The sequence below is a fragment of the Coregonus clupeaformis genome, chromosome 1 (genome assembly GCF_020615455.1).
Source record: "Coregonus clupeaformis isolate EN_2021a chromosome 1, ASM2061545v1, whole genome shotgun sequence".
NCBI lineage: Eukaryota > Metazoa > Chordata > Actinopteri > Salmoniformes > Salmonidae > Coregonus > Coregonus clupeaformis.
The window spans coordinates 80271547-80342996 of record NC_059192.1 but is presented as its reverse complement, the minus strand read 5'-3'; the positions used below and the strand labels follow the sequence as shown (position 1 = coordinate 80342996).

At 45.6% G+C, this 71450-nt stretch overlaps 3 protein-coding genes and 1 long non-coding RNA gene across 10 annotated transcripts; 1 reads left to right on the top strand and 3 right to left on the bottom strand.

The window, feature by feature from the left end:
- Positions 1-20418: 20418 nt before the first annotated feature.
- Positions 20419-31601, bottom strand: LOC121574873 (SMC5-SMC6 complex localization factor protein 2). 7 transcript variants are annotated; one of them, XM_041887559.2, is made up of 16 exons: positions 31462-31601; positions 30154-30182; positions 28838-29364; positions 28474-28531; positions 27744-27915; positions 25834-27397; positions 25361-25440; positions 24965-25087; positions 24630-24797; positions 24392-24494; positions 23960-24189; positions 23616-23880; positions 21971-22300; positions 21502-21666; positions 21323-21391; positions 20419-21105 (listed from the first exon to the last, which is right to left on the bottom strand). In XM_041887559.2, exons 3-16 carry the CDS (start codon positions 29294-29296, stop codon positions 20572-20574), a joined length of 4320 nt encoding a protein of 1439 aa, XP_041743493.1. In that variant the 5' UTR covers positions 29297-29364; positions 30154-30182; positions 31462-31601; the 3' UTR covers positions 20419-20571. The 7 variants fall into 7 exon arrangements, with proteins under 7 accessions (XP_041743493.1, XP_041743469.1, XP_041743478.1 ...); XM_041887535.2 differs by lacking the exon at positions 31462-31601 and adding an exon at positions 30543-30950; XM_041887544.1 differs by lacking the exon at positions 31462-31601 and adding an exon at positions 30797-30920.
- Positions 31602-37329: 5728 nt separating this feature from the next.
- On the bottom strand, positions 37330-49903 carry LOC121574861 (phosphoglycerate mutase 1-like). Its single transcript, XM_041887504.2, has 4 exons — positions 49645-49903; positions 45257-45531; positions 38398-38578; positions 37330-37979 (listed from the first exon to the last, which is right to left on the bottom strand). The coding sequence occupies exons 1-4, from the start codon at positions 49781-49783 to the stop codon at positions 37810-37812; spliced, it is 765 nt and encodes a 254-aa protein (XP_041743438.1). The 5' UTR covers positions 49784-49903; the 3' UTR covers positions 37330-37809.
- Positions 46046-48347, bottom strand: LOC123491610. Its single transcript, XR_006661472.1, has 2 exons — positions 47636-48347; positions 46046-47443 (listed from the first exon to the last, which is right to left on the bottom strand). It is a non-coding gene; the product is annotated as an uncharacterized LOC123491610 (long non-coding RNA).
- Positions 49904-57861: 7958 nt separating the features above from the next.
- Positions 57862-67424, top strand: LOC121574852 (phosphatidylinositol 4-kinase type 2-alpha). Its single transcript, XM_041887491.2, has 9 exons — positions 57862-58321; positions 62917-63117; positions 63582-63713; positions 64220-64373; positions 64521-64582; positions 64739-64838; positions 64918-65051; positions 65258-65317; positions 65565-67424. Exons 1-9 carry the CDS (start codon positions 57998-58000, stop codon positions 65724-65726), a joined length of 1329 nt encoding a protein of 442 aa, XP_041743425.1. The 5' UTR covers positions 57862-57997; the 3' UTR covers positions 65727-67424.
- The last annotated feature ends 4026 nt before the right edge of the window (positions 67425-71450 follow it).

The window sequence follows — 71450 nt, the reverse complement described above, 5'->3', positions numbered from 1 at the left end:
GATGGTTGGGATGAGTCGGACCGCAGAGTGAAGGAAAAGCAGCCAACAAGTGCTCAGCATATGTGGGAACTCCTTCAAGACGGTTGGAAAAGCATTCCAGGAGAAACTGGTTGAGAGAATTCCAAGAATGTGCAAAGCTGTCATCAAGGCAAAGGGTGGCTATTTGAAGAATCTCTAATATAAAATGTATTTTGATTTGTTTAACACGTTTTTGGTTACTACATGATTCCATATGGGTTATTTCATAGTTTTGATGTCTTCAGTATTATTCTACAATGTAGAAAATTTTAAAAATAAAGAAAAACCCTTGAATGAGTACGTGTTCTAAAACCTTTGACCGGTAGTGTATATATACTCCCTCTGCCATTTGTCTTTGTTGGTCATTGTAAATGTTACTTGTTTTCCTGAGAGGTATCTCTCCTACTATTTCCTGAGTACTTTATATTTTGCACTTTGGGTTTCATCCCGCTTTGATCTATGGTGCTTAAATAAATTCAGTAGTTCTAAACCTGCGACTGCCTCCTGCCTACTCCTCTCTACACCTGTGACAGAATGACCGACCAAACAAAACAGGAAGCAGCTGGATATCCCGACCTCTCCGCTGTAGGTGCGAAGCTCCGCCACCACGACTTGTGCCTGGAGCACCTCAGGACTGCCATGAACGAGGTGCTCCGGGCCATACGCCAACTGAAGGCTACACCACCACCTTCCCAGCTCCCCGCGGTCGTTCCAGCCACCCCACCACCATCTACATCACCTGGTTCGATCAGCAATGTCCACCTGCCCCTCCCGGAGCGGTTTGACGGCACTCCAGCTCACTGTAGGGGGTTTCTCCTGCAGTGTGACCTCCACCCTGCCCGTCATACCGGGACAGCCTCCGAGAGGGACAAGGTGGCCTTGGTGATCTTGGTGCTGACAGGCCGGGCTCTGGAGTGGATGCACGCCGTCTGGGAGAGGGACGGTCCAGAAGTGCAGTCCTATGAGTGCTTCACCCAACTCTTTCGCGCCATCTTCGACCACCCAATAGCGGGCCGAGAGGGAGGTGAACGTCTCCTCCATCTACGCCAGGGGTCCAGGACAGCGTCGGAGTACGCTCTGGATTTCCGGACGGTGGCTACGTCCACTGGCTGGAACGACCAGGCCCTGTTGACAGTTTTCCACAGCGGGCTACAGGCGGACGTCCAGACCGAGCTGGCCTGTCGCGATGAGGACTTCACGCTGGACCAGCTCATCGCCATGGACATCCGCCTGGATAATCTCCTGCGTGCCCGTCGTCGCCCATCCCGGGGGTTCGGGTCTCCCAGGAACATCTAGCGAGACTGAGCCCATGGAGGTGGGCATGATGCACCTTCCCTCTGTGGAACATCAACGCCGACGTCAACAGGGTCTCTGCTCCTACTGCGGAGAGTCGGACCACCCCTGGAACACCTGTCCCAGAAGGAGAACCAGGCGAGGAAGCGACAGGCCTGAGGACCGCTCCGGCACCTTCCCAGGTAGGCGTGGACGTGCCTTGTTCCTCTCTGTCCACCCAGCCCGTCGTCCTCCCTGTCACCTTCCCTGACTATCCTGGTCCCCCACTGAGTCCTGCCCTAGTGGACTCAGGTGCTGCAGGCAATTTCCTAGACCGGTCAGTGGCCTTATCATTACACATTCCTCTAGTCCCTTTACAACCCCCTATCCCAGTCCATGCCTTAGACAACCGTCCCCTAGGAACAGGACTGGTGCGCCAGACCACGATTCCCATTTCCCTCACAGTTAATCACAACCACCATGAATGCATCACTTTCCTCATCTTAGACTCTCCTGCACACCCCGTAGTTTTAGGTTTCCCCTGGCTACAGTTGCATAACCCCAGTATAACGTGGACAGAGGAGGTTGTTGGGTTTGTCGCAGGAGTGTCAGGGGAGGTGTCTCTCTGTGTCAATCTGTGCCACCTCCGTGGAAAGTCCGGACCAGGCCACCCACGTCCCTATCCCGGAGGAATACCGGGATCTACAGGTGGCCTTTTCGAAGACTAGTGCCACGTGCCTGCCCCCTCATCGCCCATGGGACTGCACTATTGACCTACTGTCTGGTTCTACCCTCTCCTACCGGCCGGGATCAAAGAACATTAAGGCAGATGCGTTGTCCCGGGTGCATGACACAGAGGATCGGAGGGAGAAAGTGACACCCATTATTCCCCTGTCCCACATTGTGGCTCCTGTCGTGTGGAATGTGGACGCGGACATCCGTCGAGCCCTGCGATAGGAGCCCTCACCTGCCCACTGTCCCGAGGGACGTATCTACGTGCCCACTAATGTGCGGGACCCTCACCTGGGCACACACAGCACCTGTGTCGGGGCACCTGGGTATAGCCCATACTATCGACTGTCTCTCCGACAAGTACTGGTGGCCCACCAGCACACAGAGCAAGACACCTAGACACCTCCCCTATGGCAAACTCCACCCGCTGCCGACCCTGGTCCCATCTCTCCATGGACTTTGTCACAGACCTTCCCCCCTCGGAGGGGCACACCATCGTCCTGGTCGTTGTGGACCGGTTTTCCAAAGCCTGTCGTTTGATTCCTCTGCCTTCTAGCTGCTGCCGAACCTACTGCTGGCAAACGCCCTTCACTCATCAACCCCGGACTTGTCTCGTCATCATTACACACACCTGGTTCCAATCCCCACTCTATCACTGTATATACAGTGAGCTCCATAATTCATTGGACAGTGACCATTGTTTTGTTATTTTGGTTCTGTACTCTAGCACTTTGAGTTTGAAAGGATACAATGACAATGAGCGTGAAGTGCAGACTGTCAGCTTTAATTTGAGGGTATTTTCATACATATCGGATGAACCGTTTAGAAATGACAGCACCTTTTGTACATGGTCCCCCCATTTTAAGGTACTACAAGTATTTGTTAAATTGGCTTCACAGATGTGTCGTTAGGCAGGTGTATTCATTTGTGTCGTTAGTGAATGCAGGAGAGCTGTTGATGAATAGTAATGATTCTAGACGTTGCTATTGCCTTTGGAGGTTGTTATTGGGGTGTGACAACATGAGGAAGACAGCAGTGTCGATGTAACGATCCCGGCAGTCTGAGTCGGGTCCTGTCTGTGGTCTAGTTGTTCTGCTCGTGATCTCCAGTTTCCCGAGGGTGCTGGAACGCTCCGGGGAGCTCTCTTGATTTCCGCACCTGCATCCCATCAGCAATCTGCACACCTGGTCCTGATCATCACCCTTCTTAGGCTCTGGTCTAACATCCATTCCCTGCCGGATCGTTAGCCATTAACAGTATGTTTTGTCAGCGTATCAGCCTCTTAGTACTAGCGTTAGTTTTGTTGTTTTGCACCTTGTTGACCTGCCTTGTACTTACCTCAGTTTTTTTCTGTCTACAGTCATTCTCCCGGAACCTTCACCCAACCCCTGCCGTGCCATCGTTTAATCTGCCACTTCACCTCCACCTACTCATCTCCGCCACCCGCTCCGTCTCCTGGATTATTCTGCACCTTTTGAATCTGTAATAAACCCTCACCTTCGTTCAACTCTCCTTGTCCTGGTCTGCTTCTGGGTTCTGTCTTAGGGAACCGTGACAGAACGATCCGGCCATTAATGAACCCAGCGGATCTGGACTCTGTTCGCCATGCCATTTCCCATCAGGAGAAGATGTTGGGACAACATAGCACGGCACTACAGGAGATCGCGTTGTCAGTTCGGAACCTTTCTACCGGTCTGACGGAGGTCCAGAACCAACGCGAGTTTCCGGTGGAGGATCCACTACCGGTTTCACCCATCTCGCCTGCCGCTTCTGGAGCTGTGTCCTTCCGTGAGCCCAAGGTTCCGACGCCGGATAAATATGAGGGGGAGCTGGGAAGATGCCGTTCCTTCCTTATGCAGTGTGGATTAGTGTTCGATCTACAGCCCTACTCTTATGCCACAGACAAGGCTAGGATAGCCTTTGTGATTGAGTTGCTGCGTGGTCGAGCGCTGGAGTGGGCTTCAGCCGTTTGGGAACGACAGGATCCCTGCATGGCTTCATACCAGGGGTTCACGGCCGAGATGAGGAAGCTCTTCGACCATTCCGTCCGAGGGAGGGACGCAGCTAGGCGCCTGTTTTCGCTTCGCCAAGGAACTCGCAGCGTGGCCGACTTCGTGATCGAGTTCAAGACGTTGGCTGTGGAGAGTGGGTGGAATGAGGAGTCTCTGCAAGCGGCCTTTTACCAGGGTCTGTCGGAGCAGCTCAAGGATGAGTTGATCTCCTATCCGGAGCCTAGTGACCTGGACAGCTTGGTAGCCTTGTCTATTCGGGTGGATAATCGAGTCCGAGAGCGAAGGAGGGAGAAGCAATGGGGTCCGTCCAATCGATCAGCTTCTCAGTTCCCAGTCGGGTCGGGTGGTGGACCAGAACACGTCGATCATTCTCCACCACAAAGGATTAGTGGAGAGGTTCTCTCTCCCGATTCTGAACCCATGCAAGTGGGGCGGCACGGGTTAACCAAGGAGGAGCGTCAACATAGACGTAAGACCAACTGTTGCCTCTACTGTGGTAGCTCGGGACATTACATCTCCACTTGTTCCCGGCGGTCGTCAAACTGCCCGGCTCGCTAAAGTTGGGAGGACTTTTAGCGAGCCAGTTTCAACCTCTCAGTACCTCTGTCAGACCCCGTTTCCCGGCTACCCTTGTGAACAGGAATCAGAGCTTAGCGATTAACGCTTTTGTCGATTCAGGTGCCGATGGAAGCTTTCTTGATGCCGAGTTGGTGGAACAGCTGGGGCTTTCCAAGGAGCAATTGCCGGAAGCCATTGAAGCGACCACTCTGAACGGCAGTAGTCTGGCACGTATCACGATGAGGACTGAACCGGTTAAGATGCTGTTGTCGGGGAATCATTCGGAGATGATTTCATTCTTCATTCTGCCGTCTTCCCATGTTCCTCTGGTCCTTGGATACCCCTGGCTGAAGGAACACAATCCCACGTTCGATTGGGTGACGGGCAAGGTAACGAGTTGGAGCCTTGATTGTCATGCTAACTGTCTCAAGACTGCCTGTCCCCATTCGGTTCCCAGTCAGGTGGTTGAGGCTAAACCCCCAGATTTGTCCCTGGTTCCCGAGACATATCACGATTTGGGGGAAGTGTTCAGTAAGCAGAAGGCTCTGTCACTCCCTCCCCACCGACCATATGATTGTGCCATCAACCTGTTCCCTGGAGCTGTCTACCCCAAGGGAAGGTTATACAGTATCTCCCGACCTGAACGTGAGGCTTTGGAGACCTACATCAAGGAGTCCCTAGCGGCTGGTCTCGTTCGTCCCTCGTCATCACCCCTGGGGGCAGGATTCTTCTTTGTGGGTAAGAAGGATGGCTCTCTTCGACCGTGTATTGATTATCGGGGGTTGAATGACATCACGGTCAAGAACAAGTATCCCCTGCCCTTGATGAGTTCTGCCTTCGACTCCTTACAGGGTGCTACGGTGTTCACCAAGCTAGACCTACGCAATGCGTATCACATGGTCCGGATCAGAGAGGGAGACGAGTGGTTGACGGGTTTCAATACACCGATGGGTCACTTCGAGTATCAGGTGATGCCGTTTGGACTGACCAATGCTCCAGCGGTATTCCAGAGTATGGTGAACGACGTCCTGAGAGATATGATCGGTCTCTTTGTGTTTGTTTATCTGGATGACATTCTGATCTTCTCGAAGGAACCTTCCGACCACGTCCAGCATGTCCGGCAGGTTCTGCAGCGATTGTTGGAGAATCGCCTGTTCGTGAAGGCCGAGAAGTGCGAGTTTCACGCCCACACAACATCCTTTCTCGGGTACATCATCTCCAGGGGAGAGATTAGGATGGACCAGGAGAAGGTTAGAGCGGTTCTGGAATGGGCCCAGCCCGGTACGAGATTGCAGCTCCAGAGATTTTTGGGGTTTGCGAATTTCTACCGCAGATTCATCCGGGATTACAGCCGTGTGGCCGCTCCGTTAACTGCCTTGACTTCCAGTATCAGGAGCTTCAAGTGGAATCTGGAGGCGGATCGAGCGTTTCTGGATTTGAAGAGGCGATTCACCAACGCACCGATTCTCTCTCAACCGGACACGGCCCGTCAGTTCGTCGTTGAAGTGGACGCGTCTGATGTGGGAGTTGGCGCCATCCTGTCGCAGCGATGCTCCACGGACAGTAAACTCCATCCCTGCGCCTACTACTCTCGTCGCCTTTCGCCTGCGGAGAGGAATTACGATGTGGGTAACCGGGAGCTTCGCGGTGAAACTTGCCTTGGAGGAGTGGCGCCACTGGTTGGAGGGCGGAGCAACCGTTTATTGTCTGGACTGACCACAAGAATCTTGCTTACGTGCAATCGGCTAGACGTCTCAACTCCCGGCCAGGCCAGGTGGTCGTTGTTTTTCAGACGATTCAATTTTTCCCTGACGTTCCGACCTGGATCTAAGAACGGCAAGGCGGACGCCTTGTCTCGGATGTTCTCCAAGACGGAGGAGAGTGGGTCCAAGACCGAGACAATTCTCCCCCCGGAACTGCGTCGTGGGAGCTGTTAGGTGGAAGATTGAGGAGGAGGTGATGGCGGCCCTTCGGACGCAGCCCGGTCCCGGTAACGGTCCACCCGGTCGGTTGTTTGTGCCTGAGTCGGTTCGTCCTGCGGTCCTCAAATGGTCCCACGCCAGCAAGATGGCTTGTCACCCTGGCGTGGCTCGTACGATGGCGTTTCTTCGCAGACGTTTTTGGTGGCCTGCCATGGCCGAGGATACTCGGGGTTATGTTGCTGCCTGTCCAGTGTGTGCGCAGAATAAGAGTACCAATCGGCCCAGCTCTGGACTACTTCACCCCCTTCCTATTCCCCGGCGACCATGGTCGCATCTGGCCCTGGACTTTGTCACTGGGTTGCCCGCTTCTGAGGGGAGCACGGTCGTTCTGACTATCGTGGACAGATTCAGCAAGTTCGCCCACTTTGTGCCAATTGCCAAGCTTCCCTCTGCCTCGGAGACGTCCGAGATCCTGGTTAGGGAGGTTTTCAGGGTCCACGGTTTGCCCAGTGATATCGTTTCCGACCGTGGCCCTCAGTTTACCTCTGCTGTCTGGAAGTCCTTCTGTTTGGCCATTGGAGCTACAGTCAGTCTCACATCTGGGTTTCACCCCCAATCTAATGGTCAGGCGGAGAGAGCCAACCAGAAGATGGAATCCACGCTACGCTGCCTGGCCTCTTCCAACCCCACCTCCTGGGTCTCTCAGTTGCCTTGGGTTGAGTATGCCCACAATACTCTCCCTACATCTGCCACTGGGATGTCTCCCTTCCAGTGCCTGTATGGCTACCAACCTCCCTTGTTCCCTTCTCAGGAGAGGGAGCTCTCAGTGCCTTCTGTTCAGGCCCATATTCGTCGTTGCCACCGGACCTGGCATCGGGCCAGAAAGGCACTCCTTAGAGTTTCGGACCGGTATCAGCTCCAGGCGAATCGTCGCCGGATCCCCCGCTCCCACCTACACCATCGGAGATAGGGTCTGGTTGGCCACACGGGATCTTCCTTTACGGACTGAGTCTAGGAAGTTGTTACCGAAGTTCATTGGTCCGTTTGTGGTGGAGAAGGTGATCAATCCGGTGGCAGTTCGACTCAAACTCCCGAGGACGCTCAGAGTCCATCCCACCTTTCATGTCTCCTGCCTCAAGCCTGTTTTCCTCAGTCCTCTGTTGCCTCCTCCGCCTCCTCCTCCTCCTCCTCGGATGATCGGAGGTGGTCCTGCCTACACGGTGCGACGCATCATGGATTCCAGACGGCGGGGCCGGGGTTTCCAGTATCTCGTGGACTGGGAGGGGTATGGTCCTGAAGAGAGGAGTTGGATTCCGCGGCGACAGATCCTAGATGCTGACCTCATCAGTGACTTCTACCGCCTCCATCCTGGCGCTCCGGGAGTCCGCCCGGTGGCGTTGGCCGGAGGGGGGTACTGTAACGATCCCGGCAGTCTGAGTCGGGTCCTGTCTGTGGTCTAGTTGTTCTGCTCGTGATCTCCAGTTTCCCGAGGGTGCTGGAACGCTCCGGGGAGCTCTCTTGATTTCCGCACCTGCATCCCATCAGCAATCTGCACACCTGGTCCTGATCATCACCCTTCTTAGGCTCTGGTCTAACATCCATTCCCTGCCGGATCGTTAGCCATTAACAGTATGTTTTGTCAGCGTATCAGCCTCTTAGTACTAGCGTTAGTTTTGTTGTTTTGCACCTTGTTGACCTGCCTTGTACTTACCTCAGTTTTTTTCTGTCTACAGTCATTCTCCCGGAACCTTCACCCAACCCCTGCCGTGCCATCGTTTAATCTGCCACTTCACCTCCACCTACTCATCTCCGCCACCCGCTCCGTCTCCTGGATTATTCTGCACCTTTTGAATCTGTAATAAACCCTCACCTTCGTTCAACTCTCCTTGTCCTGGTCTGCTTCTGGGTTCTGTCTTAGGGAACCGTGACAGTCGATGCAAATGAAGTTGGCCGTCATAAGGCTCAGAAATGAAAATCAATCATTCAGGAACATTGCAAAAACCCTGGCCATGCCCAAGTCAACAGTTTTGTTAATCATTAACAAGAAAAAAACAACCGGTGAACTCAATTATGTCAAAAGACCCGGTAGACAGAGGAAGACCACTGTAGTGGATGACCGGAGAATACTCTCTATGGTGAAGAAAAAACCCCTGATAACAGCCCAACAGATCAAAAACACTCTCCTGGATGCAGGTGTAGATGTGTCAAAGTCTACCATACGCAGAAGACTACACCAGCAGGACTACAGAGGGTACACTAAAAGATGCAAACCACTGATAAGCCTGAAGAACAGAAAGGCAAGATTACAGTTTGCTAAAAAGCACCTAAAAGAACCCCAAGAGTTCTGGAAAAAAATATTGTGGACAGATGAGACAAAGATTAACATGTACCAGAGTGATGGAAAGACAAAAGTGTGGAGAAAAAAAGAAATGCCCATGATCCAAAGCATACCACCTCATCCATGAAACATGGTGGAGGGGGGTGTTATGGCTTGGGCCTGTATGGCTGCCAGTGGAACAGGCTCACTTGTCTTCATCGATGATGTGACTGCAGACAGAAGTAGAACAATGAATTCTGAAGTCTACAGAAATATTTTATCTGCTCAGATAAAACCAAATGCCTCCAAACTCATTGGACGGCACTTAATCACGCAACAAGACAATGACCCTAAACATACTGCTAGAGCAACAAAGGGGGTTTTTGATGGCCAAAAAGTGGAAAAACCTTGACTGGCCGAGTCAATCACCAGATCTGAATCCAATTGAACATGCATTTTACATGCTGAAGAGGAGACTTAAGGCAATAAGTCCCCGAAACAAGCAGGAACTGAAGATGGCTGCAGTACAGGCCTGGCAGAGCATCACCAGGGAAGATACCCAGCGTCTGGTGATGGCGATGCATCGCAGACTTCAAGCAGTCATTGCATGCAAAGGATATGCGACCAAATATTAACAATGATTACTTTATTCTACATTATGTTAAACTGTCCAATGATTTTTGATGCCCGAAAATGGGGGGGACCATGTACAAAAGCTTCTATAATTCGTAAACGGTTCATCCGATATGTATGAAAATACCCTCAAATTAAAGCTGACAGTCTGCACTTCACCCTCATTGTCATTGTATCCTTTCAAACTCAAAGTGCTAGAGTACAGAACCAAAATAACAAAAGAATGGTCACTGTCCAGTGAATTATGGAGCTCACTGTATACTCCCTCTGCCATTTGTCTTTGTTGGTCATTGTAAATGTTACTTTTCTTCCTGAGAGGTATCTCTCCTACTATTTCCTGAATACTTAATATTTTGCACTTTGGGTTTCGTCCCGCTTTGATCTATGGTGCTTAAATAAATTAGTAGTTCTAAACCTGCGACTGCCTCCTGCCTACTCCTCTCTACACCTGTGACATACATGTATTTTCAGATTCCACAATGATTCTTTAGTTGTGGACACTACATCACAGCACTCCCTCTCTTGGTCCTCATCTTTGTAAGTCACCTTGGTTTTGCACCTGTGTGTTTTGTCAGTTTCTTTATGGAAATATTTAGCGACCTCCATGACAGTAGCTAAAACAAGGGGCTATAGCAGCACACAAGTAGACTACAAATGTATGCTGGGCCGGGTATGCCCTGAGCTTGTGAAGTGAGCGCTACTGGACCAGTACTGGAGTGGGCGAGAAGGCCGACGCTCCAGCTTTTGGGAAACTCACTCTGCACTCAAATTGGGCACGCTCCACTCCTCACTCCGCTCCGCACACATACAGTACTCTCTCAGAGATCCCTCAGATCAATAGCTACATCTCCTCCACCAGACTTCTCTCTGCCAACAGGGAAACTAGCTGATTTGTCCAGAAAACAAGCTAATTGTGTTTCAGTTCGGAGCTGTTTTAACACTATCTCCTCTACTCCCTGGGAGGACCTTCAAGGCATTGTCGTGTTGAATTTCTGCCGACCAAGGGGAATGAAGTGTTAATTTCTGCTTACAAGAGCGAAGGCCTTGGTCCTGATCAGGTTAGGGTTGATTGTGTGTTGTCCAGAGGCGCTCCTTAAAGGAAAGCCAGAGGAGGAGAAGGGTCATCCTTCTTGTTTGACCCTAATGTCTCTCTAACACACTCTAACATGTCCTGGGAGAGATGTGTTGCAGGAGGCTAGCGGGAAACCTTAGATCACTAATAACACAGTACCATCGGAACACACACATACACACACACACACAGAGAGAAACCTTAGATCACTAATAACACACTACTTAATTCCCTCTCCTGTGGGATGACAGGAGTTATTTTACACAGCATAAGCAAAACAAGACAGAAAATTCACATTATACCTCCTGAAAATGAGACGATAACCTGTTTATGTCCTGCTGTGTTTGGTTGTTTTTGCACAATCAGTGAACACTCTTCCTTGGGTTACAGAACAGATCCCTTCCGTGTGGGCTCTCTGTATTCCCCTGGCTGCTGCATCGCTAACTGATCTATTGCCTCTTATTGTATTAAACACAGGCGTTGGACACTTAAGATGCTGACGGAGCCCAATCTGACACTGCCAATAGCAGCACTAGGAAACCATCTTCTGTTAAGGAGACTCTCAAGGTGGGCCCTTCACTTAAGATTTCCTTAGTGCTGTTATTGAAACTATTTGTCTGGGCTCTGTCATGATATGTGGTTCTACATTGCTCAATTGGTAGAGCATGGTCCTTGTAATGTCAGGATTGTGTGTTCCATTCCTGGGACCACCCATACGTAAAATGTACGCATGCCTGACTGGAAGATGCTGTGGATAATGGGGCCATGGATTTGTCCAATGTTGTTGAATGTGCTTTAAATGTGTGCTAACTACTATTCAAATAAGTAATATAAATGGTTGGAAGGGAGTCAGGGCTTCAGTTACCACAAAAGTGTCACCTCAACATGCCTTTCACCAGAGCCATCCACAGTATTTACTTTCAACATTGGGAAATCATTGGTTTCTTTAACCGGTATTAAAAGTTGATATTGCTCAGTATAACTGTTTGTCTAGTCACTGGCTGATTCCAAATTTCATTCAAAATTATTTATAGGAATTTGTGTCAGGCTAAAACTAAAACCAAAACCACACCAATGTAAAGTTCAGTGAATAATGTGAATTCGGCCTTCATTCATTCCAACTCAATACCAATTATTGAAAAAAAGATCCGAATTGGGCTGCCTGTCTAAACGCAGCCCTCGAGATGTCGTCTGTATTGGGGCCCGTCTGTATTGGGGCCCGTCTGTATTTCGGTTGAGGACACATTGTTGGTTTTATGTAACAACTGCACCACCATGTGGAAAAGTATGAAATGGCAAGCAAGAATATATGTATACTCAGCAAAAACTGCGTTTATTTTCAGCAAATTTAACATGTGTAAATATTTGTATGAACATAAGATTCAACAACTGAGACATAAACTGAACAAGTTCTACAGACGTGTGACTAACAGAAATTGAATAATGTGTCCCTGTCAGTAACAGTCAGTATCTGGTGTGGCCACCAGCTGCATTAAGTACTGCAGTGCATCTCCTCCTCATGGACTGCACCAGATTTGCCCGTTCTTGCTGTGAGATGTTACCCCACTCTTCCACCAAGGCACCTGCAAGTTCCCGGACATTTCTGGGGGGGAATGGCCCTAGCCCTCACTTTCCAATCCAACAGGTCCCAGACGTGCTCAATGGGATTGAGATCCGGGCTCTTAGCTGGCCATGGCAGAACACTGACATTCCTGTCTTGCAGGAAATTACACACAGAACGAGCAGTATGGCTGGTAGCATTGACATGCTGGAGGGTCATGTCAGGATGAGCCTGCAGGAAGGGTACCACATGAGGGAGGAGGATGTCTTCCCTGTAACGCACAGCGTTGAGATTGCCTGCAATGACAACAAACTCAGTCCGATGATGCTGTGACACACCGCCCCAGAACATGACGGGCCAACCACATCCAAATCGATCCCCGCTTCAGAGTACAGGCCTCGGTGTAACGCTCATTCCTTCGACGATAAACGCGAATCTGACCATCACCCCTGGTGAGACAAAACCGCGACTCGTCAGTGAAGAGCACTTTTTGCCAGTCCTGTCTGGTCCAGCGACTGTGGGTTTGTGTCTCCCTGTAGCGCTGTTTTATGCGTCTCATCGCAATTTATTGCCCTGGCCACATCTGCAGTCCTCATGCCTCCTTGCAGCATGCCTAAGGCACGTTCACGCAGATGAGCAGGGACCCTGGGCATCTTTCTTTTGGTGTTTTTCAGAGTCAGTAGAAAGGCCTCTTTAGTGTCCTAAGTTTTCATAACTGTGACCTTAATTGCCTACCGTCTGTAAGCTGTTAGTGTCTTAACGACCGTTCCACAGGTGCATGTTCATGAATTGTTTATGGTTCATTGAACAAGCATGGGAATCAGTGTTTAAACCCTTTACAATGAAGATCTGTGAAGTTATTTGGATTTTTACGAACTATCTTTGAAAGCCAAGGTCCTGAAAAAGGGACGTTTCTTTTTTTGCTGAGTTTATGTATATTTTTTTACCTAACACACGCACGGCACACACACCAGAAAGGGAAAAGGAAAGGGGATACCTAGTCAGTTGTACAACTGAATTCATTCAACTGAAATGTGTCTTCCGCATTTAACCCAACCCCTGTAGCTTCATAACAGGACGATAGGACTCTTGAATATGTTGCATCACAGAGTACAGGCGAGATAGTCAAGGACCGATAGCAGATAGACTAAGAAAGTGCTAATATCACCCAAAAATACCCTCCTGAAAGATTATCGGTCAATCTCTAGTTGGCAGCACTTTTTACTGTATTCTTCACACATCTCTAGATGGCATGGTCAAGTTCCTTATTCTTTACATATAAGTGTGAAGATTTAAAACTATTTCCACTACATAGCAACCGTGCAAACAACCAATGAGGGTGGGGAGGAAGAGAGAAGAGCATAGATATGCACAGCTAGAAAGAATGATATTTTATTTTTCACACATGCAAGAGTACATGTACACAGTCCGAAATTAACCCAATACCTTTATCCTTCCTCCTGAGAACAGCAACTGTACTTCTTACTGGATTCTTACACTCATCGTCTCTAGTTGGCATGGTCAAGATCCTACAGTAGAAGGTATGAAGAGCTGAAAACTATTTCCACTCCCTAGCAACGGAATGGTGGGGCCGGTGTACTGTAATGATGCAGTGCCGAAATTCTACTCAAACACACTGGGGATTTGTATGACAAACTACATTTATTGTTCCACTTCTGCAAATGCAATAAAAATAGTATTTTAAAAATATAAATTATTCAACAGCAGAAAATATTCTTCACATCCCAGTTCTCCCATTAATAAAAAGTCAACGAAATGTACAAATTATTATACACATTTGTTAATAGACTGGCAGACAATATTATTAAAAGATAAATCAACATGTACTAAACTCCTCCCACTTCCCTTCTACCCTAGAGGGGAGCCTGCCACCTATTGGTCGCCACACACCTCATTAAATGTAATCAACCAGATCAAGTCCACCTGAAAGAGGTGGGCTACCCCTTTATTGAATAGTTTATCATCTTGCAAATCTAATTAGAGTGACCTACTATTGGAGGCATTCATGTTATTATGGAGAATTGAGAGACTGGGTGTAGTAGTGAGATTCTGCTGGGTCCCAGCCCATTCAGGTGTGGAAGGGAATTAAATTGTAGAACAGATAGCCAAAAGAGCTTTAAAACGAGATATAATTGATATTAATGTTCCACTGGGTAGAGGTGAGGCCACATGTAAGATCAGAGCCTTTTTGATAGATGTGTGGCAGAAGAGATGGGACTCTGAGCCCAAGGGGCAGCATTTATATGCCCTACAAAGAAAGGTCGGTGAGCCAAGATTCAAAGGTCAGATTAGGAAGGAAGAGGTGGTGTTTGCTTGATTGCGTCTAGGACATTGTACATTGAACTCGTCAATACATCTGGTTGGCAAGCATGTGAATGGTTTGTGTCTGGAGTGTATGGCCAATGAAACGGTGGAGCATCTGTTGTTATATTGTTGTATGTTGAAGAGAGGGAACGATTGTAGGGTCATTGAGGTTGGAAGGGATTTGGGGAATGGGGGAGGGTCTATTAGACATTAGTAGGGCTCTTTTTTATTTTCTCAGAAGTACTGAGTTAGGTAGGAGGATTTAGAAATGTGGAGCTAATGTTGTATACCGTGATTGCCCACACACTCCAGCAAAGTAGGTGGCGGCATGCACCTTTGACATTTGTTTGCTGACCACCATTATCATATGGTTGTGGGTTTGATTCCCACGGGGGGCCAGTCTGAAAAATACAAAAAATAATGTATGCACTCACTAACTGTAAGTCGCTCTGGATAAGAGCGTCTGCTAAATGACTAAAATTTATAAAATGTATAAAATGAAATAAATTCATTAGGCCCTTTCACATGACTGGGTAGGGGTGCAGCCATGGGTGGGCTTGGGAGGGCATAGGCCCACCCACTTGGGAGCCAGGCCCAGCCAATCAGAATTATTTATTTTCCCACAAAAGGGCGTTATTACAGACAGAAATACTCCTCAGTTTCATCAGCTGTCTGGTGGCTGGTCTCAAACGATGCCGCAGTTGAAGAAGCCGGATGTGAAGGTCCTGGGCTGGCTTAGTTACATGTGGTCTGCGGTTGTGATGCCAGATGTACGTACTGCCAAATTCTCTAAAACAACATTGGAGGTGGCTTATGGTAGAGAAATTAACATTAAATTCTCTGGCAATAGCTTTGGTGGACATTCCTGCAGTCAACATGCCAATTGCACACGCCCTTAACTTGAGACATCTGACATTGTGTTGTGACAAAACTGCACATTTTAGAGTGGACTTTTGTCCCCAGCATGAGGTGCACCTGTGTAATGATCATGCTGTTTAATCAGCTTCTTGATATGCCACACCTGTCACGTGGATGGATTATCTTGGCAAATGAGAAATGCTCACTAACAGGGATGTACAATTTGTGCACAATTTGAGAGAGAAGCTTTTTGTGTGTATGGAACATTTCTGGGATGTTTTATTTCAGCTCATGAAACATGGGACCAACACTTGTTGCGTTTATATTTTTGTTCAGTATAGAAGATGAACCCTAGAGATGTTACTGACAGTGAGTATTGTCTGCATGTGTGTGGCAGTATAATTGTATCCTTTTAGTATGTATATATTGTTTGTATTTACCCTGTATATTAACTATTAGTACGGTGTGAGATTTAGCGTGCTAATTGAATGCTTTATTCAAAGCCCATTTTTGTTGCCATATACAATTTTATGTATATATGCGCGTATATATACACTTACCTTATTGAGCCTGTGCAACTGCTTTATACTAACATTGGGCGCGTTCCACATTGCCGCTAACTTTAAAGGCGAGATTGACTAATCTACAAATGACCTTGCATCAAATAACTACTCTATTTGTAGATTGGTCAAATCGGTCGCAATTTACCAATGATACATCACGGTTTTGACGCTCTCGAACACGGCCATTGTCTTGTTTCTGTTTGTACCTTAGTTTAACCATCTGGAATCTGTTACCCGAACACCATCAATGAAGCCGTAAAGACCAAAGAAAAACCTGTTTTAATAAAGACCGAGGCTACGGAGTTCTCCCCCACCCCGTCCCTCAGGGAACTTATTTGTGAAAACAAAAGGATACAAATCATTATTTTACACGCATTCAAGTTTCTCTTTACTCACCCTCTTCTGAACCCTCAACCAAATTTGAGCGACATGATGTAGTTTCATGTTTCTGAACAGTTGAGATTAAAACTGTCGATTTTGAACGAACCAGAGCGATTTAACAGTTAGTGAGTGTGTCGTAGTAAATATAAAATGTTATAGATTGATCTGAGCAAGAGGTTGTGCAAGACAAATTGTGTTAGGAGCTTGTTTGCAATAAATGTTCTGTGTCATGTGTCTGATACTAACAGTGTGTTAGTTGTCTGTGCATAACATTTTAGTAGCGAACAAAGAACAGAACACCAGATGGCCTAATCTGGCCTAGGAATGCGATAATAGGACAACACCCCCTCTCCGGCCATAAACCACCAGATACTCCCCACCACTTTCCCTTGACACACATCAATATTTCACTTTCACACACACTCATTCTCATGCCTCACGAGTTCTTTGACACACACAGACATTTCACTGTGGACGCACACTCATTCTCCACTCCCCTGTCTACTGGTCGGGTGCCAAGGGCAGAGGACTCTGCCGTGCACCAATGGGGCTTCTGCTCTGGACAGAGCAGACCCGCCTCCTACGCCTCGGGAACCAATCAAGGGACTAGAAGAAGGACCCCTTCCTTTATGTTACATTGTATAAAGTAATGCTGTAAACTCTGTTTATTATCCTTTCTCAACTGTCTCCTTAAGAGGCAATTGGTTGGGTCCATGCATGTAGCTTGAGCAGTACCAGCTATCTCTGTTTTAATAAACTGCCTTTTGCTTAAGCAAATTCCTCTCTGTCTAGCGTCGTTGGTTTTGTACTTCCTCTCCAATTATGTGTTCACCAACAAGTGCATACATTTTCATACTGGTCCCCCGTGGAAATCGAACCCACAACCCTGGCGTTACACGCGCCATACTCTACCAACTGAGCTACACGGGACTGCGTGTATATATAGCAGCATGTAGGCTAATTCCCCTCCTGACATAATATGAAATCGCTTGACTGTCTGCGTATGTTTACTTTGATTACTGTCAACAGACAGTTTGTTTGATCAAGCGGCAGCAGTGTTAAAGTGAGTGAGCACTGAGCAGGAGCTGAAAGGGCTCGGAGGGGGAAGCGTGCAGCGTATCCTGCCCATCACAAATCTCTTTAATCCAAAAACTTCCGGGTTCCAGACAATTCAGAACCGCAGCCACTGCATTTAATAAATTGGTCAAAGGCTACCCGCTCTCTCACCTTGTGGTGTTACAGATGCACCCGTTGTGTTACCTCCCACCTCTTACCAGTTGCTTTGAGCAATTTTTTTATGGTGCCGAAACCCAGGAGTTATTGACACAATGGAGGGGGGAAGCAGACCTAACAGAAAAAGGAACCCGCCTGCCTATCTTCAACACTGTCACAGCCCAGGCCCTCCAAGCGTCATTCCAGGCCATCCCAGCCTCCCCAGATGATCACATAACCCCCCTCCCCCCAGAGACCAGTTCGCACCCCGAGTGGGGGTAGATCAAACCAATCCTACGGATGAGATCCCACAATCCCCCAGTCCCATTGATCCCAGCGGCCTACAGGATTCACCCATCATCCGCTACCTCGCCACCTTATGACCTGATCCGACCCAGGAGCTGCAGTACAGGACACAAAGTCAAGTCTACATATACTGGACAGACCCACAACCTCAATGGTATTTTAGAACCCCAGTAGCCAGTGTGCCCCCCAGAATCCCTCCATTGGCAATCCTGGCTCCCAGAACCAAAGTAAATGTTCTGGTCCTCCAAGCCGCCACTCAAGTGGCTATCCAGAAAGCCCAAGCGGCCTCCCAAGCCCACTTGTATCCCTTTATGTATATATTGTTTGTATTTACCCTGTATAATTACTATTAGTACTGTGTGATTTAGTGCTACACGTGGTCTGCGGTTGTGAGGCTGGTTGGACGTACTGCCAAATTCTCTAAAATGATGTTGGAGGCAGCTTAAGGTAGAGATATTAACATTACATTCTCTGGCAGCAGCTCTGGTGGACATTCCTGCAGTCAGCCCTCAAAACTTGAGACATCTGTGGCATTGTGTTGTGACAACTGCATGTTTTAGTGGCATTTTATTGTCCCCAGCACAAGGTGCACTTGTGTAATGGTCATGCTGTTTAATCAGCTTCTTGATATGCCACACCTGTCAGGTGGATGGATTATCTTGGCAAAGGAGAAATGCTCACTAGCAGGGATGTAAACACATTTGTGCATAACATTTGAGAGAAATAAGCTTTTTGTACGTATGGAACATTTCTGGGATCTTTTATTTCAGCTCATGAAACATGGGACCAACACTTTACACATTGCATTTATATTTTTGTTCAGTCAGCCTGCCCTTCAAGTACAACTAAAAAGGCTTTGGTTGAATAATTATTTAAGCCATATTAAAAAAATATAATGAATTCATTATTTGTAGTCATTCTATGGTATTAACGTTGGCTGACAAAAATAACCAGAGGGGTTCTAAAAACAGAAATAACCTCGATTGAGTGCAAACTAAAATAGAAAACAAGTGCAAATAGTAAAAGTAATTAACAGAACTGCCTCAGTTTCTATGGATAGGATTTGTCTTTTGCATTGTGCAACAAAGTGCATGAAAAATGTGACGTTTCTTCACTTGAAGAGATGTACCTGAGAAAGTCGAACACGTAAACAGTTTGGTTGCGTTCCAAATGGCACCCTATTACCTGGTCAAAAGGAGTGAATAGGGAATACAGTCGTGGTCAAAAGTTGAGAATGACACATTCATTTTCAAAGTCTGCTGCCTCAGTTTTTATGATGGCAATTTCCATATACTCCAGAATGTTATGAAGAGTGATCAGATGAATTGCAATTAATTACAAAGTCCCTCTTTGCCATGAAAATGAACTTAATCCCCAAAACACATTTCCACTGCATTTCAGCCCTGCCACAAAAGGACCAGCTGCCATCATGTCAGTGATTCTCTCGTTAACACAGGTGAGAGTGTTGACGAGGACAAGGCTGGAGATCACTCTGTCATGCTGATTGAGTTAGAATAACAGACTGGAAGCTTTAAAAGGAGGGTGGTGCTTGAAATCGTTGTTCTTCCTCTGTTAACCATGGTTACCTGCAAGGAAACGCGTGCCGGCATCATTGCTTTGCACAAAAAGGGCTTCACAGGCAAGGATATTGCTGCTAGTAAGATTGCACCTAAATCAACCATTTTATTGGATCATCAAGAACTTCAAGGAGAGGTTCAATTGTTTTGAAAAAGGCTTCAGGGCGCCCAAGAAAGTTCAGCAAGCGCCAGGACCGTCTCCTAAAGTTGATTCAGCTGCGGGATCGGGGCACCTCCAGTGCAGAGCTTGCTCAGGAATGGCAGCAGGCAGGTGTGAGTGCATCTGCATGCACAGTGAGGCGGATACTTTTGTAGGATGGCCTGGTGTCAAGGACAGTGAGGAAGCCACTTCTCTCCAGGAAAAACATCAGGGACAGACTGATATTCTGCAAAAGGTACAGGGATTGGACTGCTGAGGACTCAGGTAAAGTCATTTTCTCTGATGAATCCCCTTTGATTGTTTGGGACATCTGGAAAAAAGCTTGTCTGGAGAAGACAAGGTGAGCGCTACCAGCAGTCCTGTGTCATGCCAACAGTAAAGCATCCTGAGACCATTCATGTGTGGGGTTGCTTCTCAGCCAAGGGAGTGGACTCACTCACAATTTTGCCTAAGAACACAGCCATGAATAAAGAATGGTACCAACACATCCTCCGAGAGCAACTTCCCCCAACCATCCAAGAACAGTTTGGTGACGAACAATGCCTTTTCCAGCATGATGGAGCACCTTGCCATAAGGCAAAAGTGATAACTAAGTGGCTCGGGGAACAAAACATCAACATTTTGGGTCCATGGCCAGGAAACTCCCCAGACCTTAATCCCATTGAGAACTTGGTCAATCCTCAAAAGGCGGGTGGACAAACAAAAACCCACAAATTCTGACAAACTCCAAGCATTGATTATGCAAGAATGGGCTGCCATCTGTCAGGGTGTGGCCCAGAGGTTAATTGACAGCATGCCAGAGCGGATTGCAGAGGTCTTGAAAAAGAAGGGTCAACACCGCAAATATTGACTCTTTGCATAAACTTAATGTAATTGTCAATAAAAGCCTTTGACACTTATGGAATGCTTGTAATTATACTTCAGTATACCATAGTAACATCTGACAAAAATATCTAAAAACACTGAAGCAGCAAACTTTGTGAAGACCAATACTTGTGTCATTCTCAAAACTTCTGACCACGAGTGTAGGTTGCCATTTTGGATTCAGTCAGTCTACAGTCTAGATGACAGTTGGTCTAGACAGGTATAATTCTATATGGATGCAGCCGGGTTGTCTTCCATTGCAGTCTTCTTCTCTCGGCTTCTCTCAGTCTCCCTTCGTTCTACACGTTTCTCCTTCATCTCTGAATCCTCTAAATTGCCTCTCTCCCCAGTCTTTCCTTCAGTCTGTCCTTTCCTTCCCTCCTCCACCGCTGCTTCCCTCTTTTCTGTGACTCTCTCCTCCGCTTTTACTTCTCTCCGTTCTTCCTCCATGTCCTCCATCTTTGGTTCCTCTAACGTTAGTTCCATCCTCTCCTCCTCCATCTTTAGGAATTTCTCCTCCTCTTCTGGAATCTCCTTGGCAAAGTATTTTTCTGGTGTCCTCTCCTCATTCTCTTCGTCTTCCTCCATGGCCAAAGCCTTTTCTGCAATCCTCTCCTCCTCTCCTTCCACCACTTTCCCCTCTTCTTCCTCCAACTCCATGACCGTCTCCTCATCTTCTCTCTCCCTGTGGGAGTGTTTGCTCTCCTGGCTGCTGCTCACTGCGTCCTCAGGCAGAGGCTGCCAGTAGTCATACAGTTTACCCTGGAGGCAACAGACATATTACATGACTATAAAACACATCACATTGCTATCAAACATTAACTACTACAGCCTACCCCGGAGGGAAAAAAACATACATTATTACAACAGTTTTACTCTGCAATACCATAGTTTACCCTGGCAGTACTTCCCAGCACTATATAGAACACCTCTAGCTATGTCTTTATGTACTGTAGCTATACATCTCTCTATGGTCTACCTGGAGAGGCCTGGTTCTCTGGACCAGCACCTGCCACTTGGTGTAGATCCTGGCTACAAAGTCCTTCACCTGGAGAGGGGGGAGGGTTAAGAGCAGTTTAACCAGAGAGATCATATCGTTAATGGATTTGTGGGTTACAGTTCCATAGAAATGTCTATATGGAAGGAATGACCACATACCTTGCTCCTGTACAGCATCTTCTCACTCTCCCTGATGTCACACTTGATGTGTTTCTCCAGCTCAGCACACAGCAACAACAACTGGTTCTTCTGGTCCGGAGGGAAGAACTCAAAGTTGGTGGCTTCGTTAGCCAGGGCCAGGAGGCTGTAGCAGAGGTAGTAAGCCTGAAAACAACATGTTCATTAGGCGCCAAACAGAAGTAAACTGACTGAATCAGGGAGGGACTACTTGGACTTTTGGTCCAATAAACAAATATTTCAGTTGAAACTACTGTTCATTGTGTGACCTAATGAACACAACCCTAGTACTCCTTTACATGGACAACAACAGGGGTGTACTCATTAGGAACCAGACGGAAGCAAACAAACCTAAGCGGGGCGGGACTAGCTGCTGCACTTGTCCAATAAGAAACACTTGTTTTGTTGCAAAATGACCCTTATATACCCTGGTGAATAACTATTTGCTGACCTGCTGGTCCAGGGAGGCACAGTCCTCTTCTTCCTCCTCCTCTTCCCCCTCTCTGTGTGGGTTGTGACTCCTCCTGAAGGAGGTGGCCAGGCCCCGGAGGAGTGAGGAGGGGCGCATGCGGGGGAGGTACTGACGCAGGTCTGACAGCTGGAACTCTGTGTTGGAGGGCCTGTAAGTGCATCGGTTGTTCAACAGCTTGGAGATGGCCGACACACTGAGGTGTCTCCTGAGTTGCTTGCCGCGCATGTTGTCTGGCAGTAGCTGGACCAGCCACCGCAGGTTGTGGTGGTCATCACTCAGGTTAATCAGCGACATGCAGATCCTGGGCAGCTACAGGACAAAACAGGAGATAGACCAACATCAGACAGGAGAAAAACACAAAAGTGACACAAGTTTACCTAGCAAAGGAGAGAAATAAATAATACATAAAAATGGTGACATTTTCTTGCTTTAGGAGGGGAACTCCACCACTTTAACCTCACTCATTATCGCCAGTGTCTACATGTGAAAATGGTGCATGTCTACATTCAGCAGTTAAAAAAAGGTCCTAAGAAAAGTTCACCAAAAAAAATGGCAGTGTCAGAAATCTGTCTTGCCTACTACTTACTAAAACTACATGCTGTGTACTTATCATACAACAGCCTACTACTTACTAAAACTACATGCTGTGTACTTATCATACAACATAGGCTACTACTTACTAAAACTACATGCTGTGTACTTATCATACAACATAGGCTACTACTTACAACGTATTGTTTAGTGAAATCGAAAGCAGTAAGCAACTAATATCAACATACAAGGCTCATCCATTCTGAGAATGCGTCAAAATGTGCAATTGCATTGATTCCCACCATTCGTTCATTTTGGTACACCTTGTGATTATCAGCTGTTGTCAATCACAAGTGGGTCTGGAAAGAATTATCTTCCTCCATAGTGTGCAGCAAATTCTACTAGATGAAAAGCCGAAAAGAGTATGACATCCTGGAATTTAAAGCACTCAAAATTGTACATACTATAAAAACGTTCTATTTTTGCATTCCCAAAATGCCTACTATTTAGAATGCAATTCCGGGTATTCTATTTAGAACGCAATGCTTTCTAGCCAGAGGGAGGGCATATCCCTGCTCCCCGTGTCACCACGAGTTTTTAATATGTTTTTACTTTTGACGACATCATATGAAACTTTTTTACTTTGGGCTCAATTCAATCTGTAGCGCTGAAGAGCTGCGCTACAGCGCGATATAAATGTAAAAAGTAACGTTCCCACGTTAGCGGAGGCTGCATTCACGGTAAACAATACATATGTCAGCTCAATCGGAAATTACCTTTACATTTCGATCGCGCTGTTTCGCTGAACTTCAGCGATACCGATTGAATCGAGCTCTATCTTTTTTTACTAGAAAAACAGATGTGCCGTTTTCACATGTATGGCGCTGGAAATAATGAATACCAAGTTGAAAAGTGGTGGAATTGCCCTTTAAGTGTTCATCTTAATTAGACAGTGGACACAGGCAAGTTAGAGATTCAGTTAGAAAGGCTGAGGCAGGACTGAACCCACAACCATCAGGGGTTGTACATAACTGCTTTCTACTGGGCTACGCAGGCGCCACATAAGAAATAAATGAATGGTTGACAAACTGACCATGATGTCCCAGTCCCTGATGCTGTTGATCAGGTTGCGCAGTAGGGAGCGGAGGTGCTCAGTGGGCTGGAGGGCGAGCTGCGTGTCCAGGCCCACTCTGCTCACCACCGACAGGAGTAACAACAGGTCTCTGTCACTGTAGGCCCGCGGGCACAACGATGTACACTGAGACAGGTACTTGATGACGCTATCAAAGTTGTGTTCAGGGAAAGTGCTGAGCTCCTTCTTACTGGGCAGGCTCTCTGTGCGGATCTGGATGCCCTCTCTATACAGACAAACACACACAGGTAGTTATCAGTCTATCATCACATTTTTATGAACAAAGTTTTTATTGACACACTTACAGCAGGTCTCCCTCTGTGAAGGAGGGTTGTAGGGTCTCCAGGGGGAACAGGGTGACGAAGGGAACACCCATGTTCATGAAGACCAGGGTCACGTCTCCAACACTGGGCACCCACACCTCGAAGCGCTCACTCTTATTCAGCACTATGTGTTCAGCAGCGGAGCAGGCAATATCTTTGAGGGCCTTTAGTACCTGATGACAGATCAGCTTGTCTGAGTGGACTGACACCATCTACAGGAGGGAGAGAAAGATAGACTTTTGACTGTCTTTCTTTAATAAGCCATCCTCATTTGATTAAACGAGAGAGAGAGCTAGCGAGACAAAAGGAGAAAGACTGATCCATCCATTGATCAATACATTTAATTCAAGCAATTATTCAAACAAATCAATTTGTCTAGCTTAGGGGTAGGTAAAAGGGGATGTGGAATAGTACCTGGAAGAGCCAACGGGCCACCTGGGGAGGGCAGGGGGAGGAGCGGTAGGCTCTCTGGATCAGCTCGGAACTGACATGGGACCTGAACTGGTCTGGAGTGGACCTGCGAGACACCGAGGGGGAGGGAGAGAGAAAAAAATTAGGGTGATGGGAACAAAAGAGGTTAGAACTAAACATTGAACGGCCTCTCTTTCAGCCTGTTCACACACTCTCTCTCTCACACACAAAAATGTCTTACCAGAGTAGTGTTTTCTGTGCGGTGTCCCGAGGGGTGACGTTACAGTGTCTCAACTGCAGTGTGTGTTGGCTGAAGAGACGGCCAAAGTTGTCCAGGCTGAACATCGCTTCGCCGGGGTGCAGGTCCCGGATGGCGCTGGACACCACAGAGAAACGCTGCAGGAACTCCCTGGGCGGAGAACAATGTGGGAATGTGGTAATTTCACCCCTCCCCTGTGGTCTCCCAACTATCATCCTCCTGTGTTGTTACTTTTGTTTGTGTGAGATGGCCTCTTCTATGTTCTCGGTGCTCTCCTACTCTGCATTTAGGTGTGTGTTAAGCGTTTGTGCAGTTACCTCTGCTGATGGGAGATGGCCGCCTCCATGTTCTCTGTGCTCTCATCCTCCTCCTCCTCCTCCGCCAGTCTCAGCAGGTTCTCCTCACAGGACAGACGCAGCTTGGTCTCCAGCTCCTTAGACCTTGGGGGAATAACCATGACATAGCACACATTATTATGACATAATACTCATACGATATGACATAGAAGTCTTGTTTAAGCAATGCAGAGACCTCTCCATCTCCTTAGACAAGGGGGGTGGGGACAACAAGGACAGAACCATGTCAGGTCTCATAGCAATGCGTCTTGTCACAATGGCACATTGTAATGTTAAAGCAATGCAATGATTTCGCCATCTCCTCGACCCACATGGAGAAAATAGCACTTATGATAGTCACGTATGATAAAGCAATACCTTTGAATGCTCTCCTTTTCCTTCAGCATCTCATCCAGGTTGTTCCTGTAACTCGTGGGTTTTGTTTTAGACGACACAGGCTGCCAGAGAGAACACATGAACGTCATCAACTACTTTAGACTGAGTTCATACTAGAGTAACACACTGTAGCATTGTTAGTGACGACTTGGGATTTATAGTCCAATATTTTACGGCACCTCAAATTAGTAATTTGAACTTTTCTAACCTTCTACTGTAAGTTACAACTAAATACAACCAAACAAATTACATGCTAGAAAGTAGCTGCTGACAGACGGGTTTTAGTTGCTACACTGCACATTTAGGAAATTTACAATAAGTAAATACACATTTAAACAATAAAAAAATAATCTTGAGTCCCAAATGGCACCCTATTCCCCATGTAGAGCATTACTTTTGACCAGGGTCCATATGGACACCATTTGTAACACTGCCCTAAGAAAGTAGCCTATTACCAGCTGGCTGTGGTGTTGGGGCACCACGGGGGTGCTGGGTGCAGTGAAGGTTCCTTTCTCTGGGGTGTCTGGGGGCCGGGTGGTACGGTCCAGGATCTGCTGCAGGGATGGCAGCTCGTCCTCACTGCTGCTGCTGCTGCTGGCCTGGGATGGCTCCAACTCTAGGCCCAGGTCGAGGCCCAGCTCCACATCCAGAGGGTCCTCCTCCAGAAATGTCAGACTCTTCTGGGAATTGTCTATCTTGCTTCTTTTTTCTCCTGCCGCAAGTAACGGTAAACTCTTCTGGTCTCCTTCCTTCCTCTTTTCACCCTCCTTTCCTTTTCGGTCCAGGGGTGAGGTGGGAGAAGGGAGGAGGGGAGAGCTGAGTCTGGCTTTGAAGTCTGTAGTCTCTGTGTTAAACAACTCGTCCTTACACAAGGATGAGGACTTTGCAGAGGCTGAGAGGGGGATAGCTTTCAGGCCAGAGGACTCATTCTTGAGGTTGGCATGCTCATCCATAGGTGACTCCAACCCTGCTAAAGGAATACCAGGAGATCTGGGTCCTGCCTCTGTCTTAACGGACTCATCCGCAAACAGTCTAACAGCGGGAAAAGCAGGACTCGTTTTCAGTTCTGACGCCACATCCTCCATCGTAACAGACTCCTCCTTAGGGGATGAGGGCTTCCCTGAGGAAATGCTGGTCTTGTACGAGCCAGTCTCTAATTTAGTCAAGTCAGTCCCGCACGACTCCAGCCTTAAAAAAGAGGGAGAGTAGATGTTAGGGCCCAGGACTAGTTTACAGGGGTCCATTGCAGCTACCTTACAGGGAAAGATATTGGGGCCAGAGATTCCCTCCGAGGGGGAGATTTGGGGGATTTCTCTAGGACTTGTTACAGAGGTGGGCCACAGTCTTTTACTAGCACCACAGACTGTAGCCGACACACCAGACACAGGAACCTTGTTGTGTACAGAGGGCGACCCGTCTCCTCTCTGGGGACTGGGGGAAAAGGTCATCACTGCTCTAGACAGGCTAGAGGTTATGGGGTCAGGGGTGAAAAGGTCATTCAGGTCATCCAACAAGGCCGACGTTCCCCGGGGGCGAGTGACTTTTCGGTTCTGTGCCAATCTGAGACGGCGCAGAGAACTAGAGCAGCTCGAGTATGAGCTTTGAGACCTCGAGACGGGTTTGGGGGTTCTTCGGTCGGTGCGACCTGTCGGTTCTTCTCCTCTACTCTCTCGCGCTCTTGCTCTGCCCTCTTTCTCTCTGCTGCATTCTGCTCTACTAGCACTTTTGACATGCAGGTTCGCTGGGTGGCCGGATTGGAGATTACTACCACTATAAACAGATTGGTGATTCATTCCACTGTATCTACACTGAGGGTTGCTATTCTCCCTCACACTGTTCCTGCATGGCGTTTGTCCTTGGTTGTTAAAGAGCTGCCTCGCAGGCTTGGGTGTTGGGAGTGGAGAGGTAGGGACAGTCTCCATCCCTCCCGTCTTCTTAGGGGTGAGGCGCTCCTTCAAACTCAGAATAGGACCTGAGTTCAGACTGTTTTTCATGAAGACTTTCTTCAGGTAGGATGGGCTGGGGGGGTATTTACAACAGAGCGTTTAGCCATCACAAACCAGACTTTACAGACTAAATAGACAATAAAATATCACAAATAGTAAGACTTCCAGCTTTTCAATCGTTATTTCAATTGATGATATATTCATTGATTCTTGTCAAATATAACTTAGAAATGCCTTATGAGCTTAGTTAGTACAATTATCTAACTTATCATAACCCAAAATATAAGGCTGGCTTACTCCATTGACGGTCTTTCTGTAATAATTTTCAGCAAGAACACTTCATGCAAAGTTAACCCTAATAGTAATTGCCCGAAGGGGACAAATCAAGTTGTGTTGAATTGAATGTCTACCCCTCTCACCTGGCTGTTCCATAGGGTTGGTGACTGGTACAGATAGGGGCTGGGCCTGTGCCTGGGCTATTATCCTCTGGACGCAGTCTCTTATTAGCCATTTCCTCTCCTCTTCCACCACCGTTTCTCTCCTCCGAGTCTGGTTGTCTGCGTCTCTTCAGAGACAGGGATGTGGTGCCTCCTGGTGCGAGAAAACAGCATCAACAACTACATTCACAATGAATAGAATAGTTCAAAAAGTAAAATACTATAGAATGAGAGTAAGTGGGTTTTTCAAGGCCCTTCAATAGATGTGAAAACGTCAAAATGACATTTTCATAAAACGAGGGGAAACTATATTTTTTGGCACTATGAATAAATTAACAGAGGGTGAATTGTGATAACTACTTTCTCAAGTCCTTTAACACACATTACAATAAACAGAGGCCCACTACATTACAAATCTATTTTTCCATTAGCTAACTGGTGCATTTCACGCTAAGTTAGCCGGAATTTGCATGGTTTACTACTCTCAACAAGTCATTAGTCAAATGACAGAGGCGGCATCGGAAACTACTATACATGTCTGCATCAGCATTGTTACTGTATAAAAACAATATGGAAACATAATATGGAGATGGTTACCCTATTGATTTGTTTATAGACTACATTTACACAGGTTCAGTAATCTATTCAGCAATCTAAACTAAGAGGTCTAGGATGTGCTCGTTATTTTACATTAGTTAAGTATAATTTGTACCTGAAGTGAACGGTTTGCTAGTGGGAGTGGTTCCTCTGTGGTCCAGGGAACCACCACTCTGTGGAAAGACAAACAGAACCAAACATTTTAGTCATTTAGCAGACACTCTTATCCAGAGCGACTTACAGTAGTGAGTACATACGTTTGCGTACTTGTCCCCTGTGGGAATCGAACCCACAACCCTGGCGTTGCAAGCACCATGCTCTACCAACTGAGCCAATATCAACATCAGTAGCTGGGTTTCCATTCAATTGGCGACAGATTTTCATGCAAATATTCTAAGATTATAGTCTATGTGTTCGAATCTGCTGCTGACACCAAGTGTCGGGATCAATAAAGTATCAATCGATCTTTATCCATCTACCTGCTGTGGAGTGACAGGGCTGTGCATGGTGTATGACAGTGGACCACCATTCCTCATTGTGTCCTTCCTGTCGTCTCCTGCTGTGTACTGGGGGTTAGATTGGAGGGGCTGGGCAGCAAACAGAGGTCTAGAGCTTCCAACATCACTGTTGCCCGTTCCCGTACCACCCCGTGGGTCAAAGGTCATACTCCTAGAGGGGTTAGGGGTTACAGGGCTGTGGGAAGGCTGTATCTTCCTGGTGAGGGGGTTTGTTAAGTTGGCCTGGCCATCCTTGGCTTCACCCCCACCCCCAGAGGCTCGGTGGTGCACCCCTGGCAGTTGGGGAGGGTGAGGATGGGGTCTAGGAGAGGGCTTGGCCCTCATTGGGTCCAGTTTGGGGCTGGTCAAGGGTAGCACCCACTTTGGCAGGGGGTGTGTGTTGGGGTTGGACAGGCATCCGGGGGGCTGAGAGGGTTTCATGGGGGTCACCTGAAGGGAGGCGGCGGCCGGGGAGGGTTTGGGACTAGGCAACCCCAGAGGGATGACGTCTTTGATTGCAAACACAGGAAGAAGAAAGATACAGGTGTGAGCAAATAAACCTGCAGAGATATAACCCAGCACCATATGGATGAACCATCCCCTCCCATTGCACCGCAAGTTTGCTGAAAGGAAAAATGCACACTGTATTAATGCAGGTTAACAGCCCGAAAGCATTTCTTGGCCCACCACTCTACGAAGGGCAAAAAGATACTATATATTGTTTAATAATAACTCAAATCAAGTATTTTCAGAATACAGGGCAAGTAAGCGAGTAATAGTTTTGAGTTTGAGCCCAGAAGAATCATGTAAGCTATGTAGTTCATTATGGTTATTGTGCCGAGCGGTCAAACAAAATCCACACAGACAGAGAGACACAGACAGAGAGACAAAGAAACAGACACACCCACACTACGCAGTATCAGCCAGGGTTGACGCAGTTCAAGGGTTAGGGTAAGCATAACACCAAACGACACAACAATTAAGCATTATGCTATAGCCTGTTAGTGCTCCAAGCCACAACCCAATACAAACACATAAAATCTATTTTTCTCACCCGCATTGGTGAGGTACTGCCTAAGGCTACTCATCATTCTATATAAAGTATGATCTCACTCCGTTACATTAGCACGGGACAACGCCTGAGGCAGTCACATGAAGCAAAAGGCACCACAGTCATCTGTATGTAGTGAAATCATGTGGGTTTCACAACAATATTTCAGTGTGTGTTTGTATATAGATAGTCTCCCCGAGTCATAAGTTCAGTGTCGTTTCATCAGTTGTCAAAATCTGAAACTCACCAGTACTGTAATTGCAGTCTGTAATTGATCTGTAACAAAATACAAAAGTCAGTCGAGAAGTTATTCCCCAAAAAACTCAGGTTCAACATTATGCTGTGTTTTAGTCAATTAAAACAAAGAAAATCGCATACAACAAATCATTCATACAATGGAAATAACAACTTTGCCTTGGCAAAGTAGATGGGTTACACCTGTCAATCATACACTGGTTAAGTGTACTCGAAACCGGTCAAACCTGTCTCGCTCACATACTTGTATAGTAATTAGGCCACTGATAGTAAATTGGCTAGTTAGCCTAATTGACAATAACACACGAGTCAACCTGTCCGTTTGCTGAAAGTCGATATGTATTAAGTCTACAAAGCAATTTGTCTCACTCGTTAACTTACCTTGATTCTTTCTGAAGCATTTTTTAAAATCGTCTACAACGCAACACATTTATGGGTTGTTAACTTGCTACTCTAGCAACCAAATATTCTGTCGACTTGTATTATAGAGCTATCTAGTGTAGCTAGCTAGCGTTCCACTAGCTAGGTAACGTTACATAGCTACCAATGTTAATTAAACTTCTGCCAGGAACATCTAGCTAGCTGTTCAACCTAGCTAGCAGTTCACACATCTGTATGTGATATGACTAACTTACCTAGCTAGTAGTACCTAGTTATCAATAACAAGCCAAGAAGATTTGACAAGCTTACAATGGTTAGCTTGGTGGCTAGTTTGTTGCACAGTACCGTCACAGATAGAACCATGAGGCAGATGTTTCACCGGATGTATACATCTGAAGCATCCGGTTGGCGTTTCAACTCACCACCATATATGCTGATGAGAGGAAACACAGTGGCCAACAGTGGGAGAAGATGTAGCGAGATTGATTTTGGCCGACCTTGTACAACATTTCTCATCGATGAAACATTTGATCTCAATACAGTTTTTATTTTCCCAAAACTACCTGTTTCGAACACAGTGGGCTAAGTTTAGTAGACTTTACCCTTTGCCAAAGTTTATAAAAATTGCGTTGTTTAGAAGGAGTGCAAGTTCCAAATGAGTTATTGCACACGTGCACTTAAGAGTAGGCGGTCCCTAACGGAAATATGCAAATACAAGCTAGAACGCGCCAATAGGATCACGCTAGCTCGTGTTTGGCTCTGCCCACCTCCTTGCTTGTTCTGCCCACTATGATTAATGTGCTCCCATTGGAAAGGACAGGTAGTGGTCTATCTTTTGTTAGTTATAAACAATCCTTGGTACCGTTAAGTGTTAGGTAGATAGCTAGCTATATCTTCTGGAATGCAGTTAGTTTCTTACCTCCAGATTGTATTTTTCTCATTATGACAGAACAAGTTAACATTTAAACTTACTTCGCTATGTATTTGTTTCCCTATCAGACTATCAATAAGGATATTTTCCTTGCTTTCACTCTCCCGCCAGCATTAAAGTCACAGTAGTTATCACGATACCCACCATTTTTGATGATTTACACAACGGGTGGGTCTAATCCTGAAAGCTGATTGGTTAAAACCGCATTTCAGCCAGTGTCTATTCCACAAGTTACCACCGGTGAAATCTATTACATTAAAATGCCTATTTACTCTGTTCCATCTGCAGCAAGGCAATTTATAAACTTGATCTCGACTATAAAAAGCATCTAGACATTCTCACATTTCTTTTCGACTAATATTTCATTTTCAACAGCGGAGATTTGTATAAACCTTGCTGTCTGTTTCTCAGACATTTGCAACATTGTTTCAATATTCTAATTTGATCTACAGCTGTTGCATAGTAAAGCATGTGTCAGGGGTCGGATGACACAGACAGGCAGGCAGCTTTTCTCAGCCAGTCGAAATCATGAATCAGCATCATATTTATGGATATATACAATGACATATCAATAGAAAACAGGTAAACCGAAACGAAGTGCAGCTAGTTTGCAGTCTTTCCAGCTTTAGTTTGACGTGATTGCGTTAGCTGTGTTGTTGGCTAGCTCCTCTGACCAACAGTGTCCTGACGAGAGAGCACATTTTATATGCCAGGTGAAATCGCGCATTGTTATGGATGTTTCCAAATAAATGTCACTAGTGTTGATGATCACAAGTTTACTGGAGAACTGAGACCAAGTAGAGACTTTGGACAGGGTGGATATGGTACAATAAAAGCAGTTTATTCAGAGGTAAAGATATCTGGAATCGCGTGCACGGACTCGTTCGTCAAACTCTTAGGGAGCTATCTGAAGAGAGCCCCGAAACATTGTGTGCAGACATTTTATGCAATGAATGAAGTAGGTTGAATCTAGTAGTTCTGATCTTCTGATTGGTCCTGATGAGTTGGGCGAGGTCCCCTCCAGGCTAGTGTCACTGTTGCATTGGCTCTGAGTCGGGTTCTCTGTCTTCAAATGTTCAGCCTAAAGGAGGGGATTTTGTGTGTGTGTGTGTGTGTGTGTGTGTTTAACAGTGATGATGATGTGTGTGTGTGTGTGTTATCAGTGATGATGTGTGTGTGTGTGTGTGTGTGTGTCCTCAGAGCAAGAACTCGTGAGTTGGAAGAACTGAGAGGCCTATGGCGTGGGTGTTGTCCTTGGCCACCTGCTGACAAGGCTGACAAGATAGGACCCTTTTGTCCATTGTTATTGGGTAGGAACAGAACTTATAACCAGCTCCTGACCTAAATAGATCTTAGCACAACATTTTACTCAACATATCATATTCCATATTGACTATAACAAATATATTTACTACGACACTAGGAAACAGCTTAAACAAATACAGCTACTTGTTATTCTGGCTGCCACTGTGGTCAAAAGTTTTGAGAATATCACAAGTATTGGTCTTCACAAAGTTCGCTGCTTCAGTGTTAGGAGATATTTTTGTCAGATGTTACTATGGTATACTGAAGTATAATTACAAGCATTCCATAAGTGTCAAAGGCTTTTATTGACAATTACATTAAGTTTATGCAAAGCGTCAATATTTGCAGTGTTGACCCTTCTTTTTCAAGACCTCTGCAATCAGCCCTGGCATGCTGTCAATTAACTTCTGGGCCACATCCTGAATGATGGCAGCCCATTTTTGCATAATCAATGCTTGGAGTTTGTGTTTTTTTTTTGTCCACCTGCCTCTTGAGGATTGACCAAGTTCTCAATGGGATTAAGGTCTGGGGAGTTTCCTGGCCATGGACCCAAAATGTTGATGTTTTGTTCCCCGAGCCACTTAGTTATCACTTTTGCCTTATGGCAAGGTGCTCCATCAACTGGAAAAGGCATAGGTCGTCATCAAACTGTTCTTGGATGGTTGGGAGAAGTTGCTCTTGGAGGATGTGTTGATACCATTCTTTATTCATGGCTGTGTTCTTATGCAAAATTGTGAGTGAGCCCCACTCCCTTGGCTGAGAAGCAACCCCACACATGAATGGTCTCAGGATGCTTTACTGTTGGCATGACACAGGACTGACGGTAGCGCTCACCTTGTCTTCTCCGGACAAGGTGTTTTCCGGATGCCCCAAACAATCGGAAAGGATATTCATCAGAGAAAATGACTTTACCCCAGTCCTCAGCAGTCCAATCCCTGTACCTTTTGCAGAATATCAGTCTGTCCCTGATGTTTTTCCTGGAGAGAAGTGGCTTCTTCGCTGCCCTTCTTGACACCAGGCCATCCTCCAAAAGTCTTCGCCTCACTGTGCGTGCAGATGCACTCACACCTGCCTGCTGCCATTCCTGAGCAAGCTCTGCACTGGTGGTGCCCTGATCCCGCAGCTGAATCAACTTTAGGAGACGGTCCTGGCGCTTGCTGGACTTTCTTGGGCGCCCTGACGCCTTCTTCACAACAATTGAACCTCTCTCCTTGAAGTTCTTGATGATCCGATAAATGGTTGATTTAGGTGCAATCTTACTAGCAGCAATATCCTTGTCTGTGAAGCCCTTTTTGTGCAAAGCAATGATGACAGCATGTGTTTCCTTGCAGGTAACCATGGTTAACCATGTCCTGTGTAGCTCAGTTGGTAGAGCATGGCGCTTGCAACGCCAGGGTTGTGGGTTCGATTCCCACGAGGGGCCAGTATGAAAAATGAATGCACTCACTAACTGTAAGTCGCTCTGGATAAGAGCGTCTGCTAAATGACTCAAATGTAAAATGTTAACAGAGGAAGAACAACGATTTCAAGCACCACCCTCCTTTTAAAGCTTCCAGTCTGTTATTCTAACTCAATCAGCATGACAGAGTGATCTCCAGCCTTGTCCTCGTCAACACTCTCACTTGTGTTAACGAGAGAATCACTGACATTATGGCAGTCAGTCCTTTTGTGGCAGGCCTGAAATGCAGTGGAAATGTTTTTTGGGGATTAAGTTCATTTTCATGGCAAAGAGGGACTTTGCAATTCATTGCAATTCATCTGATCACTCTTCATGACATTCTGGAGTATATGCAAATTGCCATCATCAAAACTGAGGCAGCAGACTTTGTGAAAATTTGTATTTGTGTCATTCTCTAAATTTTTGACCACGACTGTAAATTAGCCGTAGCAAGGGATAAAAATGTTGCCAGCCAGTATGGCAATGGAACATTTCGAACGAACGACTGGGTCGTCCATAGATACAGAACAAAAAGACTTGACGACTGGGTTGCTTCTCTGGCAACCGAACCGATAGAACGAACGACCAGCCGGCTTGGGTAGCAACTATATCAGGACTATATCTTGTGGAAAGATGCAATATACTGAACAAAAATATAAACCCAACATGCAACAATTTCAAAGATTTTGCTGTGTTACAGTTCATATAAGGAAATCAGTCAATTGAAATAAATTCATTAGGCCCTAATCTATGGATTTCACATGCCTGGGCAGTCATTAGGAGTCAGGCCCACCCACTGGGGAGCCAAGCCCAGCCAATCAAAATAGGTTTTTCCCCACAAAAGGGCTTTATTACAAACAGAAATACTCCTCAGCACCCCACTCTCCCCCTCTGACGATCCCGCAGGTGAAGAAGCCGGATGTGGAGGTCCTAGGCTGGTGTGGTTACACGTGGTCTGCGGTTGTGAGGCCAGTTGGACGTACTGCCAAATTCTCTAAAATGGCTAATGGTAGAGAAAGTAACATTTAATTATCTGGAAACAGCTCTGGTGGACATTCCTGCATTCAGCATGCCAATTGTACACATGCCATTTTAGAGTGGCCTTTTATTTTACTTCTGCTCTTTTTTTCTCAACACTTTTTTTGTTGTTGTTTTATTTTTACTTTTTTTGTTAAAATAAATGCACTGTTGGTTAAGGGCTGTAAGTAAGCATTTCACTGTAATGTCTGCACCTGTTGTATTCGGCGCATGTGACCAATAAAATTTGATTTGATTTGATTTGATTGTCTCCAGCACAAGGTACACCTGTGTAATGATGATGCTGTTTAATCAGCTTCTTGATATGCCACACCTATCAGGTGGATGAATTATCTTGACAAAGGGTAAAATACTCACTAACAGGGATGTAAACAGATTTTTGCACTACATTTTAGAGAAATAAGGTTTTTGTGCATATGGAAAATGTCTGGGATTTTTTTATTTCAGCTCATGAAACATGGGACCATTATGTTGCGTTTATATTTTTGTTCAGTGTAGTATGAATAAATTAATCAAAATAAAGTTAATGAAAATATGTAAATCATTATTTGAATATGTTGGTAACCCGTATAAAAGTCATAACGCCCTCGAAGCCAGTGTTTGGAGGAGATATTGGCACGGTTTGCCAGCTCTCGACAACAACACCCGTGCCAATATATCCTCCAAACACCGGCTTTTCTGGCATTATCACTTAAATGTGCACGTTCAGTAGCCAAACGTTGTCGAATAGAGCCTATACATGATTCCTTGTTCTAAATAACATAGTTCTATCAGAACGTTACAAAAAAAAACATGGTCCTGCTGAACACGACCGTGGGGTGTATTCATTAACTCTTGCAACGGAAACCGTTGAGCGTTTAAGAACCAAACGGAAGCAAACAGAGCGAAACGGGGAGGGACCCACCTGAATTTGTCCTATAGAAACTCTTGTTTTCGTTGCAAAACGTTTTGTAACAGATTCGGGGTAATGAATAAACCCCATGTGTGAAATTCATACTAAACCAATCATTCGATTTCTATAATAAAAAGGTACAAACTGACCGAATCCATGTTTTTACCCCCATACATTTATTGGTTCAGCACAGGCTTCAGTGCTGTATATTTAAAAAGTGCATTGCAATGAACCCTAATAACATTTATTCCAAAGATCTTATTTTCAGTCACAAGATTGGCAACAATGTCATAAGAGAAAGCCTTGGGAATGGGTGGGGAAGGATAGAACAGGCATATCCTATAGGAACAGGTACCTACAGTGCAGTTTCCCCAGTTAGAGGGGTCTAGCAGCATACAGGGTAGCAAAAGTAAACTTATAGTAGAATGCGTGTTTCACCATGAAGCCTATTCATTGGTTGTGGAATGCTCAAAGTTGCAGATAAAAATGTAATGTATAGAATGGAATCAGCTCACTTGGACATGGAAGAAGAGAGTTGGTCTGTTGTGTGCAATCTATGAATGTTTAGCCCTGAATGCCAACGATGCTGGCTAAAGCAGAAACAGACTGACGTTGCAGGTACCAAACATTTGATCCCATTTACAAAACAGTAGCCATGTTCCACAATACTCCACAGGAAATGGGATGGAAAGATGTCACACAGCAGTACTAGACATGTACACGACACACAGAAGTACCATCCAAGGCAAGGGGGCAGAGGAGAAAGAGGTATTCAGTCTCTGCCATAGCTCTCGAAGGAGATGGAAGCCGTCTTCCAGCTACTGATAGAGTGGTTTTACAGTGAATTGTACGACCACAGACAGAGCACAGTGGAAAATAAAAGAACCAGTACAACCTTGTGTTTAGTGTAAATATTCATTCTATCTTTCTGTATTTTCCACTGCGTTTCCCCTATTCTCCCATTTTGTGGTTTTAACAGTTTGTTAATTTGCTATGATAGTGAAACAACTAGCTGGACCCTTTTTTCTGTAGAACTGTTTACGTTTTCAAGTGCAAATATTATTCTATAACATCTAAATATATACTATTTTCTAGCGAGACTAGGAAGTATGGTAACGCAAGACTAAATATTTTCAAATAAATAAGGCTTTATCATCACATTAGTAATCTCAATGATCCATCGTTAAACAGGGGAAACATACGTTTTATTTGTTTTACAGAGACACAATAATAAGCCAGTGAAATGATGACTGTGATTTGATAGAGTAGTCAGTGGTCCCCATAGAAGTGGCTTGGTCAATATTAATCTATACTAACTTATTAGTTACTTTATAATCCACTTGTTAGACTTTCTATGCACAGTAGAGTTGAATACGATCACACATTCTTAGTGCTTATGTTTCTTGGACTGCAAGTACAGTGTGTGTGTGAGCTCCTTTGAGAGCTGTAGTATTACTGACCCCCCTCCTACAACCCATATCCCTTTACCCCTACTCTGTACCACATGGAGTAGAATGAAGCTTCCCAGAGACACTGATCTAAGGTCAGTTTTACATGCTCGGGAAGGTTAGGAATTGATGGGAGGCAAATATAAAATCTGATCCTAGATCTGTAAATAAGTGCAACTTCCTACACCATGATGCACAGTGCCCCCTCTCGCTGTCTACTTCTTGACTTTGCCCTGGGCTGCCACTGCCTCCATAGCCTTCCTGACGGTCTCCTCGTCCCCCAGGAACTGCATGGGCTTGACGGGTTTCAGGTTCTTGTCCAGCTCGTACAGGATGGGGATGCCTGTGGGCAGGTTCAGCTCCATGATGGCTTCCTCAGACATACCTGCAGGGGGCAGCACAGAGCAGGACATAGGGGTTATGGTTGATCAATGACGACAACATAAATCATGTAAATTAAATAATCATAATTAAGAAAGTGTATACAAAAAAAGAAGGAGCACACAGACGGACACAGATTAGAATGTGTAGGAAGTAAAACGATAGTACCACAGACCGGTACTTCCTAGAAACCAACCAGTATAAACTTCAACTCCAGTCCTGGGGAGACACTGTGTGTGCAGGCTTTTGTTTCAGCCCAGCACTAGCACTAACACACCTGATCCGACTAATTGTGACCATGAACAGTTGATGATTTCAAAATAGGTGTATTAGTGAAAGGCTGTAACAAAGCCTGCACACCCTGTGGCTCTCCAGAGCCAAGCGGTCAGAGATCACGGTTCTACGCAGTTCCTACTACTTACCCTCGAGATGCTTGACAATGCCCCTGAGGCTGTTGCCATGGGCAGCGATGAGAACCCTCTTGCCCTGTTTGATCTGGGGCACAATCTCGTCGTTCCAGTAGGGCAGTGCCCGGGCGATGGTGTCCTTCAGGCTCTCACAGGATGGAAGCTGCTCCTCCGACAGTTCGCCATAACGACGGTCCTAAAGAAAAGATGGGAGATAGAATGTAGTATGTCAACAAACAGAAAAATGCTTAACAGCAATCTGGGCCTAAACCTTCATACCACCATATTGCTTTCAGTCAATCAATTGCATTTATAAAGCCCTTTTTACATCAGCAGTTGTCACTATAGGCTGCGTTTACACAGGCACTCCAATTCTGATCTTTTGCCCAATTATTGTCAGAAGAGCTGATCTTATTGGTCAAAAGACCAATTAGTAAAACAAATATCAGAAATGGGCTGCCTGTACAAACGCAGCCAGGGGGGTCATGCACCCCAAATATATCAGGGGGCACAAACGCCTTCAACTGTCCAGTACTTTTGGTTCTACATTGAAGAAGTCAGACAAATTAGTTGCATATTTCCAAAAGTTTAGCCTATAAAGACCAGTAGGCCTATGCCTCTGTACATCTTTGCTAGTCCTACTTGTAGATTTCTAAACACATCACGACCCCTGACAGTGCAAATGACGCTTTCACCAATTGATTCTGATCTCAGCTGAACTTTGAACTTTACCCTCCTATATCGCACTCCTATGCAATACATTAACTCACCAGAGTTGAAACAACACCAAAAGACCTTGTGCTATACAACAGCACCATGAATACAAATATTTTTTTAAAAGCCCGGTGCAGTCAAAAACATGATTTTGCGGTGTTTTATATACACTCCGTGGCCAGTTTATTGCCCCGTTCACGAAAATGGTTTGCTCAGTGAGTCACGTGGCCATGGCTTGCTATATAAATGCATCGAAGCATTCAGCTACTGTTCAATTGAATGTTAGATTGGGCAAAACAAATGACCTTGAGCATGGTATCATTGTCGGTGCCAGTCGTGCCGGTTCCAGGATCTCTGAAACGGCCGGCCTCCTGGGCTTTTCAAGCACCACAGGGTCTAGGGTTTACCAAGAATGGTGCGACAAACAAAAAACATTCAGTCAGCGGCAGTCCTGTGGGTGAAATCAGTTGAATTGTGCAAGCTAACAGGCGGGCCACAAACAGGCAAATACCGGCGCAGTACAACAGTGGTGTGCAGAAGGGCATCTCTGAACGTACAACTCGTCGTCCTTGTCACGGATGGGCTATTGCTGCAGACGACCACATTGGATTCCACTCCGATCAGTTAAAAACAACAAGAAGTGGCTCCAGTGGGTACGCGATCACCAACACTGGATAATTGAGGAGTGGAAAAACATTGCCTGGTGCGACGAATCACGGTTCCTGTTGCGTCATGCTGATGGCAGAGTCAGGATTTGGCGTAAGAAGCATAGTCCATGGCCCCATCCTACCTGGTGTCAACGGTACAGGCTGGTGGCAGTGGTGTGGGGAATGTTTTCCTGGCACACTTTAGGTTCCTTGACACCAATTGAGCAACGTTTCCATGCCCCGAAGAATTCAGGCTGTTCTGGAGGCAAAGGGGGGTCCGACCCGGTACTAGATGGGTGTACCTAATAAACTATTTCCACACTACGAGGTTGGAATAATACTGTGACACTGTGAATATGATAATAATAATAATAATAATAATAATAATAAGAGCTGTTTGAAAAGACCGCCTGAAATTTCAGCTTGTTTTGGTGGGATAGAGTTTTGGTCTGTCTGGTGACATCACCAGGCGGTAAATTAGTTAATAGACCAATAAGAAACAGCGTGCCAAACCTCTGACAATAAGAGCTAGTTTTCAGTTTTCCCCTCCCCACTCAGACCAAAATTCTTGCTTGAGAAATTGCTCTTGCTAAAAAGCTATTTTTATTCATGGTTAACCATTTTGATGAAAACAATCACAGTAAGGTACTTAACTGTTACCCAGAAATTATTTGATATTGAGATAAAAGCAGCTGCATTGGGCCTTTAAAATATGTACGTATGTATGTACAGTGCATTCGGAAAGTATTCAGACCCCTTGACTTTTTCCACTTTGTTACGTTACAGCCTTATTCTAAAATGGATACAATTATTTTTTCCCCCTCTTCAATCTACACACAATACCCCATAATGACAATGCGAAAACAGGTGTTTAGAAATTTATAAAAATAAAGACAGAAATACCTTATTTACATAAGTATTCAGACCCTTTGCTAGGAGACTCGAAATTGAGCTCAGGTGCATCCTGTTTCCACTGATCATCCTTGAGATCTTTCTACAACTTGATTGGAGTCTACCTGTGGTAAATTAAATTGATTGGACATGATTTAGAAAGGCACACACCTGTTTATATGATGTCCCACAGTTGACAGTGCATGTCAGAGCAAAAACCAAGCCATGAGGTCGAAGGAATTGTCCGTAGAGCGCCGAGACAGGATTGTGTCGAGAAACTGATCTGGGGAAGGGTATCAAAATATTTCTGCAGCATTGAAGTTCCCCAACAACACAGTGTCCTCCATCATTCTTAAATGGAAGAAGTTTGGAACCACCAATACTTTTCCTAGAGCTGGCCGCCCGGCAAAACTGGGCAATCGGGGGAGAAGGGCCTTGGTCAGGGAGGTGACCAAGAACCCGATGGTCACTCTGTCAGAGTTCCTCTGTGGAGATGGGAGAATCTTTCAGACACAACCATGTCTGCAGCACTCCACCAATCAGGCCTTTATGGTATAGTGGCCAGACGAAGCCACTCCTCAGTAAAAAGGCACATGACAGCCCGCTTGGAGTTTGCCAAAAGCCACCTAAAGGACTCTCAGACCATGAGAAACAAGATTCTTTGGTCTAATGAAACCAAGATTGAAATCTTTGGCCTGAATGCCAAGCGTCATGTCTGGAGGAAACCTGGCAGGATCGAGAGAAAGATGAACGGAGCAAAGTACAGAGAGATCCTTGATGAGAACCTGCTCCAGAGCGCTCAGGACCTTGGACTGGGGCAAAGGTTCACCTTCCAACAGGACAACAACCCTAAGCACACAGCCAAGACAATGCAGGAGTGGCTTCGGGACAAGTCTCTGAATGTCCTTGAGTGGCCCAGCCAAAGCCCGGACTTGAACCCAATCGAACATCTCTGGAGAAACCTGAAAATAGCTGTGCAGCGACGCTCACCATCCAACCTGACAGAGCTTAAGAGGATCTGCAGAGAAGAATGGGAGAAACTCCCCAAATACATGTGTGCCAAGCTTGTAGCTTCATGCCCAAGAAGACTCGAGGCTGTAATCGCTGCCAAAGGTACTTCAACAAAGTACTGAATAAAGGGTCTGAATATTTATGTAAATGTGATATTTCAGTGTTTTACTTTTTAATACATTTGCAAACATTTCTAAAAACCTGTTTTTGCTTTGTCATTATGGGGTATTGTGCGTAGATTGATGAGGAAAAATAACAATTTAATAAATGTTAGAATAAGGCTGTAATTTAACAAAATGTGGAAAAAGTCAAGGGGTGTGAATAATTTCGGGAATGCACTGTATGTACGTATGCATGTATAAATGTACAGTGAGGGAAAAAAGTATTTGATCCCCTGCTGATTTTGTACGTTTGCCCACTGACAAAGAAATGATCAGTCTATAATTTTAATGGTAGGTTTATTTGAACAGTGAGAGACAGAATAACAACAAAATAATCCAGAAAAACGCATGTCAAAAATGTTATAAATTGATTTGCATTTTAATGAGGGAAATAAGTATTTGACCCCTCTGCAAAACACGACTTAGTGGCAAAACCCTTGTTGGCAATCACAGAGGTCAGACGTTTCTTGTAGTTGGCCACCAGGTTTGCACACATCTCAGGAGGAATTTTGTCCCACTCCTCTTTGCAGATCTTCTCCAAGTCATTAAGGTTTCGAGGCTGACGTTTGGCAACTCGAACCTTCAGCTCCCTCCACAGATTTTCTATGGGATTAAGGTCTGGAGACTGGCTAGGCCACTTCAGGACCTTAATGTGCTTCTTCTTGAGCCACTCCTTTGTTGCCTTGGCCGTGTGTTTTGGGTCATTGTCATGCTGGAATACCCATCCACGACCCATTTTCAATGCCCTGGATGAGGGAAGGAGGTTCTCACCCAAGATTTGACGGTACATGGCCCCGTCCATCGTCCCTTTGATGCGGTGAAGTTGTCCTGTCCCCTCAGCAGAAAAACACCCCCAAAGCATAATGTTTCCACCTCCATGTTTGACGGTGGGGATGGTGTTCTTGGGGTCATAGGCAGCATTCCTCCTCCTCCATACACGGTGAGTTGAGTTGATGCCAAAGAGCTCCATTTTGGTCTCATCTGACCACAACACTTTCACCCAGTTCTCCTCTGAATCATTCAGATGTTCATTGGCAAACTTCAGACGGGCATGTATATGTGCTTTCTTGAGCAGGGGGACCTTGCGGGCGCCGCAGGATTTCAGTCCTTCACGGCGTAGTGTGTTACCAATTGTTTTCTTGGTGACTATGGTCCCAGCTGCCTTGAGATCATTGACAAGATCGTCCCGCGTAGTTCTGGGCTGATTCCTCACCATTCTCATGATCATTGCAACTCCACGAGGTGAGATCTTGCATGGAGCCCCAGGCCGAGGGAGATTGACAGGTCTTTTGTGTTTCTTCCATTTGCGAATAATCGCACCAACTGTTGTCACCTTCTCACCAAGCTGCTTGGCGATGGTCTTGTAGCCCATTCCAGCCTTGTGTAGGTCTACAATCTTGTCCCTGACATCCTTGGAGAGCTCTTTGTCTTGGCCATGGTGGATAGTTTGGAATCTGATTGATTGATTGCTTCTGTGGACAGGTGTCTTTTATACAGGTAACAAACTGAGATTAGGAGCACTCCCTTCAAGAGTGTGCTCCTAATCTCAGCTTGTTACCTGTATAAAAGACACCTGGGAGCCAGAAATCTTTCTGATTGAGAGGGGGTCAAATACTTATTTCCCTCATTAAAATGCAAATCAATTTATAACATTTTTGACATGCGTTTTTCTGGATTTTGTTTTTGTTATTCTGTCTCTCACTGTTCAAATAAACCTACCATTAAAATTATAGACTGATCATGTCTTTGTCAGTGGGCAAACGTACAAAATCAGCAGGGGATCAAATACTTTTTTCCCCCCTCACTGTATGTACACCTGCTCGTCGAACATCTCATTCCAAAATCATGGGCATTAATATGGAGTTGATTCCCCCTTTGCTGCTATAACAGCCTCCACTCTTCTGGGAAGTCTTTCCCCTAGATTTTGGAACATTGCTGCGGGGACTTGCTTCCATTCAGCCACAAGAGCACTAGAGCATTAGTGAGGTTGGGCGATTAGGCCTGGCTCGCAGTCGGCGTTCCAATTCACCCAAAAGATGTTCGATAGGGTTGAGGTCAGGGCTCTGTGCAGGCCAGTCAAGTTAATCAACACCGATCTCGACAAACCATTTCTGTATGGACCTCGCTTTGTGCACGGGAGCATTGTCATGCCGAAACAGAAAAGGGCCTTCCCCAAACTGTTGCCACAAAGTTGGAAGAACAGAATCGTCTAGAATGTCATTGTATGCTGTAGCTGTAATATTTCCCTTCACTGGAACTAAGGGGCCTAGCCCAAACCATAAAAAACAGCCCCAGACCATTATTCCTCCTCCACCAAACTGTACAGTTGGCACTATGCAGTCGGGCAGGTAGTGTTCTCCTGGATTCCACCAAACCCAGATTTGTCCGTCGGACTGCCAGATGGTGAAGCGTGATTCATCACTCCAGAGAACGTGTTTCCACTGTTCCAGAGTCCAATGGCAGCGAACTTGACAACACTTCAGCTGACACTTGGCCATGTAGTGTATGACCAGATGAGGCAGAAGAAAACAGCTGTTTTTGTTTTAAATGGTCAGGAGGATTAACCACCACTATGCTTGAGGAAACGCTGTCCCTGTAGATTATATCAAGTGCTGATCATAGCAACGTCCTTGGGAGAGAATGAAAACTGAAATCCCTAGTCTAGTCCAGGGATGGACAACTCCAGTCCTTCAGAGTCGCAGAGTGTGCAGGCTTTTTGTTCCCCCTTAGCTCAAACATTACTTCAATCAAATCGATGATTACAGTTCAATAATAAGTGCTAAGATGAAACAAAATCCTGCACACAACAGCAACACTTAAGGAATGGATTTGGCCCTCCCTGCCCTGTGGTCTTCCCATGGGACCTGGTGGTCTAGACAAAGAGGGCACAGACACATTGGATACATCCCAAATGGCACCCTTTTCCTTATATTGTGCATTACTTGTGACCTGAGCCTCTGGTCAAAAGTAGTGCACTATATAGGGAATAGGGTGTCATTTGGGAAGCAATTATAACCTAAAGCACTCTCCTCAGCAGAACACACAATCCATAATAGTCTCTGGTACTGCCCCTCTGACGGAACACTGGTGGGTTGCCATGACGGCGGCCTTGGCTGGGCATCTATGTAATCAGAGTCCCCATACTCTGATCATGCCTCCTGTTAAGGGGCCGGTCCATCAATGAACTGGGGAAAACACATGGTGATACTTTGCGACATGCTTTACTGTAGCCCTCAGAAACACACTAGTACAGGGAGAAACCCAATCGTCAACAACAATATCTAAATCTGCCGAGACTTCCACTATAGGCTCTTCCCAATGTGAGTGAGCTTGCCTAAAGAAAGATGTATATTCTGTTGTTGTCTGATGTCATATATATAATCATGCAAATTCTCACCCATAATAGTGAGTGTATGTGTGTGTGAATGCGTGTCTCTGTGTGTCCCTCACCTTGCTGATGATGGTGTAGAAGTCATGGTCCGGGTCCATGGTGGGAGGAGGTATATCAAAGCTCCGCCTCCAGATCTTCACCTGAGCCTCTCCATGCTTGGCAGCAGTCTCGGACTTGTTTAACCCCGTCAGGCCACCGTAGTGGCGTTCGTTGAGGCGCCAGGTCCGGTGGACGGGAAGCCACATCTGGTCAATGCTGTCCAGACACAGCCACAGAGTGCGGATGGCCCTCTTCAGGACTGAGGTGTAGCACACGTCAAACTCATAGCCAGCATCTGAAGAAGAGAAAGGATGTGATCGGGTTTGATTCAGGATGATTTGTGGTAGGGTGGGTGGATGGATGGACGGATAGAGTAAGACTAGGAAATCAACCAATGGTCAAGTTCTGGGTTGGGACAAAAGCTTGCACTAGTTCTACAGGACCAGGGGCCTCATGTATCAATCTTGCGTACGCACGAAAACACGGCGTACGCCAGCTTTCACGTTCACGGTCAGATGTACTAACAGTGAAATTGACGTAAGAATGTGCGTTCTTCCACGTAAACTTCAGGCCTGGCGTACGTACATTTTTGTGATGTTTGTCCGTTGGCGACTCATAGAGGCAATAAAGTGAAGTGGCAAACATTACACTACGAACTGTTCTATCGCACCTGCCAGATATTGCTTATAATTTGTAATTGATAAATGATTTTCCATATTATTGTCACACGAGTCTTATTAGAATATTCTATTAATTATGCAATTAAGTAAGAACATATATAAAGGATGTGAAAATTGATACAACCCGTCTAGCAATGGCAGCTTTGGCTTTATTAGAAGACATTTTCAATGGACAAATCCGGAGAGAACGAGTTTTTAGGGACCACGGTGATTTTCTGGCCCACGACGATGACTGGCTCATCAGCCGTTTCAGATTTCCAAGGGCTATACTCTTGGAGCTCTGCGCTGAGTTGGGTCCGAATTTGGAAAGAGAGACAGTGAGGAGCCACGCATTACCCGTTCCTTTACAGGTGCTTACTACACTTGGTTTCCTAGCAACCGGTTCTTTCCAAAGAGAACTGGCAGACCGCTCAGGAATAAGCCAGTCGTGTTTGAGCCGTGCAATGCCACCTGTATGGGACGGCATCATCCGCTTGTCTACCAGGTATATAACGTTCCCATACGATGCAGGTGACCAGCCAAACATCAAAGCGCAATTTGCAGCGATAGCCGGTTTTCCTAATGTAATCGGAGCGATCGACTGCACACATATTGCTATAAAGGCGCCATCTGAAGACGAATTTGCATATGTGAATCGGAAACATTTCCATTCAATAAATGTGCAGATTATATGTGATGCACAAATGCGCCTAACAAATATTGTGGCAAGGTGGCCTGGGTCAACCCATGATTCATATATCCTTACAAACAGCATGGTTGGGATGAGACTCCAAGCTGGCAGGGTGCGCGATGGGTGGCTACTTGGTAAGTTATGCATTTAAATGTATGGTTCTATCTAAAAGTAAAATGTTTGTGTCTGTCATTATTATTACTGCCCATCAGGAGACAGTGGTTATCCACTAAAGACGTGGCTGTTAACCCCCCTCACCAACCCACAAACTGACCGAGAGCGCAGATACAATGATGCCCATTCCCGCACTCGGTCAGTTGTGGAGCGGGCGATTGGGCAGCTGAAATGTCGGTGGCGCTGCCTTGACAGGACCGGGGGATGCTGTTATACCGCCCTGACAAGGTTTGCCGCATCATACTGGCCTGTGGAGTGCTGCACAATGTCGCGCACAGGCATGGCATACCCCTTGGTGAGGTGGGGGCACCGCCAGATGACCCTGACCCAGGACCAGTATATGTGCAGCACAATCAACAAGCCATTCAGGCCCGTCAACGTGTAATTGCGACAATATAAATGGTACTCAGACACAAAGTTCATTTTTTGACCAATTCTTTTAATGAATGGCTTATTTCTGTGAGTTTTTTCAGTGACATTTTTAAGGTGACTGTTCATTTCTTCAATGGCCCTAACAATTTGTTGTTGTGACTCCAGAACAGCATGCGTCAAGACACGGCCAGATGGACGGGCTTCAGCACTGGGGGGAACATTAGAGACACGGGAGACGCTGGACTGAATGGGCTCTGGCTGCTCAGGTGGTGCGGACTCTGAGTGCGTGCCAGTGGACGTTCCTGCGGTTCCTAAGTCCAATTAAACACAGGCACATCTTAACAGTAATTTGAGTCTGTTCCTTATTAATGGGTACACGCATTTGCAATAAAAGCAGTGGATACGTGAAATCTCTGGTGTACCTTTTGCTATATTGCATGCATTTTAAAATTAAACGGTGGCTGGCTATGTATATCAAAGTTAAGGAAATAAATCTGAGTCACCTTGCTGGCAGTCCTGTAGTATATCCGAGTCTCCTACATCAGCGGATACGATTCCAGAGATTAACGTGTCTCCTACAATAGAGGCAACTCTCTGATCAAAGGGTGCAAGTTCATCGGTCCCTGTACCACCGCCTGTTCTGCCCACACTTTGTCGGTGCGCAGCAGTTCTCCGCTTAACTTCCACCTTTATGTCTGACCATTTCTTCTTCAGTTTATTTACGGTGCGACTCTCAGATCCCACCGCGTTGACGGCATCAGACAAACTCGCCCACTCTTTTTTCTTTCTTTTGTTATTAATTCCAGAGGACAGATTTCCAAATAAAATATTTTTTCTTGTTTCTACCTCTGATAGTAGCACCTCTAATTCGTTTTCAGTGAAATTTCGTTTCTTGCTTGCTTTAGCCATGTTCTTGCAGGTTTCTTTTGCCAAATTGGACTAATTACCATATTTAAATTGATTTAATTGAGGGAGGAGACAGGGTGTGGTGTGGTGCTCGTGCATGTGTGCTCAATTTCGCGTTGATTGGGATGTACAAAGAGAATGTATGTGGAATGCTGCGTACGCAGAGATTCATACATCAGATTTTTTTGGTGCGTACGCACATTTATGGCTTTGTCCGTACGCAATGTTTTAGTATGAATTCAACGCAAGTCTTTGTACATGAGGCCCCAGGAGTGGAGTTTACTGTAAATGGAGTGCACGACATTTAAATTTTAGTCATTTAGCAGACGCTCTTATCCAGAGCGACTTAGAGTTAGTGAGGGCACATTATTTTTTAAAATATTTTTTCATACTGGCCCCCCGTGGGAAACGAACCCACAACCCTGGCGTTGCAAACGCCATGCTCTACCAACTGAGCTACATCCCTGCCGGCCATTCCCTCCCCTACCCTGGACGACGCTGGGCCAATTGTGCACCGCCCCATGGGTCTCCCACAACACTTGAACACTGCTATAAACTCTTTATACATCATTCAGGCAAGCAACGTCACTTCTCAAATTCATCAGCAAACACAGCATAGGTTACTAAAAGCTTTAGTTGAGACAAATATGACTATTCAGTCAGAAACACCAGATATTTCCCTAACCAACACACTGAGAAAGGCTTGATTTCATTCATTGTACGAAGCAGCACGTCTAGAACGGCACGTTCACATCCTTTGGAAAAGCTGTGACGTCAAAAGCGGTAGAGACCGGATCTCCGTTGCTCATTTGTCCACAGTGAAAGGGGGCTGAACTAATAGGCGGAGCCCCACCATAGGCGCCCAACCATAGAGGGCATGAGAGGATTATATTAATGCCCCGAGTGAACCGGGTTAGCGTTGATTGCATTCGATTTGGAACCGGCCTGCGTCCCGGGCGTGAGCCATGTGCCCCCGTTCTGGCCGCCAGCGCGTGGAGTAATGAGTAGGATTCTGTGTTTTCACATGCAGAAGTGATTGCTTTTGATACAAAGGCTTTATCTGCCTTCCCAATTAATCATGCTGCCTTGTTGACAACATAACCGAGCACCGAATATTACTGTTCGAGTTGAGATAGGCGCTCCTCCCTCACCGCTTTTTCCCGTTCACGTATTACTTCATAGCCCAGTGCACTTAATCGAACTTCCTCATTAGAAAGGGCCATGGTCAAAGTGAAAATGAGGGCGTGATTGACAACGGGGAGACACCACCAAAAACACACCTCCATCCTATGTCAAATCGATGGAGTAATCACGTAACGTTGCTGGTATTGGGTAACAAGTGGTTTCACAACTACAATTTCTATTGTAAATCATCAATAGGATAGTTGAGATCCCTTCAAGCGGCAAAAAATGCCAAATGTGCAGGCACACAGCCTTCGAAATTGCTGTAGTCGCTGCTGCCACAGACCTTTCAATAAACAAGAGAATGAACATGTACAATCAAAGCCAGTTGCATTAGTGAAGACACATTTGATGTGTTGTGTCTGGTATAGTATCCTACAATGTAAGTAACTAGCTGGTCAAATAAATTAGAACAAGAATCCACCTTTCAGGGCCTGTCCTCCTCTCCTCGCCTCCCGTTCTCCAGTCTCGCTCAGATCGGCGTCGAACCAGCCACAAAATCGATTCTCCTGGTTCCAGTTGCTCTCTCCGTGGCGGATCAACACCAGCTTGTAGGCAGCCATAGTGATAGATGTATCTTACTTTGAACAAGCTCCGATTATAAGGAGGAAACGCCGTTGTTCACGTTGAAAAGACAGCAACAGAATGGCTGGACCAAGCTAGCTACTTTTGACGCTTGAGGATATGAGTGATGTGATTGGTTATTTTCTCACTCTGTGTTTCACACCAATCCAATAGGATCCCGCTGTGGTAGGCCTACTTCCTGAATATTTATCGACCAATGAAATAAAGGTAGGCGGGCACATGGTCCCATGACCTTCATAGGGAAGAAGTATTTTATAGCTGTATTATGACGTTTTATAGTTTGATAGCTACAATGTCACTACTATCACATTTCAGTGGCATCAAAAGCAACCACTTAATTTGGACTGAAAGTGATGAAGGATTGTAAATGTTATGATAGAATACACTTGAGAGATCACTTAACTACCAGTGCCCCAATCTCGCCTGATTTATCACATTCCTTTGATCAGTGGGGATGGATCATTCAGAATATGGATCATTCAGAATAATTCAGAATCATCGCGACAGTTTTAGTAATCATCACTGCTTTCTCAACCATTTTTGATGTCACGTAGGTTGATACATTTTTTTCATTTATAAAGCCATTTTACACTGAACAAAATCATAAACGAAGCATGCAACAATTTCAAAGACTTAACTGAGTTACAGTTCATTTAAGGAAATCAGTCAATTGAAATAAATAAATTAGGCCCTAATCTATGGATTTTACATGACTGGGAATACAGATATGCATCTGTTGGTCACAGATACCTTTAAAAAAAAGGTAGGGGTGTGGATCAGAAAACCAGTCAGTATCTTGTGTGACCACCATTTGCCTCATGCAGCACGACACATCTCCTTCGCATAGAGTTGATCAGGCTGTTGATTGTGGCCTGTAGAATATTGTCCCACACCTTTTCAATGGCTGTGCGAAGTTGCTGGATATTGGCGGGAACTGGAACATGTGGTCGTACACGTCGATCCAGAGCATCCCAAACATGCGTAATGGGTGACATGTCTGGTGAGTATGTAAGCCATGGAAGAACTGGTACATTTTCAGCTTCCAGGAATTGTGTACAGATCCTTGTGAGATGGGGCCATGCATCATCATGCTGAAACATGAGGTGATGGCGGCGGATGAATGGCACGACAATGTGCCTCAGGATCTCGTCACGGTATCTCTGTGCATTCAAATTGCCATTGATAAAATGCAATTGTGTTCATTGTCCGTAGCTTATGCCTGCCCATACCATAACCACACAGCCACCATGGGGCACCATGGGGCACTCTGTTCACAATGTTTACATCAGCAAACCGCTCATCCACACAACGCCATACGGCCCTGTACAGTTGAAACCGGAATTCATCTGTGAAGAGCACACTTCTCCAGCGTGCCAGTGGCCATCGAAGGTGAGCATTTGCCCACTGAAGTCGGTTATGACGCCAAACTTCAGTCAGGTCAAGACCCTGGTGATGACTACTAGCATGCAGATTAGCTTCCCTTAGATGGTTTCTGACAGTTTGTGCAGAAATTCTTAGGTTGTGCAAACCTACACTTTCATCAGCTGTCCGGGTGGCTGGTCTCAAACGATCCCGCAGATGAAGATGCCGGATGTGGAGGTCCTGGTATGGTTACACGTGGTCTGCGGTTGTGAGGCCAGTTGGACGTACTGCCAAATTCTCTAAAACGACGTTGGAGTCGCCTTATGGTAAAGACATTTGTAAGGATTGGTGCAATGCACTTGGTGCATTGCACCTTCACGACTGTGTGCGTGTGAGTGGACCATTTGAAGTCCTTAGTGATTTGGACATAGAGGAACTTGAAGCTCTCGACCCGCTCCACTGCAGCCCCCCCCCCCGGACACGCACGGGGACAGTGCGCCGGGTGATGCAGCCCGACCCCAACGGCCGTTCGTCCAGAGAGAGTAACGGAACGCTCCACCCTTGGGCCAGCCACGTGTCCATCAGGTTTCCCACAGCCCCAGAATCCACCAGTGCATGCGCCCGACGCACAGCACGGGGGGCTGCAGTGGAGCGGGTCGAGAGCTTCAAGTTCCTCTATGTCCAAATCACTAAGGACTTCAAATGGTCCACTCACACGCACACAGTCGTGAAGGTGCAATGCACCAAGTCTGGAACCAACAGGACCCTGAACAGCTTATACCCCCAAGCCATAAGACTTTTAAATAAGACTGCTAAATACCTAATCAAATGGCTACCTGGACTACCTGCATTGACCCTTTTTTTGCACTAACTCTCTTGCACTGACTCTATGCACACACACTGGACTCTACCAACACACATGCTTACACTGACACCCCAACACACACACAGACACAAACACAAACACAACCTAGGCTGCTGCTACTGTCTGTTATCTATCCCGGCACATTGACTCAGTACTGGTACTCCCTGTATATAGCCATGTTATTTTGTACTCCCTATATATAGCCATGTTATTTTTATTCGTTATTCACTGTGTATTTTTTCCTTGTGTCACTATTTATATATTTCACTGTTAGTCTACACCTGTTGTCTACGAAGCAAATTTGATTTGATTTGATACCTCTCCCACAGTAGTAGTCCTGCCTATGTTTCCACAGAACCAGCGCCAATACTCCCTCTTAGCTGTCCTAATGGTCCTCCTACCTGCTGATTGTGCTTGTTGATACTGTATCAGGTGCAATGGTACCTTTTCAACATTCTGAAAGCCCCATTCCTACTCTTCACAGTTTCTCTGCACTCTTCAGTCCACCAGGGAACTGCCTTTCTCCTTCTCCCCCCTGTACCCATGGGTATCACCTGCCTTGAGGCCCCTACTATTGCTCCTCTTACTACATCATTCACTGTTTCTATATCTGCACTGAGATCCACCTGCAACAGCCCCTGTTCACTCAACTCCTGAAACTGATCCCATTCCGCTTTCTCAAGTATCCATCTCCTCAACCCATTTCCTGCTGTTTCTCCCACCCTCATTCATACAGTACACATGAATGGGTAGTGATCACTAACCCCTGTAGATTCCTCCCATACCTCCCAAATACATCTGCCTGCCAATGAACTCAAGATCAGAGTAAGAGCCAGAGCAGCTTCATTCCCATTTACTGGGTCAATCCTGGTTTCCTCAGTCGTCAATAAGGCACACAAGCCCTTTCTCATCCAGGAGTTCCTCAGACTCAGATTCAGATCAACTTTATTATCCCACCAGGGGGAAATTCATTTGGTCTTGTGCATTCCTCCAACACTTATCCATTGACATCAGTCTGTGACCCTTCCCAGTGTACTCAATCAATCAATCAAATGTTATTTATAAAGCCCTTTTTACATCAGCAGATGTCACAAAGTGCTACACAGAAACCCAGCCTAAAACCCCAAACAGCAAGCAATGCAGATGTAGAAGCACGGTGGCTAGGAAAAACTCCCTAAAAAGGCAGAAACCTAGGAAGAAACCTAGAGAGGAACCAGGCTCTGAGGGGTGGCCAGTCCCCTTCTGGCTGTGCCGGGTGGAGATTATAACAGTACAAGGCCATTAAGGCCAGACTTTTCTCCAAGATGTTCAAACGTTCATAGATGACCAGCAGGGTCAAATAATAATCACAGTGGTTGTAGAGGTTGCAACAGGTCAGTACATCCGGAGTAAATGTCACTTGGCTTTTCATAGCCGGGCATTTAGAGGTTGGAATAGCAGGTGCGGTAGAGAGAGAGAGTTGAAAACTGCAGGTTGGACAAGGTAGCACGTCCGGTGAACAGGTCAGGGTTCCATAGCCGCAGGCAGAAGAGTGGAAACTGGAGTAGCAGCACGACCAGGTGGACTGGGGACAGCAAGGAGTCATCAGGCCAGGTAGTCCTGAGGCATGGTCCTAGGGCTCAGGTCCTCCAGGATGGGAGGGAGAGAGAAAGCGAGAATTAGAGGGAGCATACTTAAATTCACACAGGACATGGATAAGACAGGAGAATAACACCAGATATAACAGACTGACCCTAGCCCCCCGGCACATAGACTATTGCAGCATAGATACTGGAGGCTGAAACGAGTGGGTCGGGAGACACTGTGGCCCTGTCCGACGATACCCCCAGACAGGGCCAACCAGGCAGGATATAACCCCACTCACTTTGCCAAAGCACAGCCCCCACACCACCAGAGGGATATCAACAGACCACCAACCTACTACCCTGTGACAAGGCTGAGTATAGCCCACGAAGATCTCCTCCACTGCACGAGCCCGAGGGAGCGACAAACCGGACAGGAAGATCACATCAGTGACTCAACCCACTCAAGTGATGCACCCATCCTAGGGACGGCATGGAAAGCACCAGTAACCTTACACCACATCACCAGTCTCCTATTTTGACTATCTACACTCCCAAGGGCTATCGACTTTAATGCAGGGAAACTTAAATCCGTTCTACCTAATTTCTACCAGCATGTTAAATGTGCAACCAGAGGAAAAAAAACTCTAGACCACCTTTATTCCACACACAGAGACGCATATAAAGCTCTCCCTCGCCCTCAATTTGGCAAATCTGACCATAACTCTATCCTCCTGATTCCTGCTTATAAGCAAAAACTAAAGCAGGAAACACCAGTGACTCGGTTAATAAAAAAGTGGTCAGATGACGCAGATGCTAAGCTACAGGACTGTTTTGCTAGCACAGACTGGAACATGTTCCGGGATTCTTCAGATAGCATTGAGGAGTACACCACATCAGTCACTGGCTTCATCAATAAGTGCATCGATGATGTCGTCCCCACAGTGACCGTACGTACATACCCCAACCAGAAGCCATGGATTACAGGAAACATCCGCACTGAGCTAAAGGGTAGAGCTGCCGCTTTCAAGGAGCGGGACTCTAACCCGGACGCTTATAAGAAATCCAAATCCTCCGACGAACCATCAAACAGGCAAAGAGTCAATACAGGACTAAGATTGAATCGTACTACACCGGCTCTGACGCTCGTCGGATGTGGCAGGGCTTGAAAACTATTACAGACTACAAAGGGAAGCACAGCCCCGAGCTTCCCAGTGACACAAACCTACCAGACGAGCTAAACCACTTCTATGCTCGCTTCGAGGCAAGCAACACTGAAGCATGCATGAGAGCACCAGCTGTTCCGGGTGACTATGTGATCACGCTCTCCGTAGCCGATGTGAGTAAGACTTTTAAGCAGGTCAACATTCACAAGGCCGCAGGGCCAGACGGTTTACCAGGACGTGTACTCCGAACATGTGCTGACCAACTGGCAAGTGTCTTCACTGACATTTTCAACATGTCCCTGACTGAGTCTGTAATACCAACATGTTTCAAGCAGACCACCATAGTCCCCGTGCCCAAGGACACTACGATAACCTGCCTAAATGACTACCGACCCGTAGCACTGACGTCTGTAGCCATGAAGTGCTTTGAAAGGCTGGTCATGGCTCACATCAACACCATTATCCCAGAAACCCTAGACCCACTCCAATTTACATACCGCCCCAACAGATCCACAGATGATGCAATCTCTATTGCACTCCACACTGCCCTTTCCCACCTGGACAAGAGGAACACCTACGTGAGAATGATATTCATTGACTACAGCTCAGCATTCAACACCATAGTGCCCTCAAAGCTCATCACTAAGCTAAGGATCCTGGGACTAAACACCTCCCTCTGCAACTGGATCCTGGACTTCCTGACGGGCCGCCCCCAGGTGGTAAGGGTAGGTAACAACACATCTGCCACACTGATCCTCAACACAGGGGCCCCTCAGGGGTGCGTGCTCAGTCCCCTCCTGTACTCCCTGTTCACCCATGACTGCATGGCCAGGCACGACTCCAACACCATCATTAAGTTTGCAGACGACACAACAGTGGTAGGCCTGATCACCGACAACGATGAGACAGCCTATAGGGAGGAGGTCAGAGACCTGGCCGTGTGGTGCCAGGATAACAACCTCTCCCTCGACGTGACCAAGACAAAGGAGATGATTGTGGACTACAGGAAAAAAAAGAGGACTGAGCACACCCCCATTCTCATCGGCAGGGCGGCAGGTAGCTTAGTGGGTAAGAGCGTTGTGCCAGTAACCGAAAGGTCGCTGGTTCTAATCCCCGAGCCGACTAGGTGAAAAATCTGTCGATGTGCCCTTGAGCAAGGCACTTAACCCTAATTGCTCCTGTAAGTCGCTCTGGATAAGAGCGTCTGCTAAAATGACCAAAAAAACAAACAAACAAAAAAAAAAATCGACGGGGCTGTAGTGGAACAGGTTGAGAGCTTCAAGTTCCTTGGTGTCCACATCACCAACGAACTATCATGGTCCAAACACACCAAGACAGTCGTGAAGAGGGCACGACAAAGCCTATTCCCCCTCAGGAGACTGAAAAGATTCGGCATGGGTCCTCAGATCCTCAAAAAATTATCTCTGCTACCGCACAGCAAGCGGTACCGGAGCGCCAATTCTAGGTCCAAAAGGCTTGTTAACAGCTTCTACCCAAAAGCCATAAGACTCCTGAACAGCTAATCATGGCTACCCGGACTATTTGCACTGCCCCCCCACCCCATCTTTTTACGCTGCTGCTACACTGTTAATTATTTATGCATAGTCACTTTAACTCTACCCACATGTACATATTACTTCAACTACCTCAACTAGCCGGTGCCCCCGCACATTGACTCTGCACCGGTACCCCCCTGTATATATAGCCTCCCTACTGTTATTTTATTTTACTTCTGCTCTTTTTTTCTCAACACTTTTTTGTTGTTGTTTTATTTTACTTTTTTATTAAAAATAAATGCACTGTTGGTTAAGGGCTGTAAGTAAGCATTTCACTGTAATGTCTGCACCTGTTGTATTCAGCGCATGTGGCCAATTAAATTTGATTTGATTTGATTTGATTTGATTATCTTACAAAGGTTGTGAGGTCAAATTGCCCCTACCCTGACCGACAGTCCCCTCACCCTATCACCAACCACCATCCCCTTTCCAATCCCCCTCCAGCAGAGGTGGGACTCCAGCTCCTTCACCACCTTTAAATACCCTCACCTGTCACTAATCAGTGTGGCAGACCTTACCAAGTGTTTTGTTACTAGACACCTTTTTGTTGTAACCCTTCCCTTTGTGTGTTTTGGATGTGTTTATTTCTTAATTTATATTAGAATTTGGAGAACATGTCCTTTACTCATGTTTAAACCTATTGCCTAAGTTTTTTCACTGTAATATTATTTTAATGTTATTGAGATTCATGAGTATATTTGTTTATCTGCATTTGGTTTATATGAAATGACTACCATGTATGTTTTTGTTTCCTAGTTAACCATCCAATCCTTACATCCTCAACCTTGTTATCATTATCTTCAACAATTCAACTGAAGTAATAAACCAGGCAACAGCCCTTTGAACTGCTTACCACCATCTGTGTTTGAATGGACACACCACCATGATAGCCCTAACTCAAACCAACAGCAAGATAGTATTTTTACCACAACTCTGATCAGTTTTCACAGGTTGTAAAAGTTCACTATTACCAGATTCCCCCCTCCCAACCACACTTCAACATTTTTATTTTTATTTTATTTAACCTTTATTTAACCAGGTAAGCCAGTTGAGAACAAGTTCTCATTTACAACTGGGACCTGGCAGTTCATAACCACATATGTCTGGGAAAAATCCACTTGAACGCCCCTCTAACTGGCAATTACTGGTGGGAAACTCCTGTATCACCCATGAGCTCTGACTTCTCCCACATGCTGACCTCTGAGGTCACCTACTAAGGAAATGACCTTGATAACAGCATTTTCGGTGGTTAAATGCAACTACAAAACATGATTTATAAAAATCTATTAATATGGTTTTTGAACACTTTGTTTACAAGCATGAAAGCTGTACTTTTAGTTTATGGTTGACGCAGCGTTTCTCAACGAGTTCAAAGCACGTGAATGCATGAACTGGTATTTAAGACTTCACAACTGGTAATTGCCACTGTCTCACTTGGTTATAAACGCAGCATTGGACATGGGGCGGTACATCTAGGAGGCTGGGCAGGGAAAGCGCCAATCGCGAGTCTCTATTCAAAGTAGGCGTGTCTTTACGCGGAAAACGACGCTGTTTTGTTTGAAAGCTTGCCGAAGGCCAGAATCAGCAGCGTTGAAACAACAGCGTAGAAACAATTCGTCTGAGTCCCTCATCCTGGCTCCTATCTGTCCATTCGCCGACCCTTGGAATACCCCACTTTGGGATGGACGAAACGAGCCCCCTCGTTTCCCCTCTCCAGGACTCAATAGATTACAACTACTGCCAGAGCGATGCCACCAGTCCGAGAACGCCGGGTTCTGTTGTGCGAGTGTCGGCTGGGAGCCCCGGACGCAGCCGGGAGAGACAGCCGCTTTTGGACCGGGACAGAGGGAACTCTCCGCGGGATCCACACAGGAATGAGTTTCCGGACGACCCAGAATTTAGGGAGATCGTGAGGAAAGCAGAACAAGCCATTGAAGAAGAGATCTTTCCAGAGAGGATCTGCCAAGGATCCAGTGGTAGCTACTTCGTCAAAGACTCTCAAGGGGTGAGATAGACAAGCTTCTAGTTACTATGGTCTTTCTTTCTAGAGGGGCAGAGGGAGAGCGAGAGATGTAAAAATACAGACAGATAAACAGGGAGGGAGACGGATAGGGAGAGGATGCCATCTCTGTCATGTTTTAAAATGCCCTTTGTTTTCAAGTAAGTCATGTAATTCAGTTTCATGCAGCAACACCGTCACATGATTTTGCTTACTGTCTGTCTGCTCTGGCAACCTGCTGTTGCTCATTCTAGCCCTGACAGTGCAGTGATGTCATCATGTTCTGTATTGAGTTCCAGCATGTATCTGCAGTGTTGATTTTTGGGTGATGTAGCATTTGAGGTGAGCAATTTACACATGGTGGTTTGTTTCTAGCCCTGGTAGACCTTGCCATATAGTAGATACGGTATGTATACTGAACAAAAATATAAACGCAACATGTAAAGTGTTCCCATGTTTCATGAGGTAAAATAAAAGATCCCCGAAATTTTCAATTTTCTCAAATGTTGTGCACAAATTTGTTTACATCCATGTTAGTGAGCATTTCTCCTTTGCCAAGATAATCCATCCACCTGACAGGTGTGGCATATCAATAAACTGATTCAACAGCATGATCATTACACAGGTGCACAATAAAAGGCCACTCTAAAATGTGCCGTTTTGCCACAGATGTCTCAAGTTTTGAGGGTGTGTGCAATTGGCATGCTGACTGCAGGTATGTCCACCAGGGCTGTTGCCAGATAATTTAATGTTAATTTCTCTACCATAAGCCGCCTCCGTCGTTTTAGAGAAGTTGGCAGTACGTCTAACCGGCCTCACATCAACGGACCACGTGTAACCACGCCAGCCCAGGACCTCCACATCCGGCTTCTTTACCTGCGGGATCGTCTGAAACCAGCCACCCGGACAGCTGATGGAACTGTGGGTTTACACAACCGAAGAGTTTCTGCACAAACTGTCAGAAACAGTCTCAGGGAAGCTCATCTGCGTGCTCGTCGTCTTCACCAGGGTCTTGACCTGACTGCAGTTTGGAGTCATAACTGATTTCAGTGGGCAAATGCTTACCTTCGATGGCCACTGACACGCTTGAGAAGAGTGCTTTTCACGGATGAATCCTGGTTTCAACTGTACCGGGCAGATAGCAGGCAGCGTGTATGACGTTGTGTGGGCAAGTGGTTTGCTGATGTCAATGTTGTGAACATTGTGCCCCGTGTTGGTGGTGGTGGTGGGGTTATGCTTTGAGCAGGCATAAGCTACGGACAACAAACACAATTGCATTTTATCGATGGCAATTTGAATACACAGAGATACCGTGACGAGATCCTGAGGCCCATTGTCGTGCCATTCATCTGCCACCATCACCTCATGTTTCAGCATGATAATGCACGGCCCCATGTCGCAAGGATCTGTACACAATTCCTGGAAGCTGAAAATGTCCCAATTCTTCCATGGCCTGTATACTCACTAGACATGTCACCCATTGAGCATGTTTGGGATGCTCTGGATCAACATGTACGCCAGCGTGTTCCAATTCCCGCCAATATCCAGCAGCTTCGCACAGCCATTGAAGAGGAGTGGGACACATTCCACAAGTCACAATCAACAGCCTGATCAACTCTATGCAAAGGAGATGTCGCGCTGCATGAGGCAAATGGTGGTCACACCAGATACTGACTGGTTTTCTGATCCACGCCTATCTGTGACCCAACAGATGCATATCTGTATTCCCAGTCATGTGAAATCCATAGATTAGGGCCTAATGAATTTACTTCAATTGACTGATTTCCTCATATGAACTGTAACTGTAAAATCTTTGAAATTGTTTCATGTTGCGTTTATATTTTTGTTCAGTGTAGTTCCACCATGCCAGGCTGGGGGTGTGACTTGGCGGCATCTCAAATATAAAGAAGTTGCCCCCAGACACTGGTCTAAGGATAGAGACCTTGTAAAATCCTAGATGTGCCTTGGGGCAACTTCTAACACAAGCGTGGTGCAAAGTGCAAACAGGCCCAATCTCTCAAAGAGATTAGCTGTCACTATCAGTTCTCAGGCCTAAGCTAATTGTAATTTGCTGCCTTCCCTGTATAGAAAAGGTTGAGACATACTGTTATACAGGAGGCCTTTATGTAAGGCAGGCTGGGAGAGAATTGTACAGACATTCTATGCATTGTTCACATGTAAGTAAGATCGGCCCTAGACATGTCGGAGTCTTTTTTTTTTTTTACCCATAGAAAATCAATTTTGCTTACTCTGTGTTTGTGTACCATGTAGGCTACTATCTGTGTGAAGATGTCGTAACTCAGGAGAAGTCATGTACTAGCAATCTGAATGGCTTAAGGGCCTCCATTTTCTCTCCAGAGGTATGCCTAGTAATAAGCATCCTCACACTCTTTGAAGAAGATGGCCACTCCATTTCCATTCCCTAGCCTCTCTCTCTCTCTCTCTCTCTCTCTCTCTCTCTCTCTCTCTCCCTGGATTATGTAGTCTATCTCACTCTTTCCTTCTCTCTCTCCGGTCTCTCAATTGAACATGCTCAATAAACAGTTATTTTACTCTCCTATGGACCAGTGAACTATTTTAGACAACAGATATAACCTTATTACCAGGCACTGCCTCAGCCAAGGTTACATAGGCTGCGTTCCAGGGCATCTTTACTGCAGTCATGGGTGTTTCCTCACGAAACTAGGACAAAACAATACCATTATTTTTTGGGGTTTTCACCAAATGTAACCCGTGGAAGGTCCTTTCGAGGAAGGATTATTGACATTTATTTGGCATTTGTATCTTAGAGTATAATTGAGAAATAATTAATTGAATTTGGAATATTTGTGACATTTTGTCCTTATCCAGGCCTCCTTTAACATAATGTTTCCTCTGGGTAAATCCATTTGAAATCAATGACTTTTTGACAGCATCTCTTTTGATTTAGACAAAACTTTCCATACATGTTTGCCCATGGAAGAAGTGGTTAGAAAGTGACTTTTTGGACCTGAATGCCAAAACATCAAAGTTGACCCATTTTTCATACCCCACCATACCATGACACATACACTACATGGCCAAAAGTACGTGGACATACCTTCAAATTAGTAGCAGGTGACCCAATGTGGGTTTGTGACTATGATTTCCCATTCTGGCAAAATGTCACAAATATTACAACTTCAATGAATTATTTCTCAGTTATGCTTTAAGATACACATGTAAAATATATGTCAACAGTCCTTCCTCCAAAAGGACCATTCTATGGATTAAATCTCTTTCGTGAGGAGTCACCCATATGTAGCGGAGGCGAGACGGAGTCACGCTTTCATGTTGAGGTAGCCCTGCCTGCTACTTCACAAATCAGTGTCACCCTCAGCCCAAGAGGGAATTTACTCTTGGTCTAATAGTTATGGCATTGTGGGAGACTGGGGTCCAGATCCCACTCTTAACACATGAGAAGATTGCTAAACCATATAAATGTGGTTCCAGAGATGCTAAACACTTATCCAGGTGTTGTGAGATCTCATCATCTGGCACAGCCAGCGAAACTGCATTTAAAACGACCTGGAACGTACCCATAGAATAAAAAGCTAGCCTCAGTCTCTGCTCCCTCCACAATGAATCATGTGAGGAAACTTAAGTTAATCTGATTGACTTTTAATGGGTTGCGAAACCATTCCCATTCCAGCTCGTTAGCCCCAGCCTGCAGGTTCTGTTGTACCATGAATCACCCTCTGATGGCAGATGTTGTGTGATGTCACTTCCTCTGACATCACCACTCACCTTTTATGGATTATAAGGACTGAGGGGGCTGTCATGGTTAGAAGAGGGATAGACGTTGCCTGTTGGCACAGATCTAGGGTCAGATTTTACATTTACATTTACATTTTAGTCATTTAGCAGATGCTCTTACCCAGAGCGACTTACAGGAGCAATTAGGGTTAAGTGCCTTGCTCAAGGGCACATCGACAGATTTTTCACCTTGTCGGCTCGGGGATTCGAACCAGCGACCTTTCAATTACTGGCCCAATGCTCTTAACCACTAAGCTACCTGCCGCCCCATTTTCATTCCTTCACCGTAAATTTAACCGTTAGAGGGAAGATGCAAAACTGAAGATGCAAAAAAATCTTAGATCAGTGTCTGGTAGGTACTCTTTGTCATCAGTGGACCTCAGGTAATCAGTGAAGCACAGGTTTCTATCAAGCAAATGCTTTGTTTACCACATGATATGATCCTCCTGAGCAGTCTTTGTACACAGTAACAGTGTGCCTTTTGAGATGAACCAACATCATTAGTGTGTCATGAAGATTTGGGTTGAAATCTAAAAATAGTAGAGGAGTGAGAGTGAGCCACTGTGTTCTGTCGAACTTTGTACTCCTTTAAAACTGCAGTGTGGTTACAGATGAGATTGTATTTTATTGTGCAGAAATATGCTTTGCATGAAATACTCCATAAAAAAGGGAGACAGCCTAATGAGTTACATGATGTTTTACTATTTCATTTTTCATAGCTATAGGATCATGTTAGATGCATTATTCTCTCTCACGCTACAAGTAAATAATATTAGTAGCGTGTAACAAGTACCAATAATAATCTGTCTGTCTGTCTGTGTGTGTAGAAGGTCATCGGTGTGTTCAAGCCTAAGACCGAGGAGCCGTACGGTCAGCTGAACCCAAAGTGGACCAAGTGGCTCCAGAAGCTGTGTTGTCCCTGTTGCTTCGGACGGGACTGTCTGGTCCTGAACCAGGGCTATCTGTCTGAGGCCGGGGCCAGTCTGGTCGACCAAAAACTAGAGCTCAATATTGTGCCGCGGACCAAGGTAGGAAGGGTTACAGGCAGACATTAGAGCTGGGATTATAAACCGACAATTATCGACACCGAACAAAACAACAATTTATCGATAATAACGTAGTCAAGTAGCCTTTACTAGAGGAATGTAAAGTTTGAAATTAAGTAGGCCTAAGTCTGCTAATATGGGTTATTGCTAACAGGACTTAATAATAATAATAAAAATAACATTCAAAGCAGCAGGAGGAGTAGTTTTAAGGGTAATATAAACAAGTAAGTGATGCTTATTAATATCATAAAAGTATTGTTCAATGTATCGTTATCGTGACAATTCAGGCAATTTATTGTGATATGGATTTTTGTCCATATTGCCCAGCTCTAGCAGACACACACACACACACACACACACACAAAGGATGTGCTAATAATTGACTCTTATCTCTCGCTCTTTCTTTCTCTCTCTCTCTTTCTTTCTTCCTTTCTTCCTTCCTTTAGGTGGTGTACCTGGCCAGTGATACATTTAACTACAATGCTATAGACAGAGTCAAGTCTCGGGGAAAGAGGCTAGCTCTGGAGAAAGTTCCCAAAGTGGGACAGCGCTTCCACAGAATAGGCCTCCCTCCTAAGGTAGGTAGGACTTCTGCCTGGGGTTCAGAACCTACAACTGGGTCCTGTTCATTAGGCATGAAACTGGAGAAAACAGTCCAAAACAGTAAGGTACTACCTGAACTTGTCCAATAAGAAACACTCATTTAGTTTTTCACTGTACAACGTTTAGAAACGTTTTGCTACAGTGTGCTTTAATGAACACGACCCTGGTGATTTCTGTATCTGCTTTAAAGTTTAGACAACAATTCATGCCTCGTAGTGTTGTTGACTAATTCTTACCAACCAACGGCTCCAGGAGCAGTTGATTAATTGAATCAGGTGTTCTAGTGCTGGGCTAGAACAAAAGCCTGCACACCCCATGGGTCCACAGGACCAGAGTTGAAGAACACTGCCCTGAAAGTAAATAATATTGTAACACATAAATCCTGCAGGTATAATCATTTAAAACTTATTATAAGCATGTATAAGCCTTTATAATGTCTTAGAATAATGCTTATACATAATACATTTCACACATGGCTCAGGTGGGATCCTTCCAGTTGTTTGTGGAGGGCTACAAAGACGCGGACTATTGGCTGAGACGGTTTGAGGCGGAGCCTCTTCAAGAGAACACCAATCGGCAGCTGCAGCTTCAGTTCGAGAGACTGGTGGTCCTCGATTACATAATCAGGAACACAGGTGTGTGTGTGATTCATGTGTGCGTGCATAGAGAAACTGGTGGTTCTGTATTTCATCATCAGGAACACAGGTGTGTGTGTAGTGGGGAGGATGTATGGCTGAATTTGATTTATTGTAGCTTAATGATGATGCTGTTGACACTTGCAGATCGGGGGAACGACAACTGGCTGTTAAAATATGACTGTCCAATGGACATGGAAGGGAAACGGGTGAGTAGACTAATAAAATATTATTTAAACCTAGAGATTTCAACCTGCAGCATTAGTTTTATAGGAACTTCAAAAAAAATATGGGAAACTAGAATGTTTTCCTTTCTTTTTTTTCTGTCTGTCTGTCTGTCTGTCTGTGTGTGTTTCTTTGTGTAGGACACCGACTGGGTGGTGGTAAAGGAGCCTATCATCAGACTGGCAGCCATAGACAACGGCCTGGCCTTCCCAATCAAACACCCCGACTCATGGAGAGCCTGTGAGTCTCACAAACCACACACACAGAGAGACACAGAGAGAGGAACACAAACAAACTACTTTATTCCTCCTCTGTGTAGATCCATTCTACTGGGTGTGGCTGTCCCAGGCTAAGGTTCCTTTCTCTCAGGAGATTAGGGACCTGGTTCTGCCCAAACTGGCCGACCCCAACTTCATCAAAGACCTGGAGGAAGACCTCTACGAACTCTTTAAGGTTAGCAGGGGGTTTCATTTGCCTGGTCGCAGATCTGTTTTTGCAGTTCTACCAATTCCTATGGACAGCACAAACATATCTGGGACCAATATATATATTTTTTATGGCCTTGAAGTCACAACAAAGTTATATTCTGTCATCCTCACAACACTGACTGCATCATGCCAGCATTATTTAAGTAAAGTTGTGTTGTGTGTATCCTACAGAAGGATCCAGGTTTTGATAGAGGGCAGTTCCACAAACAGATAGCTGTGATGAGAGGACAGGTGCGTTGTTGGGGGAATACCTGGACAGTGTCAGTATTTGTCTTTATGTTGTCAGACTGTTACCCTGAGTGTGTATGAAATTGTACGTGTGCATGTGGGCGTGTGCGTATGCTAAGTTATGCTGAAGCTCTGTATGTTTCTGTCACCAGATCTTGATTATGTAAATGCTGGTGTGTGTGTGTGTGTGTGTGTGTGTGTGTGTCTGTTTGTGTAAACCTATGCTGAAACTATATGTCTCTACCACCAGATCCTGAACCTGAGCCAGGCCCTGAAGGAGAGTAAGACTCCGCTACACCTGGTTCAGATGCCCCCAGTCATAGTGGAGACAGCCAGAGCACCACAGAGAGCCAACAGTGAGTCCTACACACAGAGCTTCCAGAGCAGGAAACCCTTCTTTACCTGGTGGTAGAGGAGGAGGAGGACAAGTAGAAGAGGATGCAAGAGGGGGAATGAAGGAGATTCAGGAGGGAGGAAGAATGGATAGGGTAGGAGGAGAAGAGAGGAAGAGGAGAAAGGAAGAATTGATAGGAGGAACGAACCAGATTGAGAGACTGAAGAGTGGAGAGACAAAGGCCAAGTAGAGGAGTATAAGAGAGAAAGAGGAGGAGAAGAGCATCGTCCAAAAACCTCTGCCTTACTCCGGTTTCATCAGCCAGTAAAGCTCTTCCCCTCTCCATAGCCAATAAGAAGCCAGGTAGGTTTATACTTTCCCTGGAACCCATCACAGACACAGTTCTGCTTTAACTACAGACATTCACCAGAAAGATAGGAAGGAGGTAGAGAGAGGTGGCGGTAAAGAGAGTGGTGTAGAGGAAGTAAGGAGATATAGAGAAAGGGAGGAGTTACATTGAGTAGAGAGAGAATGAGTTTGTCTAGTGTCAATTTTCAGAAAGAATGAAATGTATGTTATGTTAAGACAGTTGGGTAGCCCTACACTGGTAGCTGGCTGAAAGATGATTATAAAGACCAAAAACTGTGAAAGGCTCCAACTATAGCAGAGGTTCCCAATTGCCAATTGATGGTTCCATTGTAGCATTCTCTTTCAGTGACTGAATGTACAAAATGTCAAAATATGGTAGTCCAATCCAACCCATCCAAGTGCACAGAAAAAGTTTTTACCTAAGGCTAAACATTTCAGCCCCAACTCTTCACTTTCCTTACGAAGTTACAGCCTTAGTAGCATCTCTATTGGAAGCACGGCATTACCATGAAATGTATGGCTGTAGCTAGCAAGCAGATAAGAAGCCAAGTGTCCTGACATTTGCAGTTATTTTTTTATGGTCTATTAGGTTTGCAAAATTCTGGTAACTATCCCCAAATTCCTAGGTTTTCCAGAAATCCTGGTTGGAAAATTACGGAATCCCTGCTTATGCCCTTCTGATTCCGGCAGTCCTTCAACCAGAAAAACCTAAAGTTACTGTAATTTTGCAACCCTATGGTGTATGAATGCTGTGGTCAGACATTCAGCGTTTGGGGCCTTATTTGAATGAGTCTCTTTCTTTGATCCAGAAGAACCTGACTGTAGTAGCCTGGTTGAACCAGACTGAACACTGCACTCACCATTGTCAACACTTCAGTGTTAAGTCTGGGTTAACCAGGCTGACTTTAGGGCCAGGTTATAGGTGGTATTCACTACTCACATTGTAGTCGACTAGGTTTGAACTGCAGATTGAACTGGGCCATGTTCATTAGGGCACACTGTAGCAGGATGTTTTGCAACAGAAAAAATGCAAATAAGCCAGATAGAACCTTCCCATTTCACTCCTTTTCTGGGACTTTTATTCCATTTCGTGCCTACTGAACATAACCCAGGCAACAGTACCTGTTGTTATGGGCATGTGATGGCAGCCCTGTGGCACCACCTAGAGGAGGACTGCAATGTAGTTGGTTTCAAACACGCACATTGCCTGTCATGCCTGTTATCCCACATCTCATTATATGTCTTTGTTACGTTGATGTTTTTGTTTATGTGTTCGTTTTTTAAATTGATATTTCATGCTGTAGCAACCAAACTGTTCTACTAATGTATTGCATTGACAATGCACTGTACAAATTGTATGTAATGTATTACAGAATGAAATGCATAAAGAATTGTACTATTCCATTATCAGGGTCTCTTGTACTTTTCTTGTCTTGTAGGCTGCATACTGATTTTCTACCCTTCTCCCAAAGTGTTCAAGTAGTGTGCACTTGCACACTTTATCACATGGTGGAAACTCAATCCACACCAATCATATGATTTTAAATCCAGAGAGGGCAGAGAATTGGATGACAGACTTGGTTTAGTTTTACTTTTTAATTTTAAAGGAATGTCGAAAGTTAAAATTATGTTCTGCAAAATCCTTCCAATGTTCACCAGAGGGAGAACGTTCACAGAGAAGAAACCATTTATCATGAGTCGGCTCAGAGAGCAAGGAGGTTGGAGGCACCTTAATTGGAGAGGACGGGCTCATAGTAATGTCTGGAACAGAATTAATGGAATGGTATCAAACTCATGAACTCATGGAAAGCACGTGTTTGATACCATTTAATTAACTCCATTCCAGCCATTATTATGAGCTGTCCTCCCATCAGCAGCCTCCTGTGTCAGAGAGACTTTACTGTGTAACTGTATTCAGTGGTGTGAAATGTTCTGAATGTTGCAGATAGAAAAAGAAAGAACAGGGCTGACAATTTCCTCTTCTACTGCTGCATTTTTTCACTAATTGGTCTTTTGACCAATCAGATCAGCTCTGAAAAAGATCTGATGTTAAAAGATCTGATGTGGAAAGGGTGGTGCGGACAGCCCAGTACATCAAGGGGGGGCCGAGCTCCCTGCAATCCAGGACCTCTATATCAGGCGGTGTGAAAGGATGGCCCGGAAAATGGTTATATCTCCAGCCACACAAGCCATCGACTGTTCTCTCTGCTTCTGCACGGCAAGCAGTACCGGAGCATCAAGACTGACACCAACAGCCTCCTGAACAGCTTCTATCCCCAAGCCATAAGACTGGTAAATAGCTAACAAAATGGCTACATGGACTATCTGCATTGACCCTTCTATTTTATTGTTTATTTTTGCACTGTCTGTATGCACACTCTACACACTCACTCACACTGACACTCCAACACATATACATATACACACACACACACACACACACACTTAATTTGCTCACACACTCATACTGACTACACACGCACACATACTTGCATACAAAGGGAAGCACAGCCGCGAGCTGCCCAGTGACACAAGACTTCCAGATGAGCTAAACCACTTCTATGCTCGCTTCGAGGCAAGCAACACTGAAGCATGCATGAGAGCACCAGCTGTTCCGGATGACTATGTGATCACGCTCTCCGTAGCCAATGTGAGTAAGACTTTTAAGCAGGTCAACATTCATAAGGCCGCAGGGCCAGACGGATTACCAGGACTTGTACTCCGAACATGTGCTGACCAACTGGCAAGTGTCTTCACTGACATTTTCAACATGTCCCTGACTGAGTCTGTAATACCAACATGTTTCAAGCAGACCACCATAGTCCCCGTGCCCAAGGACACTAAGATAACCTGCCTAAATGACTACTGACCCGTAGCACTGACGTCTGTAGCCATGAAGTGCTTTGAAAGGCTGGTCATGGCTCACATCAACACCATTATCCCAGAAACCCTAGACCCACTCCAATTTGCATACCGCCCCAACAGATCCACAGATGATGCAATCTCTATTGCACTCCACACTGCCCTTTCCCACCTGGACAAGAGGAACACCTACGTGAGAATGCTATTAATTGACTACAGCTCAGCATTCAACACCATAGTGCCCTCAAAGCTCATCACTAAGCTAAGGATCCTGGGACTAAACACCTCCCTCTGCAACTGGATCCTGGACTTCCTGACGGGCCGCCCCCAGGTGGTAAGGGTAGGTAACAACACACCGGCCACACTGATCCTCAACACGGGGGCCCCTCAGGGGTGCGTGCTCAGTCCCCTCCTGTACTCCCTGTTCACCCATGACTGCATGGCCTGGCACGACTCCAACACCATCATTAAGTTTGCCGATGACACAACAGTGGTAGGCCTGATCACCGACAACGATGAGACCGCCTATAGGGATGAGGTCAGAGACCTGGCCGTGTGGTGCCAGGATAACAACCTCTCCCTCAACGTGACCAAGACAAAGGAGATGATTGTGGACTACAGCAAAAAAAAAGAGGACTGAGCACGCCCCCATTCTCATCGACGGGGCTGTAGTGGAACAGGTTGAGAGCTTCAAGTTCCTTGGTGTCCACATCACCAATGAACTATCATGGTCCAAACACACCAAGACAGTCGTGAAGAGTGCATGACAAAGCCTATTCCCCCTCAGGAGACTGAAAAGATTTGGCATGGGTCCTCAAATCCTCAAAAAATTCTACAGCTGCACCATCGAGAGCATCCTGAGTGGTTGTATCACCGCCTGGTATGGCAACTGCTCGGCCTCCGACCGCAAGACACTACAGAGGGTAGTGCGTACGGCCCAGTACATCACTGGGGCCAAGCTTCCTGCCATCCAGGACCTCTATACCAGGCGGTGTCAGGGGAAGGCCCTCAAAATTGTCAAAGACTCCAGCCACCCTAGTTATAGACTGTTCTCTCTGCTACCGCACGGCAAGCGGTACCGGAGTGCCAAGTCTAGGTCCAAAAGACTTCTCAACAGCTTCTACCCCCAAGCCATAAGACTCCTGAACAACTAATCATGGCTACCCGGACTATTTGCATTGTCCCCCCCACCCCGACCCCATCTTTCTACGCTGCTGCTACTCTGTTAATTATTTATGCATAGTCACTTTAACTCTACCCACATGTACATATTACCTCAACTACCTCAATTAGCCGGTGCCCCCGCACATTGACTCTGCACCGGTACCCCCCTGTATATATAGCCTCCCTACTGTTACTTTTTTTCTCAACATTTTTTTGTTGTTGTTTTATTTAACTTTTTTATTAAAAAATAAATGCACTGTTGGTTAAGGGCTGTAAGTAAGCATTTCACTGTAATGTCTGCACCTGTTGTATTCGGCGCATGTGGCAAATAAAATTTGATTTTATTTGATTTGACAATCATCATATATGCTGCTGCTATTCTGTTTGTCATATATCCTGATGCCTAGTCACCTTACCCCTGTACATATCTAACCCTACCACTCCAGGATCGCTGCACATTGTAAATATGGTAATGGCACTGAATCTGGAAATGACCCTTTGTATATACTTTCTCTTTTAGAATTTTTGAATGTGTTTTACAATACAAAACATACACATACAAACAACAGCATACAGACGCACACAAATATCAATGACCTAACACACGCCCAAACCCACCTGCTCACACACCCATCTCCAGCTCCCGCATCACTCTCCGCCACATGGCCTCAAACTATACCATTTTGTTTCTCTCCATCGCCCACGTACTTTCAACATTTAGATAATAAAGCATTTGACCTTTCCATTGTGTTAACGATAGAGGATTGGTTGATTTCCAGTTTTTAAGTATATGTTTTTTAAAGATGATTGGTGAGAAAAGTATCGTCCAACCCATCAGGTAGCTCACTGCTCCCTCATATGCCATGTCTTGAAATATGCAGACAGACGGATTAAAAGTAAATTTACATTGTAATAATTCTGGCAGCCAACTTTCTAACTCCGCCCATAACTTTTGGACTTCATAGCATTCCCAGAAGGCATGGATTATTGAGTCATTGTTAGTTTTACACCTAAGACATAACTCTGCCGTTGTGCTGTAGAATTTGTGAAGTTTGTCTCTTGTATAATACATTTTATAGATTCGTTTATACTGGATTAAGCGTACATTTTCGTTATCTGTAATTTCATTAGTTATGTTCCAACATTCCCTCCATCTTGTGCCAATATTAGTTATTTTAAGTCTTGGTTACAATAGTTTATATATTTTTTGAAGATTGTCATTGGGGTAGGCTCACCGCAAAGTTTTGTGTATCTTACTATGAATATCATTTTCTGACTCATAGGTTTCCCTCAAGATTTCTCTGATGTCTAAAAAATGTCTAATAGAAATGTCGTGATATTAAACTTTTTAAGTTGCATGTATTTAAAATAATGTATTAGTCAGTCCAAAATTGCTTTTGAATTCTG

Bases quoted from the DNA above. Each gene is read 5' to 3' on its own strand.
- LOC121574873 (XM_041887525.2), bottom strand. From the start codon at position 29,440: ATGGTGCTGGGTTATATCTCTGCAGGTTTATTTGCTCACACCTGTATC. The intron at 28,532-28,837 runs GTAGATGGATAA...GTCTTTCCACAG, and splicing joins GCCCTGTCACTCCACAGCAG to AGTGGTGGTTCCCTGGACCA. The intron at 25,088-25,360 runs GTATTGCTTTAT...TATTCCCCCAAG, and splicing joins GAAAAGGAGAGCATTCAAAG to GTCTAAGGAGCTGGAGACCA.
- LOC121574861 (XM_041887504.2), bottom strand. From the start codon at position 49,783: ATGGCTGCCTACAAGCTGGTGTTGATCCGCCACGGAGAGAGCAACTGG. The intron at 45,532-49,644 runs GTGGATTCTTGT...TCTCTTCTTCAG, and splicing joins AGGAGGACAGGCCCTGAAAG to ATGCTGGCTATGAGTTTGAC. The intron at 37,980-38,397 runs GTAAGTAGTAGG...TGCCCCCTGCAG, and splicing joins CATTGTCAAGCATCTCGAGG to GTATGTCTGAGGAAGCCATC.
- LOC121574852 (XM_041887491.2), top strand. From the start codon at position 57,998: ATGGACGAAACGAGCCCCCTCGTTTCCCCTCTCCAGGACTCAATAGAT. The intron at 63,714-64,219 runs GTAGGTAGGACT...CACATGGCTCAG, and splicing joins GAATAGGCCTCCCTCCTAAG to GTGGGATCCTTCCAGTTGTT. The intron at 65,052-65,257 runs GTTAGCAGGGGG...TGTATCCTACAG, and splicing joins ACCTCTACGAACTCTTTAAG to AAGGATCCAGGTTTTGATAG.